Genomic DNA, 72,089 nt, shown 5'->3' with positions numbered 1-72,089 from the left:
TGAACTTGGAATCGTAGATGTCCAGAATATAATAATAGTCTACTTTGATATGTTTGGCGCGTTCATGATACATAGGATTGGCCTCAATCTGAATAGCACTAGTGTTATCAGCATGAAAAGACGTAGGCTGTGATGGAGAGATACCAAGTTCTACAAGAAAACCACGCAACCACACATTCTCAGAACATGCAACGAACATAGCTCGGTATTCAACCTCAGTGGAGGACTTAGAAACAAAGTCCTGTTTCTTACATTTCAAAGAAATGAAAGCATCACCAAAAAAATACACCACCTATTAGTAGATTGACGAGAATCAGGACAACCAGCCTAGTCAACATCACTATAAGCTGTGAGTTCAAGAGATTACCACCGAGGGAAGAAGAGACCACGATGAGGAGTTTCAAGGATGGCTACCAAATGAAGATGATGAGGGGCGCCCATAAACTAGCTTACAATATGAACTGCAAAGGAAATATCCAGATGTGTGATAGTGAGATAGATGAGACTACTTACCAACTTCTGATAAAGAGTAGGATCTGGAAGAATATCCCCTTCGTCTTTTCGATATTTAACATTAAGTTCCAATGGGATATCAACTAAGGAGACTTCAGATAGATCAGCCAACCCAATCAAGTCTTGAATATACTTATGTTGATTCAAGAAGATACCATGTGGTGTAGTATGCATCTCTAAGCCAAGAAAATAAGTCAGTTGACCATGATCTTCACCTCTAAGCCAAGAAAATAATTCAGTTGACCAAGATCTTTCATATGAAAAATCGAATGAAGATGTTGCTGAAATTTCTGAAAAAGACTGAGATCTGATCCAAAGATAATAATATCAGTCACATACATCAACAAAAAAATAATGCCAGCAGTACTCTCGTGAAAAAATAGAGATGCGTCATACTGAATCTGAGTAAAGGAGAAATCCAAAAGAGTGCGACGAAACTTGTCAAAACAAGCCCGAAGAGCTTGCTTAAGACCATATAAAGAGCGTTTGAGCTTACATATAGAGTCAACTAAGGAAAGAGGCATACAGATGGAAGTTTCATATGAATGTCCTTCTTGAAGTTTCCATTTAGGAATACGTTCTTCACATCCATTTGATGTAAAGACCATGATTGGAAAGAGGCAAGTGATAACAAGAGACGAACAATTATCATTTTTGCCACAGAAGCAAATGTCTCATCATAATAAATTCTATAATCCTAACGATTACCCAAAGCAACTAATCAACCCTTATACGCTCAAGAGAACCATCAGAATGAAATTTGACGGAATATTTCCATTTACTTCCAGTGGGTTTTAGAGTCTATGGACATGGCACAATATCTTATGTTTAGTTGGCATCAAGAGCCTCAAGTTCTGCTTTCATCTCCTATTGCCAACATTTATGTTCCAAAGCCTGTCTATAGAAGGAATGAATGGAAACCGAATCAAGTGTAGCAGAAATTGAACTATGGGAGGAAAAACCATACCTATTTGGTGGTCAAGAAACACGAGAAGTACGACGAAGAGGGACATGAGACGATACATCAGCAGGTACAAGATCTGGTATCAGAGGTAGAGGATCAGAGATGCTTGGAAGGACCGTCATTTGAGGAAGAGGATCTGGATTAGTGATAGTTGTAGCTTGCTTGAGAGTGTAAACAAGGCCAGGCTTGTACCAAGATGCTTTTGAAGAGAAATCAGGCAAGGCAGAGAACACAGGAGGAGAAACTATAGTCTTTGAACTGAAGAATGTTGTTTTTCAAAAATGAATAACATTACGAGAAATTCGAATTCATTGTGATGTAGGATCATAATAGAGGTACCCTTTTTGAGTCCCACCATATCCCAGAAAGGCACACTTAACAGATTAAGGGGTGAGTTGTCATTTCAAGTGATTGCAAATGAACAAAACATACACACCCAAAGGGACGAAGATGAGAATATGTGGGATAATGACCAAAGAGTTTATAAAATGGAGAAGCATTATCAAGAGTGGGAGAAGGTAATCAGTTGATAAGATGTACATTGATAGACAATGCTTCACACCAAAAATGAGAGGAACAAAAATCTCAATCGAAAAGGCTCCAACCATATCAAGAAGGTGACGGTTCTTGCGTTCTGCTACCCCATTTTGTTGAGGAGTAGAAGGGCAAGATCGCTAAGAAATAATACCACTGGTTTGTAAGAGAGACTGAAAAGCACTAGACATATATTCACCTCTCGAATCAGATCTTAAAACTTTGATAGAGGAGGAAAATTGAGTGTCAATGATAGTAAGAAAGCTTGAAAAGTAGAAAAGGCCTCGCTCTTTGGATGAAGAAAATAAATCTATGTAAATCGACTATAATCATTAATAAAAGTAACAAAGTACTTATAATTAGCATGAGATACCACAAGTGCAAAACCCCATATATCACTATGAATAATATTGAAAATATCTAAGACACGAGAACCATGAGACAGGAACGATAAAAATTTACTTTTAGCAAGTTTACATGAAGCGCAGTCAATGGAGATAACTGAAGCAACATTTTATTACCAAGCAAACCCAAGTTTAACAAATATTGTAGCACATTCGAATGGGATGTCCCAATTTTTTTATGCCAATAAAAAATATCTAAAGTTGCAAAATTACAAACAAGAGAAGTAAATGGAACAGGCTTGGTGAAATAGAAAATAGACGTCCTTCCTTAGGCCCATTCACTATCATCCTTTCAAACACCCAATTCTGTACATAACAACTAGAAGAAAAAAAAGAGACAATACAATTATTATTAACAAGTTGCTCGACAGATAAAAATTAGCTGATAAATCAAGAGAGACTAAAATATTAGACAATTCTGGAGATATATCCCCCACGACGGAGATAGGAAGGGTGTTACCATCGCCGTTTGTATATTGAAAGGTCCAGCATAAGGTCTAGGTTTACTAAGCAACAGAGGACCGTGAGTCAGATGGTTAGAGGCATTTGAGTCTAATAACAAAGAATAGTGAGTAGATGTTGGATTACCTGAGACACCCAAAGCAGAGATAACCATTTGTTGAATCATCTCAGGAGCTATGGGAGTTTGGGAAGAGTTGGGAGAGGCTGGAGCTTGAACGGGAATAGGTGGAGGAGCAGAACTAGAGGCTAAAGTGGCAGCAGCAACATAATTTACTCCAATCTTGCGTGAAGGAGGATTGGGGCACTCCTTAATAACATGCCCAGACTTGTAGTAATTGCAAACTTTCCTGGGGTACTAAAGAGCCATGTGACCAAATCCCTTACAGCTATAGCAATGCACACCAAATATATCCTGAGACTTAAATTTTTTGTGAGCCACATAAGCAATAGGAACCAAGGCTACATGATTTTGTTGTTGTTCCAAAGACTTACGAGTGATAAGACACTATTCCTTCCTCGGTAATTCACCTAAACAACCATCCAGTAATGGAATAGACTCGCGATTCATAAGGCCGAACCAGATGGAATCAGATTCAATTCGCAATTTCATAAGAAATTGATCCCTCTTGGTGACATCGTGTACAGCTTGGATAGCTTCCAAATTGTTTGATGAAATTGAAGCATAGATAATATCTATGTATTCAGCCCAAAGATTAGAGAATCCTAAATAATATTCTTAAATAGAACTTGATTATTGAGAGTTTGCTAATTCAAACTCCAACTGAAGTCCCCGAGCATTATTGCTTTGAGTATAGACTTTCTTAAAGAACTCCCACATAGCACGGGCTGATGGCCTGAGATTAAGTACAATCTGCTCATTAACCGATCCAATAATCCAGGCCATAAGTCGAGAATCTTTGATTTTCCAAACAAGATATTTTTCTTTATCCTTCTCTTGATCAGGAGCCGGAAGACTTCCATCATATGTCTCCAAAGATCACATTTGTCGTCAACCAATAATTGAAAGTGAAAAGCCCATGAAGAGTAACTTTTTCAGTAAAGCAAATACAAATCGACTCATTTTTATCCGTTGACATGATGGAATCTTGTATGGTCCAACCAAATTAATCAAAATTTAACCAAGTAAATTATGTCCAATCCAAATAATTTAGCCCAACTAATAATTAATCAAAACAATAGCCCAACACTATTCAATTAATAGTAGTCCAAATCAATTGCCCAACAACACCAACAGTCCAACTACAAAACCAAGACTCACGATCCAAACCTCAATCCAGGAAAGGAGAGAAGACATCGAGTGTAACATGTGATCAAAGACTTCAATCGGAGATGCAAAAATCACGAACCCAACACCAAAAAATCCAACAACCCAGCACTAAGACGTCGAAAACCTACTGCTACCAAGAACCAATGGTCGAACCGAGAAGGAAACTATGACAAAAAAACTAGACTGCGCAATGCGAGAGGAGATAACGACCAAGATCTTGAATAGTGAGGCTGTAACTCGCTGACCGAGAACATAGGACAAGAGTTGGAGACAAAGTACGTAGGTAATTCGAAGTATCCAGATGGCGCCTGAGACACGAGCGCCGATTACTATGAACCGAAAGCCAATCACTCAAAATTGCATGCACGAGTAAGTAACTTAGGGCTTTGATACCATGACAATATTTTTCTGAATGAATTCCTTGTGCATATTCCCCTTGTTTTATAGAATGTTACAAGCTATTTAAGGAAACAAAGTATACATGGAAACTAACTATTATGTACAAGGAAGCCTAATTTGCTTCTAATAATAATACACCTTAATATATGGCTCCTTTATTCAGTCTAGAAAAAGCATTATTGTTGAAGTCGCCATTGGTTGTCATTACTAAAATATCGATTCCTTCACCAGTCTCTTTTCTTCTTTATTTTAAATCTTGTTTCTATTCTTGTGATCTTATACTTCATAATGTGCCATATTAACCTCTCCGTTTCACAACAGAGGAGAAGCACAGGATACTGCCATGTAGTGTATGCTTGGTTACACAGTTTGGTTTTTCAGTATTCTAGCTTTTGACTTTTAGGTTCTCTGAACTTCTTTCTTTCTAATGGGAGTTCATCTCTTTTGTGTTTTTAAAAGATATTTCATCTTCTAAATTTTTTCTTCTGGGTTGATTCTTGAGTGATCGCTATAAATCTAGGAAGGGTTTGGTTGTATTGTTCTTGTATGAACAATAACAATTTAATCTTGAGTGATTTCTGTTGGTGGTCTCCTGAAGTTATGCTTCGACGATTTGGCTCCGATTTATTGCATTAATATTCATCCATGGCGAAAGCTCAAAAAAGGATTAGAAGCTTGCTCTAAACCTATTGTCTTAGGGTGAAGAACTTGTGTTTTTTGTGTTATTTATTTATTTATTTTCTTTATTTTGCTTTCGTTTGTTGGTTAAAATTGCTCTAATCATTCGGACCTAATCATAACATCTGCAATTCTAATTTTGCGCCTAGTTCCATGTTATCAAATATATTTTAGATCCTATTTATTGATTTTTCTTCAATTTTAGAAAAGGAAAAAAAAAATGCTAATAGGATAAGACTATTATTCTAAGATTCAATTATCACTCCATGTTTTAATTATTAATTAAATACTCAACGTGAAGTTCACATTAAGCTTAAGAATGTATATTTGGCTTAACATATAAGTAGGTCAAATTTACTCATAATTAGTTTTGTTATCACTCCATGCTACTTATATTAAGTAAACGAAAAAGATAAATAAATAAAACCATTTAAATGGGAAGATTCAATAAGAAGTGTATCTGCGAAAATATTTCATTTTTATATTCAATTGCACTTGTGATCCTCAATATTTTCTAATTTTATCACTCATGTTTTCAACTTTTTTCATCGCATTCTTATCCTCAACTTTTGATTAATTAACATGTCTTAACTAATAACCATTTCCCTCCAAAAGTCTGTAGGTATAACGTAAAACAACTTACTAACGATATGTACAAATATGCGAATAAAATAATTTCCACTCATTTCAAAGTACACAAACACAAATATTTTGACAAAACCATCATCAAGAATGAGGTGTGTTGATTAATGTTAAAGAAAAATGCAACACCAAAAAAATGTTGAAAACTTGTAGTGCAATTAAAATTAAAATATATTGTAACAAATAAATATTATGGTGTAATTATAATTAATCGTAATTTAACAAGAAGAAATGGAGGGCAAAATCCCCCCCCCCCACCCCACCCCCCACAAAAAAAAGAAAGAAAGAAAGAAAGAAAAATGAAAAAAAAAAGTGGCCAGATTTTCATGTTTCCCAAAAAGTCAAAGTAGCTATGGCTTATAGGGAAAATTAGATTTGAAAGAGACTTATTTTATTTTATTTTAAATAAATTTAAATAATCATAATAATGAAGTGAAAATGATATGTAAAATGAAAAGCTTGGCGTTTAATTGTGTCAATAGTTAAATATATCGACTAGTATAATTTTATGTTAGATGTGTATATTTGAATTATATCGTTTACATTATCTGTTCTCTCAATCATGAATTGATATAATTTGAGGGGTCGCCCCTAATGCATATAATATTGACATTGTTGATTTATATTAGTAATTCAAATATGTATCATGCGAAGCTAATATTTTCTTCGTGTGTTAAGGATATTAGGATGAGCCTTTTTCTTAGTATACTGAAAAAAGAGAAGCACGAGCTCAAATAAAATTTGTTATCTTCTTGCTGGAACTCTGTAAGGACAAAGAGATAATTCTCCCAATGATAATGGATTCTTCATTGACTTTCAATTTAAAATTTTTGTTATTATTACTATCGGTAGTACGGAACTAAGGGTCTGTTAAATTTAAACGAATTCCATGAAAAATGTCACGTCGGAGGAATTTATTTTTTACCTTGACTGTTTGATACAAAAGTGGAAATTGAGTTCTAAATTTCAAAGTACAAATATTTAAAACATATTTTTGGCCAATTCCGTCGAAATCAAATTCCAATGGTTTTGATAGTCTTTTTCTTTTCCAACTAATATGGAATTTGTTTGCCTTTTTCACCTTTACAATCAAACAGAGCCTAAGATTAATCTGTAATATCATTTATTTGAACAAATTTCTTTCTTTTTCCCTACTGACAAAATTTGATACCCCAAATTTGCCATCTCCACTTTACATTTTTGATACCTGGATAATATCACTTCTTAAAAGGAAGATGATGATACCTGATATGTTGTTGTGTTAAAAAATATTCATCGTCTTCAAATTTGTAAAGAAAAGTAATGTGCCAAAGTGATACTGTGTACTTAAAAAAATAAATGATGCAGAGTGCCTAAGTGATATAAGTTCGCATCAACAGATTTTCTATACGTAATTAACAGACAAATATTGTTTAATATAAAACTTTGCTAATCCCAATAATATAAAGACTGGTTGAGTTATAGCTAATTGCCTTGCATATTTTTCCAATTGAGACCATTCAAGAATTAGTACCTCTACCCGACTAGGATCAATCAGCATATTTCTAAACGAACAAGCTAACACAGCTAATTATTAAGTTGCTTCTTCTAGCATACTTCCAATTGTCCTAGGTTGAGTATCCTTCTTTCCCGTGGCCACTCGATCCCGATCTTCGCAACTCGACCACAGTCTTGTGAGCTCAACACCCAAGTTTTATTCAGTTACTCATTCCAGAAAGTGAAGTATATTGAAGGATAAATTCGAAATTACAAATGCAACATGAATTTATATAAACATTTTCAACCTGCACACAACTTTAATATCAAGTGTTTAACACAATCTCTTACACACCAAAAGGTAACACCAGCGTCCTTAAAAAGTCACAAGGAAATATCATGATAGTCATTCCAAACATTAACATCGAGACAGATTTAAATAAACATGTTTGATTCAACGTCTTTTCTTATATTATGCAACAGATATGGATACAACTATGCTGCAGATGGCCATTTGCTCTTGATACTTGCTATCATTTACAATCTGCACGGTGAAAAAATGAAATATCAAGAGCTTTACAAGAAAATATTAATTTTGACAACAGAAACTGTTAAGTTCAATCAAGATTTGATCAAGCAAAAGTGTTGAAGTTCCAAAACTCCCAGCAAGTGGTTATTTCTACTGGAGAGGTGTAAATTGTATAAGGTGAACTAGAGACTTGCATGAAACTCGATGATACTTAGATCAGAAGCACAATCTGACAGTTTATATTGAAGTCGAGTTTTTCTAATATATACCTAACATAATTACGCAACAAAAAAAAAAAAAAATCATAAGACTAGTCACAGAGGTGGACTGAACTCACCAGTAACAGCTTCATATCCTCTAAGATTTAAACAGCATATATTCGTATCACTTGATTGATATTGGCACGGCATACAGGGCAACCCCACTTCTTGGCCTTGATTTCATTCAAGCAAGACATGCATCCAGCCATGTGACCACACGGGATACAAGCTCCCTCAACTGGAGCATCCAGGCATATTGTACAAGACGAAGTAGCATTATCTACTATCTTCTCATCAAGTCCGGCAGGCAAGGCATCTACAGCAGCTGAAGACAAATCAACAGGGCTCGAGTCAATTGATGGATAGTGAATCGGGCCATCGTCAATAACTGCATCTGCAACAGGTGGAGCTGATGGGATGGAGACAGGTGTCGGGTTTTCAAGAGTTGTTCGGACAACAGATGGAATGCTACTCTGTGTCTGGATATGCTGAACTTGGCTGCCTGGACCGTCTTCCAGAAGGGTTCCATCACTTCCCTTGTGGGTGGTAGATGCCCCCCAAATGTAACTATTCCTGGGACTCGAGCTCTCTGTGGAGTTGCCTGAACTCGTGGATGAAATTGAATGAGAATCAATATTTGGTGGTCTTTCATGTGCAGCAGCCTGACGGGAGGCATTGATTGCAATAGATACTTCTTCATCTTCGGAAGTTGGTGGAGCGGTTGCTTGAACAGCAGGAACTTGGGTATTGAAAGGAAAGGTTGGATGTGGCACCTGAATTTTTAAAATTTTAAGCTCTAATTACTAGAAAGCATTGTTAGGCATTATCAATTCCCCTTTCTATTCCCCCCCACCCAAAACTCTAACCAACACATCTATCTCTACCATAAAAAAGAAAAAAAAAAGGAAAAAACGATGGCAGGTACATGCACATAATGCAATTTCAAAATTAGTATCTTGCAGCTTTTCTAAAGTAGTGATAATCTTGCCGATTGAATGATTTGACACAAAAAAATATGGGAAAAGTAAAATTTTTCACGATGCCAATAAGATATTTTCATGGTGTTTAACTCAGGCAGTCTGCATTATAAAAATGGATGTATGCCTTTCAATTCTTGAAGCACTAGTTGTGAAAGTAAAATTAGCAGAGAAACTGTATTCTACCTGAGGAATTCCTTTGCATGCATTGCAGAACCGCTGCAATTGCTGTTTGTCACTCTCAGGTGCTAGTTTAATTCGTGCCTCTGTAAATGAAGAAAACAAAAGGATTAACTCGTGTTGTGCAGTTAAATGATGGAGGGAACATCACCATTTCTCCTCTCATCAATCATAGAAGTAAATATCGGGAATAATATTCTGAAGTAGTACGGTTATAGATCAAGAGCATTTTGGCTTAAGTTTTTAAATATGTTTACTTATTTAAGTTTAAAAAAATAAAAAAATAAAAAAGTTTGATTTAAAATAAATTTATTATTAATGAAAATTAAAAATAAGTTACTGATTTCAAAAGCAAAATAAAAGTTAATTATCCGAACACGTATGTTAATAAGTTAATTTTACAAATTTTTAAGCTTAGGCAACAATGCTCTAAAATGTATTTCAGAAAACAATTTCATCATTAGATCAAAAAATAGTTGCACAATTTGAATCAGTTTAAACCATTCCTGTATCAGATCCCAGGGTACATCACTTGAGGCTTAAAGCTTCATATGCCTAGAGTTGAAATAAAGAATATCTTCACACGCTACACTGAACAGTTTAAATCTACCTCTAATGGTTAAATTTATCTAGTGACATTACGTCTGTGACAACATTTAGAAAAAATTTCTCTTGCTCTCCAAGTCCATGGGCATCTTCGAAACCCCACCCCCACCACCGGGTTTTTCATTTTTCCCACAAGGAGAAACACTGTGTACGAAGAAACTTTAAGGCCATGTTTGCCTCCCATTCGTTCAAAGCTCTTTTTTTTTAATATACTCATTTTCAACCACACATTCACACAATAAAATATTTTATACGTAAACCCAAAACCATTCCCCACTTTTTAACCACACATTCTCCAAAAACTCACTATTCATAAAAAAAAATTTAAAAAAAAATTGGCCACCGAACAGGGGCTAAGATTCATTTATCCATACCTAACTATCAAAGGTAGCAATTCAATGAAAATAAAAAAGAAGCACTGTTGAAGTTTAACATCTTATGTTCCCCTAAACTCGTTCTTCTTTCATTTAGCTAGTTCAAAATTAAATATACTTACTCCTTGCCTGTTGGGAGGACTTAATACCTCGCCTTCGCCTCCAGCGTCTCGGGACTATGCATAAAGATAAACTTGATCACCCAGAAAATGGTATATTAAGAAACAAAAGTTATGAAGAGAAATTACTGCTTGCAATAGCAGTCACGACTGCTGTTGGATCAGGCAGATTGAAGTTTGGTTCCTCTAGATTAGCTTTCCATAGTGGAATAATTAATCGTGGTTGCGCATCCTGATTGTACAACACAGTACAAGTTTAACAAGCGGAACACATGAGCTTGATAGATGTGAATTCAAAGCAAATGAAGGCACAATATGTTCCTGTGTAAACATACAGCAATAAAGCCGACATTTCTCCCTCCCTCCCTCCCTCCCTCCTCTCTACGAGTATGTGTGTGTGTGCCCATATGTGCATGTGGTAAAGAGAGAGATGGGGGAAATTGCTTAGTACTACTGGACAAATTGAACACAGGTAGAATAAAGAAATATCAAACTTATGTACAGATAATTGAAAGAGAAATGCCAAATAACACCATGGTGGAACTGTAAGGAGACTAAATCCACAAGTAGTGTGATCAAAAAGCTTGAATAATAGTTACAAAATTGACAGAGATGCCAAGCAAAAATAATTTCATTTGAGCTTTAAATGAAGAAAGATACCTGTGCACTGGCATATAGAGCAAGCTCCAACTTAAAGGGCTTTCTAAGATTTCGAGAACCACAAGGTACAACCACCACCCAACTGCACAAATATTAACAAGAGCTTCTTGTAAACATTGATAGTAAAATAATCTTTAAAACAGTCACTTATACAAAATGATTAAAGAAGATAATAGAAGCAACTCAAGAAACAAGTTACAACACTATGAAGGAGTACCATGAATGTGTATCAATTGTAAATATAATACCCACACTTTTCTTGAAAGCAGTTGAGGTGCAAGAAGTTCAAGAAAGCCAGGCCCATAAAGCTCTCTCAACCAACCAGAGAATAAGCACACGTGCCCCTAATAAGCATAATAGGAAAATGTCACTCCTTGGCTCCTTGCATGATCACCATGTAAAACATTTAAACAAATCAGAACTGATGTGCTAAACTAATGGTAAGAAGAGAAAAAATACCTCTATAGTGCGAACAATGTTGCTGTAGCCTTTGCCTCTAGCAATATCAAGTGGAGTTTGGCAATCATCATTCATAACTAATGCATTTGCTGAAATTTGAACCAGAATTTGACATATATAGACAGTAAACACAAAATACTATTTGCCACTGAAACATCATGACCTAAATTATGGAGAATACAATAGTAGACAGAAACTGTATACACACCACCATGTGAAAGAAGCAACTTTACAGTCTGGTCAAGACCTCTTTTTGCAGCATGATGCAAAGGAGTCCCTGCCTGGCGACCTTCAAAAAAGGGGGGAAAATGAACAGCTTATAAAGCAGGTTATATCAGAAATGAAGAACATTTAGGCTTTAGCAATCATTGATTGGAAAATGCTTAGGCTGAAATTAGATTTAATGACGCAAAGGATACCCTGGATCATAGAACTAAAATGAAATAGACAATCAACCAACATTTATCGAATTTGAAAGAGTTAGTTCGATCCTCGAAAAACGAGTTAGCCGATGCTTATTCCCCAGATACCGTCATTGCTTCTTCTCCGGGAAAAGAAGTTCCGAAAAATACTCATTTTTTTTACAATGGGTTCTATATTTCGTATATATATAATAAGTTTTTTACTTTTCTTATTATTATATGTTAAATTTGTATCCATTTTTCATGATATTATGCATGGATGAGGTATATCATGGCGAATTCTTCAGAAAAAATTGTGTCTTCCACAATGGAATCTGATAAGTGAGAGTCAATCTTCTTAGTCTTTATTGGCTCCAAGCTCTTTATTTTTTTCTTGATTCATATCGTACAATGAAGTACCACATGGGTGGATATCTATATGAATCCAAATCTGCCGTAACTCTTTGACAACATGAAAAAACATCAAAGAGGCAGTAATAAGCTATGATGCTCAGACTTGGGTACATATCTAAGTGTTAGATTTTTTATTTTCTAAAATATAGAATATGTGGTCATGGCTAAAAGGAGTCCAAATTTCGGACAAGTGTACGAGGGTATGTCTTTCAAACATTAATTTTTTTTTTTTTTTAACTAACACGATGTTATTTTAAATAGATCAAAATCAATTATTCACAAAAAAGGAAATGAATATTGAATAAGGGGTTAAGATAAATAAAATAGAATTTTGGAGTTTAGTTTTCAATTATGAAAAATTCATTACTAAATATTATATAAAATAGAAATTTGAATTTAGTGGAACACTAAGTAGCACTTTTCATATTATACAAACCCTAAACCATCGATACAAAGAGGGAAAGAAAGAAGAAAAAGGAAAGAAAAAAGAAGGAAGAAAAAGAAGGGAAAACCTAGTGCCGCCGCCGTCCTCCACCTGCTTGACGGCGACAACAAGTTTACTTCTAGAAGAATGGGAAAGAAGAAAATGGAAAGAAAAGAAAGAAGGAAGAAAAAGAAAGAAGCAATAACAATGAAATATCTAGTTGAAACTTGGAGGATCCGAAACATATCACATGCTCATATCCATGTCATGTTGACACAGGTACTTTGTCCATTTCTTAGAGTCCGAGAATTAGAGATAATAAGTCATATAGAATCAATTGATTCATGGAAAACTCAAATCCCTGATGATGTATTTTATAACAATTTTTCGGCTAATACAAGGATTAAATGATATAGTTCATTTGTTGGCATGAGATGGATGAAAAATTTGATGTAACTTAAGATTTGAATCTTTATTCTTTTCATCTCATTGCGAATATCAAAATCAAAAAAATCGAGATTAGTTTTCGTATTGTTTTATTTTTTCATTTCAGTTTTAGTTTTCCCTTCTAAATTTCAATATTTTGGGTGATCACGAGCCTTTACAACTTAAGCCCTCGTTTGGTAAAGATTTGATAGATATCCAATCAGATTGCAGCTTAGTCATCAAATATTCTAGAGTGTTCCATGGTTTGTTGGCTAAAGGGTAAAAGAGTAATAGAATGCTAGTAGATTGTCTATAAATATAATAAAGGGGAGCTGGGATTTTCATTCGTGTAGTAAGGTGTTGAGAAAATAGTAGAGAGATCAGGCCTCTCAAATAGCTTTAGGTTCGTTATCATTTCTGTTCATTCAGTATTCCAACAAACAATTTACAATTAATCATCCATTGAGTACAATTGAGAGTCACAATCCAACAATCTATCCAGCTAATTTCTGTTACATAATCTGAGGCCTAACTCTGTTACTGTACAGCTGATTTGCAGAATTTCAGGAGCTCCAATAGTTGAGCGGCAACAACTGGGTTCTATCAATTTGGTAGAGCAATTACGTAGGAATATAGTATTCAGTGATCGGGCTTCATAAGCAACATCTGCTACAAAGCAGGAGTTCATAGAAGCAACTACAACAACTAAGACGTTAGCCACGGTGGTCAACAAAAATCACTAGCAGTAAGGTTCAATTTTGAAATCAGCATAGCATCAACCTCCCAGCATCACAATCGCAGCAATCGTAGGGATTTACATCAATTTGATTCAAACTAGCACAACATCAATCAGTTCCAGAGAAACACAGTACGAAATGGCATTTACTGATCAGGTAGGGTTTTTCGAAGCGAGAATCGAAATACAATTGGAGATTTAGGATGGGCTAGCTGCAATCAAAATCCGAATTTAAGAGAGATGTCAATGTTGATTAAGAAGCTCAAAATAATGATGAAAAAATTGGACGGGCATAGATGGGAGGAAAAGAAGAAAGGGGCAGAAGAAGCTTCGGCCAAAATCACCATCACCTCTAAAACTCCACCTAAATCCGAGAAAATCAAAGCTGATCGGAATAACAGTAGTCATCGACGGCTGTCAAAAAATCTGGTCACCCCTTTATAGTCGTCACCAGAGGAGTTTCAACGAAGCAATGTGGATAATGAATTGAAACCTATATTAGGGGATAATGACGGAGAGGAAATTTCACCATGTACCACATTTTAAAATTAATTTCAAACTTTACTTTTCATATTTTTTTTCCCTAAAATTACTGTAATATATGCAGTAATATAAAAAACCTAAAAATTGACTCTCCTAAATTAATCAATAATCATGCAACAATCACACCATCAAAATGCCCCTATTACTTAATTCAAACCATCCCAAATCCACGTACTTAATTCCCCATTTAACTATTCTCAGTTATCATTATTACAGAGATATGCAAAATTTCCAATCCAATTTTCTTATTCGTTAAAGAATCTTCAAACCTGAAGCCTATTTGGATTTTCTTTGTTAGCTTTTGGCTTTGGAAATGCATTCTTCCAGAGGAAGAAGAAGATAGCGTGAAATTTTCTTCAAAAGATAAGATTCCTTCCTCTTATTCAGGTATTTAACACCTCTTCTCCTCTTTTTTCTATAAAATTACTTTAACTTGTTTCAACCAGACCCAGTATTCATTTCTGTACTGTGTTTGTTAGCAAATAAGATTTATAAGTGTGTGTTTACATGTATACAAACATGCACCTAAATAAGAGTATCTGGTATATTTTTCGGTTCCTTTGCTGTCATGAGAAATCCGAACCCAAGAAGAGCTTTTGGTTCATTTCTAGTTGAGTAGCGGGTGTTTATAGTGTTGTTTATTTACTTTCCTTTTGGTTTTATAGTTATTATTGATTTGGAAGTCTTTTATCATTTTCTTTTATCGCCCAGAATGGCAACTCTTGAAGAACTTGTTGCTGCAGTCTACCGGTGAGGTGGTTAAAGAGCCGGATGCCACGGGCTTTTTGGGTTTGGAACTGGAAGAAAATGGGGTTGAGGGTTCTGAGTTTAATAAAGCTGACGGGATTAATGATCACCCCAAACAGATGATCTCCCAACACCGGGCTTTTTGGGTTTGGAACTGGAAGAAAATGGGGTTGAGGGTTCTGAGTTTAATAAAGCTGACGGGATTAATGATCACCCCAAACAGATGATCTCCCAACACCGGTGTGCATGTGAAGAAGAAGACCCAAGTTAACAACACTGATAAAAGGCAAATCGACAATGTTGCGGGTAACTCGTGTGCTAATTAATCTACATGTTATGGTATCGAAGCAGGGATATCTGTCATGTTGATATGTTACTGGATCTATTTTTTTGTTTGTGCAATACTCTGTCATTTACAAAGCCCAATAATTTCTGACTTCATTGTATTGATTGCTTAGAGAATTTGATTTTCCCAAACGTGTGTTGCCATGGAGTGCACCAAGTTTTTGTTAATTCGCGTATTATTCAGGAAATTTTTGGATAGAGAAACTCATTGTTTTTGTTGTATTTCACAGTGTTCTAACCTAACAAAATATGAATGTTGTTTATGCCAAATGAGCATGTTCATTGTCTTTCACTTTATGTCTTCCAATTTGAAACATTTCATTAACTAATCACTTACACAATACACAAATACTAAATCTCAGAGGTGGTTATATGTAACTGAATGAATCTAATCCAAAATCAACACTTCAACTAATACCTCAAACATACTCATGTGTATTACGTTTCATTTTTTAATCAAACAAAAATGATGAAAGCAAATCGATTAATGTAATCCAGAAATCTCAATGCCCCATCGATTAATGTAACTAAGAAATCTCGATGCCACTTTTTATTCAAGCTTAAGAAAATTCATAATTTTACATCATATTCCAATATGCATCTGAAATTGTTCTAATTAGTTGTCAATGTGGGATTGAAAATTAAATGGCAAGTAAGAAGTGGCTCCATTATTCTTCTGAACCCCCTTTCCACTTTTTAATATTATTCATGGCTTGAGGTTACCTGCATGTTCTCCTATTGTGTCTTGTACTTCCGCACCTTTCACATCTCGTTGTTTGAAGAATCTCAATCCGTGGCTTTCTACTCGTCTTCTTCGGCCTTCCTAGAAGTCTCTTTGATCTAGGTGGTAAATTATTGGTAATGTTGTAGCTGGGGATTCATATCATCATATACGTAAACAATTAACTAGCTTCCATTTGAGGACAAACTGTCAAATTTGCATTTATTTTGTGGTGAAGTAGAATTTTTCATTTTTTTCCTATTAAAGTAGTAAATTCTGAATTTCAATATATATGTAAGTTAATTATGATTTTTTCCCCATCACGAGGTCAAGTATTCTTGTAATTGTCTTGGTTTCTTGGTTCAAAAATTTATTGGATCGATCTTACAAATCCGGGTTTTGGTTTTATAAATTTTGTAATCAAAAGGTTAGCATATCCTTGTGATTGTGTAGGTTGTTTGATTTAACGACAGAAGGCTACGGCCTCAATATTTGGGCCTCATTATGAATTTGGCCCAAAGTGTGGAAGATATAAAAGAAGTCACGGATCAAGCCCAAGAAAATTACATTTCAGACAGGACTCAAACTTCGGAGTTCTTTATGTGGGCCCAATTGGCTAGGGAATTTGAAGGGATAACATTATAATGGTAGGTGGACAACTGGCTACACAAGCTAATAGCTCAAAGTCTCAAACAAGCTTAGTCTAAAAATGATTCAACTATATGAAATTCTCAATTTTGAAGTTCAATCACGCTTCCAACCTCGAGGACAAGATGGATTTCAAGGTGACTGGAAATGATCGGTATATAATCAGATTGTAGCCAAGTCATCCAACTATTCTAGAGTGTTACATAGTTAGTTAGCTAAAGGGTAAAAAGGTAATATAAAGCTAAAAAGGGGAGTTGGGATTTTCATTCATGTAATGAGGTATTGAGAAAACAGTGGAGAGATTAGCCTGAGATTTGTTATCATTTCTGTTAATTCAGTATTCCAATAAACAATTTACAATTCATAGTTACAATCCAACAATCTATCCAGCTAATACTTGTTACACAATCTGCGGCCTAACTCTGGTACTCTACAGCTGATTTGCAGAATTTTAGTAGGACTTCCAACAGTTGAGCAGCAACAATTGGGGTTCTATCAAGATTAAAATCACGATTTTTAGTAGATTTTGATAAAAGTTGATGAAATGTGTAGTTGAAAAGTTATGATAATATGTAATTAAAATTAATTGTAGACTTTGACTAAGATTAAAATCTAGATTTTAATTCCTATCAAATAGGTGCTAAATGTTGTCGCCATTCATTTCCATTTAGGATCTAAATATACCTCTGTCCCTTTTTACATATATTATTAATATTATTACCATACCTAGGATCAATTTACACCCCACCTCAGCAACTAAATTTCATAACAATTTCTACAATTACATGGTAATAAGAACAAATAAATTTTATCATAAGATCTTCTATTTAAATTTTCTCTCCACTTCCTTCCCCTTCTATTCTCACTTCATCTAAATTAATAAAGAATGACTCAATTTGAGTTGAACTGGAAATTATGAAACATAAAGTATCAAAAATCAGAAAGCAACACAATTGTGTACCTGGACGGTAAGCATTGACATTGGCACCCAGTTCAATCAAAGTTTCCGCAACATTGTGAAGCGTTGGATTCATGCAAGCGACCATAAGTGGAGTCTTTCCTTCACTATCAATCCACTGCCACCACAACCACCATTTTAGCACATAAACCACAGACCCGGTGAATAAAACTATATTATGCAGGCAGCTATAAATTATACTGAATAACTGAAACTACTCTGTACAGTAACTCTGGTACCTAACCCGTGATATTACCACTTACATCGAATTGCACAAGTACTCTCTCATACCCAATTCTTCTCTTATAATACTGTTGCCCGTGTTTTGCTCAACCAAATAATTGAATCAAAGCCAGAAAATTAAAAACTCTTATACCAAGGAAATGAACTGGGCTTCGATTAAAAATGAATTTTTTTTTTTTACAATTGAAACCGAAATAACAAGATGATTAACAATTATAACTTAATAAATGCCAAGGAAATGAACTGGGCTTCGATTGAAAATGAAAAATTTTTACAATTGAAATCGAAATAACAAGATAATTAACAATTATAACTTTAACGTCCATGCACCCACCCCTCCCACACATTTATTAGAATTTTAGGGCAAGATTTTTGAAGGTCTACCTCAAGCCCAGCTCCTTCACTTCGAAGCGATTTAATGCCATCAACGTTTCCATAATTCACTTGCTGATACAACAATTCGTCTTTCGATTGCTGCTGTCCCATTCTTCAAGAAAAAATATTTTCTTAAAAGGACAAATGCAAAAAGAGATCCCAAAATTTAACGAGAAACCCAAAATGAATTTATTAAGGAAAAATTAAAAATTCAATGTAAAAATAAAAGGGAATTGAACGAGTGATCTGTAGAACAGTATTTCGACTTTTCTACGTAGTAGAAACCGTGTGGCTTAAAATACTAAAACAAGGAAATTTGAGATGTTGCTTATTAAAGACCGAAAAATTGGGTCAACTACTCATCTAAATCTTCTGGAATTTCATTTCTTGGATAGTTGGATTATTGAAAAAAGGATGTTTTACCATAAATGAAAGGGACGCGGAGTTGTCATTGTAATTTGGGAATCGGCGAAAATGTCCCAAACCTTTGCTCAAATTGATTTTTGGTCCAAACTTTTCGAATACGGTGAAATGATTTCAAACATTTTCATTTTGGGTACAAATACCCTTTTGAATGGAGTTCATTTAGAAGGACAATCAGTTTTGTACGAGCAATGCAACTGCTCTTATTTTATTTTTATGTTAATGGACAATTTCATCGAACAACTTTCTCCAGAAACACAAAATTATATTTAAAAAATTAATTATATTCAAATTTTGCTACCGCAATTCACTAGTTAGTCACCATCATGTCCACCACTATTATCACCAATTGACTGGTCGAATCTTCCATTGGAGCTACTAAAAAACTTATGTTGTAAACCTTTGTACCTAAGTTGATTACCTTCAATTTTGAGCCATCTTCTCAAGCATTGCACCATTACTTCTTCTCACTATTCCTGAAGCCTCCCAAGTCGTCTCTACATTTTCCCATCCTAACCACCACACGCTACTACCCATAGCACAACACACCATTGCCTTCACTTTCAAAACTATATAAATACAAATGAGAAGATAAAAAGCAAAGTCTAGTGAGAGGCCCCAGCATTTTTATTTCACATATGTGAAATTGAACACCTTTCTCATTCCCTCCCTCAAAGAAAAAACGAGTTAAAATATTCACTAATCACCGAACTTATATCTCCGTCACCTTTTGCCTATTGAACTTTAAAATGCTTCCAAGTGATCACTAAAATTTAACACGCCGTCCTCCATCACTCACTCATTATGTTTCATAAGTCATAGACTTTAAAATACTTTTGATTAGTCACTCAACTTTAACATGTTACACTCCCTTACTTACACACCATGTTTCATTAGTAACTAAACTTATACCTTTATCACGCTTTACACACAAAACTTTAAATATTTTTGAGTGGTCATTGAACTTCATAACATTTTTGAATAATGTTGATTTTCTATGAGATTCAATCTAGACCAAAAAATCAAATAGTTAAATAAGACTCAACCTAAGGCAAGAGCATTAATATTGGTCAAAATGATATAATTTCTTTAGTCGTCAAAAGCTATGTTAAAGAGAATAAAAGAATGCTAACTTCAAACTAACATAAATCTTAATTTAGATTTTAATATTTTTTACATCGAGAAAATAAAATAGAGAAATTATTCTTTATTTCAATTGAGATTGTAGACCCATATAAAGAAAATAAAAAATTATATCTCAAACAAGCAGTGAAATTTGCAATTTAGAGCCAATATTATTAATAACAAATATAATTTTTAGAGTTGTCACAAGATAATTCAAGAAAAAGGAATGGCCTGTCTTCATATATTGTATTTTATACTTAAAATTTTCAATTTTTGAACAATTGGATTTAGTAAGTAAAATTCAGCGACCATTTAAAAATATATTAAAGTTCAATAAGTAAAGTGTGATCATGGTATAAGTTCAATGACTAATGAAACATTTTTATCTTTCTTTTATTTTTATTTTTTTACTTTTCGAGTAGAGAAATACATTTAAAAAAATTGCCCCTTGAAATAACAAAAATAAATAAATACGACAATTTCATTGCAAACACAAAACTAACGTTATTTTGGGATTGATTCCATCGAAAGGGACCATTTGCACTAAAAATAAAAAGATTATGGACCATTTGGACTACATTAAAAAGTTTGAACAAAAAACACAATGTGGTGGTAAAGAATTGGGATCATTTGTGCCAATTTCCCTTGTAGTTTTCCTTGCCTTAACATTTTTCAACAATTTCATCAGCACAGATAGATTAAACAATTTTAGCTTGCAAGTAGTATTTAATTATATATACAACCATTTCCATTCTCCTTCGTGCCTACGAAATAGTACGTAGAACTTTGTCAATTGATTTGAACGGTTTGAATAGAGATTACATGGAGTAGAATTCATCTAAATTAACAAAATTTGTTTATATTTAGATAAAGAAAGATGGTGGATTTTATCTATACTTCTCCTTTCCCTAGTAAAATTTTATAAAAGGAATTTTAAAGAAAGAAAATGAAAAAGAAGTGTAATACCTTCTTTCCTCTAATGCATCTCATCCATGATGATGATTTTTGTTAAAAATATTTTATTTTCATACTTTGAAATGATTAAAAATAAATAAAAAATTCGTCCTTTTTATTTATTTATTATCTAAAATATGATGGGGAAAATAAGTTATACGCTATTTCAACGGAATTTTTGGACATAAACTATTATCAAATATAAAAATATGTTAACTAATGTAAATAGTATAAGAATGTCATGAAAAATCGTTTAGAACATTAATATGATAATGAGTAAAGATTGAGAACTTTAAATGTAATTGAAATGTTGTACAAAAAATAAAAAGAGTAATCACAAAATTTATTTACTACACAACATTATAATTACATCACAATTAAAATATATTTTTAATAAATACACCAAAATAAAATTAGAGTGACAATCCAATAGAATCTTAAAATCCACACTGTTTGTTCTACCCTCCAAGCTTCCTCAATAACGATTTGATATCTTTCGCATTCCTAAGAATTTCTTTCCGCAATTATTCTTGCTTCTCAATTACATCCTTTTTTAGTCTCTCGAAATAGTCCATCCATTTTTGCTTCCTCTTGTGCCACATTTGAATATCCTCATTTTCAAACGAGTAGCTGGAAAAGTACGAGTTTGAGGAGGATTTGTAGTGTGGATTGTTGGTGGCTGCAAAGATGGAATGCAAATGAAAAATTTGTTGGAGTATTGGTATCTTATGGGATAGTGCTTACAGTGTAAGAAAATTAAATGTGTACCTCGAACCATATTATCCAAGATTAATTGAGAATATGTAGTGGAAATTAAGTGTGACACTACCAACAAGCCTTCTAGCCAATATCAGCCTTATATCCCCTTTATTTGATGGAAATAAATACATGGTACTTTTAATTTGAGACAAAATGTACAAGTTTGACTAGAGACCTTTTAGTGCATATATATAAGAAACAAACCAATCCATCCATTATAGAAGTGGATGCTTCCTATAATAAATTCCCTTCATTAAATTGGAAACTATTATAACATTTATTAAACCTCACCATTTAACAACTTATCTTAGCAATTTAATATGTGACCCTATCTTTGCATTTAATATGTGACCATAAAACGGTTACAATGTCCCACTTGGTCACATATTAAGCAATAACTTTAAGGTGAGTACTTTATGGCTATTTACTGAAACTATCAATAATCTACTCAAATAGAAATATCCAAAACTTGAATCATGGCAGTACTATTTTAATAATCAGACATTTCCTTCCATATATTACAAGTACGATTACTTTTAAAAGAGTACCTACAGAGCCAAAAGTCTGATTTTGACTATGATTGAGCCCTGCGGAAGGAAGATCTCCGTTCATTTCATTCATTTAGTGCTTGCGATGAGGCGCAACCCGTAACAAACAAATCTGCTATCGTATGGTCTGTCTTGATATGCTCAATTTTCACTTCATTTTTCTTTATATGATGTCTAACAATCAAATATTTTACGTTGATATGTTTGCTTCGGTTTCCAATTTTGTTATTTCTTGAAAAGAAAATTACAGCTGAATTATCATAATAAATCTTCAAAAGCTTCTTTATAGTATAAATAATTATTAAGCCGTTGACAAAAATTTCCCAACCATAATGCCAGTGTTGTAGCCTCGTAACAACTAATGAATTATGCCTCCATGGTAGACAATACACTTATAGCCTGCTTACTATTTCTCCAAGATATAGCTCAACTAGCTAGAAGAAAAATGTATCATGAAGTAGAAACACATCCAGCAAAATTTGAATCCGTATATCCAACAACTTCAAGAATGTTTGAATATTTGTATGTGAATATGGAGTTTTTGATTCCTAGAAGGTATGTCATCACTTTCTTAGCAGCTCTCCAATGTTCTACACCTAGATTACTTTGATATTTGCTAGGTACACCAACTGTAAATGCAATGTCAAGTCTAGTGCAGGCTTATGCATGCATCAAGCTTCCAACATTGAAAGTATAGTGTATAGAGCCATGTGTTCTCTTTTTAATACATTTAATGGACATCATTTCTGACTGAATTTATCACCTTTGGGTGCTACACTTGATGCCCAATCTTTCATCGTAAATCTTTCCAAAACCTTCTAAACGTAGTGTTGACCTACTGCTGACTTCTCATTTTGATTATAACAAGCAAATTAGGTTTAACAATTATATTTGAGTAATTATAGAAGTTATGACTAACGTGGACAAAATGATGCTTTTGGAGCTTTCACAAATTGAACAAAGTAGAAGTCGAGCTACACATCAAGACAACGAACACTTCATTAAGTCAAACAAAGATGAGACCAGGAGAAATTAGACTTAGATACCTTGATCTCATATGTTAAGGTAAAACACTTTAGTATTTGATAATTACGTCATATGAAGCTCAAGAAAAGTTTTTTCGTACAACAAACACGATTTTTGCATAAATAATTTTTCTTAAGGGATGAACCTATTATACACTTTAAGAAATGTCAAAAAGTTTGAAAAATATGTTAGAAACATCCTTCATGAGAGTACATTTATTTTTAAAAAAATAATAAAAGAAGGAAAATTTCTAACTACCAGACACAAATTGGACTAGAGTACGCATCCAGTAGCTCTAACGGAGTCTGGTAATCGTAGCAGACATCCGATATGGCAAGTTTGTCCAACGGTCAAGAAATTGAACATTCTGACTACTAAACCAAAAATAGTTATTTGACCGTCCGGTAAGCTAGCGAACGTCAGGTAGTCTCGTCCGATAAGACATAACTTTTGACGATTTTACTGCTATAAATACCAAATCATTTTGCATTCATAGACAGACCTTTGTGAGCATTAAAGATGGATATTATTGATCTTAACTACTTAATCATTTTCTATATCTATCTTTTCAATTCATTTTCATTTACTTTAGTTATACATTTAATTATTCTGGTATAGCATAGAATTCTAATATTTTATTACGTTTATAGATTCGAGTCCTTGCAGTATTGCAACCAACAGAAGAAGAATTGCAGACATTGTGGTACACAACTCTACCGTTACCATTAGATAATAAACACACTATATTAGATAGCCTTGTCACTGGAGAACTTGACAGCATTGTACCACAAATTCCACATAGCAACGTGTGTAGCAAACAATTAATGCTGATGATGCTGGTACTTCCAGAACATACACTTCAGTTGGAGTGGAGCCTAGTTATACTTCTGTTGACTGTAACTATGTAACAAATGAACAGATGGAAGAGATGTTCAGTGCACATAAGCAGTATGTATTTGGTCTGTACGATAACTTGAAGGCACATATGGTTGAAGAATCAAGAAAACAATAGGCTGAATATCTTAAAAACTAGAAGCAAATGTTTGAAGAATAGCAAAAATGGTACAAACATCAATATCAAGAGCTGTACTTTGCCTACCAATCTAGTATGCAATCTACATCATTACTCAACCTTTCTACCAGGATTTTTTTGGAACAAACATGGTTGATCAATTAAGAACACAAGAAACTAATTATCAAGAAATTCTTGATAATCAGAAAGAATTTTTTTAGCAACAACAAAAATGGCAGGAAAATCACTATCAGGGAATGCAATCTCATATGGAATCTTGTGTGGACAACAATTTAACTTCGATGAGTTCCTACATTGATGAACAGAGTTACAACATGTTGAATAGAATGAGTGATATTGAAGCTATTGTTGGTTGTTTATAGGAAGATACTCCTAGGTTTAGCAATAAAATTCATGGCAAAAAAGCAAGACCTGAACAAACTCAACCTGAAATGTCCACAAAAAAGAAGTATAATAGGAAGATAAAATCTTCATGTTTTCCTCTGGAGGACTATTCTATGGAGAGGTACTCAACAGTTCGTGATTGGATGGCACTGAATAAATCAGGGTAAAAAACCTAATTCTAACTTACTAGTTACATTGTATTTATTTAACACTATTCTAAACTATGATGTACAATACATATTGAGATCTTGGAGGCAATATGTATAGAAGAGACACGCTACAAAATATAATGGATGAAGACAAAGACATTAGCCCTGGGGTTATTGAAACTCATAAATCATAATTAATTTCAATCTACATTTGACATATCTAATTTATATCTATTTATTTTATTAGACTATAGAGATGGAGTTAAAGTTGTTAAGGCAATTCATTAAAGAAGGATGTACTCTACTCTTTAAAGAATATGCAATTTTTTGGACTTCAATTATGAAATTGAATGCGGGGCCAAATGATGTGGCAAATAAGTTTAAAAGAAGGAAGTTATAGTGTACATGATCATCAGATGGATTTCACCGTGTTAGCAAAATGCATAAGTAGCAATTTGCTAGAGGGTAGTCGTCCATGGGCATGCAATTATTTATTAATTTTGATGTGATCCAAGATGCGGGATTCATGAAGGCAAGTCCGAATCAAGACCCCTGATTATCGAAGAAGGCTCGATGACGCGATCGATAGCAAAACGAGTTAAAGAGGCGATGGGGATGCTCGTCAAAGCCATTATTGATGACACCATATTCGGGACGCAAAATGGAGCAAGTTTCATGTTGGGATTGAAGGGTGAAGAGCTTTGGATCAACGTGATAAAGGTGAACGATATGGACAATATGGAAAACGAGTAGTGTGGATTAAAATTGGCATAACTTTTAGATCGGGTGTCGAATTTTCGTCCATGAGTACAATTCGAAATTGTCACAAAATTTCACACAAGGAGGAGGAGGTTTTGAAAAAATAACTATGCAACCACAAAGCTTAAAGGCCATGTGACCGCATAGGTTGTTATCGAAACAAAACTGAGGCTGACTATTTGTTCTATGCGATTGCAATGATTTATACTATGCGGTCGCATAATACAAATTTCTGGACGCATTTTTAATTTTTGATAACTTATCTGGTTTCCATAAAACTTGATTCTACTTATTATTTTTCGGTATTTGAAGCATAATTTCCATCCAAGATAATATTTTTAGGGTTGGTATAAATACTTTCTCATATTGATTGTAAGAACAACTTTTGTCATTATTGAGAATTAATTTGAGAGGCAATTCTTTCTTTCCAATCTTTGTTCTTCTTAGAACAATTTTCAAACTTATCAAGGTGCTTCCTTGTGACGTTCAAAATCTGGGTGTGAGTCTTTGGTTGCGTGATCTTGTCCTTCATATTACTGTTATTGTGGGGTGGCTTGGTTCGTCATCTTGGGATTCAAATCCATAAATCGGGGTTAATTCTTGGCTTTCCTGGGGTTCAACAATCTTTTGTGGGTTCGTTAGTGATCATGCTAATCGGGTTCGCATCAGTTGGTATCAGAGCACATGCTTCAAATTAATCGAGATTATATCTTTTATTATCTTTGAGTTTTTAAATCTTGTTCTTTCTATTTTTTGCATTATTCTTTTGTGTCCTATGTTATTGAGTCTCTAATTTCTTATCCTTGTTTCATGTCTTGTTATTGTTGCTATTTGATTCCTAGATCCAAAAGTCAATCGTTAATTCGTCAAGACTTGCTTATTTTGCTAGTAGTTAGTTAATCTTCTTGCACAAAAAAAAATAAAAAATAAAAAGAGGGGAAACAAAAGAGAAATTCAAAAAAAAATAAAAATTGTTGAGCTTTAATTGTTTAATTTAGTACTAGCATGTTTATAATTTTCTTTGAGCCATATTTGTGTCGATCCATAAATTTCATTCATCAATTCGTGAATCTTGTTAGCTTTCCATTCAAAATTTCATTTTCACTGTGTCAAATTCCTGTTATTATCATAACTCTTGAACGCATCCGGTTTAGAATCTACAAGGTTAAATCCTGTTGAGTTCACTTTGTTCTTTGAGACACTTGGATAAAAGCATTGAGTGGTAAAAGGCAGAGAGGTGAGATCGATAGAGGGTAAAAGCCTTATCATGTGATTTCGAGTGAAATATTAGTGAGGCAGGAAAAAAAATAAATAAATAATAAACTAAAAAAAATTCAGATTTAGGACGTCTAATAGAGAAGGTTCCAATTCCAGCCGTAACGGCAATCACATTAATGCACAGGATGATATGATGAGGCGATTTGAGAGGTTTTTTTTTTTTTTTTTTTTTTTTTTTTACAGATATAAGGGATATGTTAAATAAGCTTGATACATCAGTTACAAATCTTAGTGGGGGCAATGGGCTGAAGTACCTTACGTTAGGAGACCGAGTAGACGGAAGCATAAGGTGGAAAGGCGAGAGGCATATGATCATGATAGTGAATTGGATGAGGATGAATACAATGAAGTTGAAATGGGAAGTATGAGAAATAGAGGTGATAGGCTTGAACGACGGTGTAGAAATAATCCTGGTGATGCAGTAGATGGCAATTTAGGTAATATAAAAATAACGATTCCACAATTTAGGGGTAGAAGTGATCCCGAGGCATATTTGGAATGGGAGAAAAAGGTGGAGTTAATTTTTGATTGCCATAACTATTCGGAGGATAAGAAGGTAAAAATTGCGGTGTTAGAATTCATTGATTACGCTATCACTTGGTGGGATCAAGTGGTTATTTCACAGCATCGGAATCGGGAGAGGCGTATCAATACTTGGGACGAATTGAAGGCTGTAATGAGGAAACGGTTTGTGCCTGGTCATTATTATAGGGAGCTCTATCAAAAATTGCAAAGTTTGTATTAGGGGTCGAAGAGCGTAGAAGATTATCATAAGGAGATGGAGATCTTGATGATTAGGGTAAATGTGGAGGAAGATCGAGAGGCTACCATGGCTAGGTTCTTGAATGGGTTGAATAAGGAGATTGCTAATGCGGTGGAGTTGCAACATTATGTAGAGTTAGAAGATATGTTGCATGTAGCCATGAAAGTGGAAAAACAGTTGAAGAGAAAGGGGATGATGAGGCAGCCGGTGAATACTTCATCTTTAACTCAAATTGGAAGTCGAAATGGGATAACAATAGAGGAGATGGGGCAAGTCTTAAGAGTAGGATTGAATTACCAAAGGGAATGGGAGAGAGTGCTAGCAAAACCATACCCAAGATGGATTCACAACAATCAAGGAACTGAGATATTAAGTGTTTTAAGTGCTTGGGGTTAGGACTCATCGCTTCTTAGTATTCGAACAAAAGAGCGATGTTGTTGAGGGATAATGGAGAGGTGGTAAGCAAGAGTGAAAGTGAATATGATGACATGCCGGAGTGAGAGGAAATTAATAATGGGGAGAAAGTGGAATATGCTGTAGGAGAATTGTTGGTCACGAGACGAGCCCTTAACGCTCAAATTAAGGCGAATGACTTGGAGCAACAGTGGGAGAATATATTCCACACTCGATGTCATGTTAATGATAAGGTGTGTAAGTAAAAACCCAAATTTTCATAGTTAAAATTCAAATGTTGAATTGTCAAAGTCAAAGTCAATTAAGGACAAAAATGAAATTAAATATATTTTTGGAAGTTTAGGACTTAAATGGTATAATCTATTAAAAAAGAGAGACTTCCTTTGCAATTTTGAACAAGTGGGCCTTTATATTTAGCCTTTGACCAATTTTTCTCCAAAAAACAAACAATCATACACATGCACTAAAAAAAAAGCAAGAAGCAAAAAGGCCGAGAAAGAAGAAAGAAAAAAGAAAAGAAGAAGAAAAGAAAGGAAAGGAAGAAGTTGATGTTTGCAAGTTTGGGTTCTTCATTTCTTCAATTTATGCTTCTTTTAAAGAGGTATGTTAATTAAGCCCTTGTTTGGTACCCATTTTTCTTAAAATACATTTTTTTCTCTCTTATTTTCAACAATACACTCTTCAATAAAATAATATTACACGCAAAACTAAAACTTTTCCTTATTTTTTAACCACACATTATTCAACAATGACGATTACAAAATGCATTTTTACTATGAAAATGAGAAACAAACATGCTCTAAATTTCTAGGGTTTATGAACAATTCATTTATATTCGAAGTTTAGCAAGAATTAGAGATTATTAATATGTATTTGAAGTATTAAACAAGAGTAGATCAAGGAAATGTATTAAGGAAGATTGATGTTGTAGAAAGTGAAATTTTGAAAATGGGTTTATGAAGTGGATACCTATTCTTTGTTTTTCTTGTGATTATATGGTGTAAACCAATTAATTTAAGGACATGAGGTTTGATTTCTCCATTTTGAACAATTGTAAGCTATTTTTGAGCAATTTTAATACACAGGTGCTGATTTTGTAATTTTGCTCAGAAAAGTGCCATTTCTGTCAACCATTTTGGTGATAATTTTTAGTGTACAGAAACTAGTTTTACAGCTCCATATTCTGGAATTTTAGTGTTGTTTCTGTCGAACCTTTGATTTTCACACTTTAAAGGCCTGAATGAAGTTATATGACAGGTATTGAAGTTTATGTAGTAGACTAAATATGTATAGGGGTTGTATAAGGTATTGACTTTAAGCAAGTGCAAGTGATTTAATGGATTTGATAATGAATGGTGATTAGTTGATAAATCATTACAGAGAAGAAAAGTTGGAGAATTGGAGACGTAAGAGTATATATAGAAATTGAGAAGTTAAGAGTTGAATTTGTATTAATTTAATTGTCATATATTAATTTGAGGAATTATACCGTTGTTTCAGGTAGGGACGTTAAAGCTTGGAAAGCCTCGTCAATTAAATCAAGTTTTCATACATAGTTTTGTGAGTGGATAACTTATTTTTCCAAAAAGAAGATTTTCTTTTTGTTTTATAGAAGCATATTAATTATGTGAAATGTCTTACATTCGAGAAATTAGTAAATGAGCATGATTATTTTGAAATTACTAGAAAACAACTGATGTAATTATCTTACTCTAGTGCACTAAGGGGCTACGAATGTATACTAGAGTCATGTATTTTACTCCTATACACTGAGGGGCTACAGTCATGTATAAGGATGATTATGTTGTTTCCATCTTGTACATTGAGGGGCTACGGTCGTGTACTAGATTTGTATATTTAACTCTTATACACTGAGGGACTACAGCCGTGTGTAAGGGTAGCTCTTATCCACTAAGGGGCTACGACCGTGGGTAAAGATATCTATTATACACTGAGGGACTACAGCCGTGTATAAGCAGTAATGCAAGTAAATATCGAATTGTCAGTATTTTATTTTGAATAGTTTGGATTTTGAGGCACTGTTGTACTTGTTTTATATTAAATGTATTGATTTGAGGAAACTGATTATGGATCAGGTGGTTTCAGTCCAAATTTTAGAAGAGATTATCAAAATTCTTTAAAATTTCCTTACAGTTAGACAAGTCAAGGTTGCCTTAGTGGTGGGTTCGACACTTAGCTGATATCTACCATTGACGCACGACACGTGTCGGATCCATTAAGGTGATTCGGGACAGGTCGTGTCAATTGGTATCAAAGCATGGTTCAATGATTGTTAAGCTCAATTAATTCATGGATTTGTTTTTCTGAATAGCATGTCAATGAGATTTTTAGTTGTGTGGCATGGTAGTAGAACTCAGAGGCTCCATTGTGGTATTTGAAACTCACATTATACCTGATAATAAAGATATGACAGCTAAGAAACTAGATGTATCTTTATTGATTTGAGCATAATAAGTATGAGGATGTGATTGTGAACTATCCGATAGTAAGGAGAGATGTTATGTTAGTGCGATGCTATATTTTCTATAATATATTAATCACTATGCTATATATTCGACAGGCAGTCAAGCAAGAAGTAGACCTTTTCTTAGCAATGGAATACACAACCACATAAGTTAGTTTTATTGGATTATGAGTTTCTTTCTATAACTATCAGAAAGAATGTCTTATAGATGCCATGGATGATAAGTATTAATGTTGATTTATGTACAATTGGTGACATTACAAGGTCAAATCATGATTGCTTTGTAAATGTAAATGATTGAGGTACTATGAGAATTATTATGGAAAATTGTGATCATATTTAGTGTATGAAGGAAGATGCATATATTAGAAAATCAAGATGTGGAGATATGGTAAAGAATCCCGTTTATAAAAAAATAAAATAAAAAAATGAAGAAAGTAAGGTAAAGTAAAGATAAAACACGAGATTTTAAGGTCAAATGATGGAGGACTAACATAGCTTGTAGACCCAGGAAAGATGATTGGAATTTATGTTATTATATGTGTATTTAAATGGTGACATGAATAAGAAATAACATAAAGTTGAAAAGCATGAGAAAATTGGCATGATTGAATGTTGAGATTATACAGTATCATGATATCCAATGTAACAAGGTTTTATGATTCCATAGGGCATTGTGAATAGTAGTGCATGAAATTTATAATTAGTGGTACGTCAAATAATTTTGAAATGATATATTTAGATTGCAAAGTGAAATACTCTTTCCATGACCATAATTGGGATTATTGTGTTAGATTAAAATCGATTGAGACATGTTAAACAGTAATTATAAGCTGAGTTCTGTGAGTTTTGTGTTGCTATTGGACTACTATCTTTGCAATGGTGATTTTGGATTCCATGAATTGAGAAATTCATTCTCATCGAAGTAATATGATAAGGCAGTCATGGATGACAGGTTACCTTGTTGTTGAGACTAGGATTAAGGAATGTTTATTTTAGATATGAAGGTAACTTCGCTAAGGTTATTTTAGCATCAAAATTTTTATAGATATTTGAAGAACAATAAGGATTTGGATTCACATCACGTTATCGAGATCATGGCGTTCTATTGTGGAGAATAAATTTGGTGGTCGAGATGATATTTATTAAAAAGGAAAAACAAAATCTTGGTATTATATTCTATTTCCTTATTTGAGCAAGGAAAGAGATAGAATAAGAAACTAAGAGGCTATTAAATTCAAGTTTCTTACACTGTTTTTTAACATTCGCAATTAGGTTATGTGACGAAGAAGTATTAAGGAAAAAATATATATAAGATTGCATATGAGGGTAGAAAGAAAGAACTGAAATTCAAGTGAGAAATTGGAACAATTAAAGACGGGTTTGACGTGTATAAGTATAGTGACTGGAATGTTTAAATATACGAAATAATGGTAAGAGACGTGCATGTGAGAGTATGTGACATCAGTGAACCAGTGAAAATTAAAGGGAACAAAAAGGATTGATGAGTTTGGGATTTAGTTAAAGAAAAATATAACCAATGGATTATGTGTTTCCTTATATGTAGTGGGTATATTGAAGGTAATTAAAAATAAGAGTACCATAGATATTACAGTGTGCATTAAGGAGTGAATTCAGTAAGTAGATTGGCAATAAGATGGGTTATATAAAGTGGACAAAGCAAGAAGAAAAAAGAAATCAATTTATTGAATGAAATGGAAAATTGGCGAGATGGATTAGAACCAATAAGGACTATGATTGCTAAATTGTCTATTAACATGGAAAGATAAATGAATTATATATGCTGACTTTGTGACATAGAATTAAAGGAAAAGAATACCATACTGAACTATTTCAATTGTTGTTGAGTATCCAGGATTTTAGAAAATCTTGAACAAATAAATTTTTGCAGATATTATCAGTTAAGAATGGAAGTAGTTACCCTATAATATTTTTCATTTGATGTTCTAAGTATTTAGAGTAGAGACGAAATGGTATTTGAATCATTGAGGATAAATCGACAAAAGTTACGGAAATATTATTTTTAAATAATATAGTCAGTTTATGAGATATATTAATAAACTTTCTATGGATAAGATAGTGATTTATATGGTGGAGTTTGAGTATTTATCTTTGGCTAATATAGGGAGTTTTAGATCCAAATTACATTATGTGGCTTTTTAGAATGTCATACACTATAAAGACAGGTTCAGAAGTTAGGCTATCATCTATGGTTTGTTAATTAAAGGAGACTTGGAGAATTATCTCTTTTTCATGGAATTGACCTATAAGAACTAGACACAATTGACGATGATTGATGTTATATATGATATTGGAATACCTTAAAGACATATTTATTGTGATGAAAATTGGCAATGGAAATATTTGCTCTTGTATTTAAGCTGATGAAGGTTTGATTTATGATAATGAGTTATGTTAGAGTTTAGATAGTTGTTCAGTCTTAATTTGTAACCATTATTGTAGAAAAATGATTTGATTAAAGAATAGTTCAAATCATGATATAAGATGAAATTTTGGAGAATATGAAAACTAGTATCTTGAACTTCAAATTGGGAAATAACTACATTTTTCCGAGCTATGGTAAAATGAAAAGTTGAGAACATCTTATATTGGTCTCTGACATGTTATTTAAACTTGGGTCCAATTGTTCAAGGATGGTGTTTATAATAGGTTTATTTGGTATTTAAAAATGTATTGTCTATTTCTACGACTAGTAAGTGGATGTCAAATTTACCTTATGTTTTAAGATTATTAGTGAAGTTAGAGAGAACTTAATTTAGAAAAAGCCAAATAAGATGCAAGATCTGAAAGAATGAAACTATGTTTAATTAAAGGTTGCTGGAGAAATCATTCAATAAAAGATGCATTATGGCATGTGAAGATCAATATTGTGCTCTATATTTTTATATGTTTCAATCTTAGCTAATTGAATTTCGAGGACGTATGTTTTAAGATTATTAGTGAAGTTAGAGAGAACTTAATTTAGAAAAAGCCAAATAAGATGCAAGATCTGAAAGAATGAAACTATGTTTAATTAAAGGTTGCTGGAGAAATCATTCAATAAAAGATGCATTATGGCATGTGAAGATCAATATTGTGCTCTATATTTTTATATGTTTCAATCTTAGCTAATTGAATTTCGAGGACGAGATAGTGAGCTTATATGGTACTTCATTATCTATGGTGTCCGATAGAGATCCTCGCTTTACATTTAAATTTTGACCTAGTTTACAGTAAGCCATGAGTACTAAACCATTTTTCAATATAGCTTTTCATCCTCAGACATATGGCCAGCCAGAGAGGACCACATAAATTCTTGAGGATATGTTAAGGACGTGTGTTTTAGAGTTCTAAGGTAGTTGGAATACTCATTTGTCGTTGATTGAGTTGCTTACAATAGCAATTACCATTCTAGTATGGAAATGTCTTCTTTTGAGACTTTATAGGGTAGGAAGTATAGAATGCCAGTTTGCTAGGATGAGGCTGGTAAGAGAAAGTTAGTTAGCCTCGAATGATTCAAATGACTTTAGAAAATGTGAAATTGATCAGAGAAAAGTTGAAAGCAACGCAAGATAGATAGAAAAGTTATGTAGATAGATGCGGGAAAGATCTTGAATTCGCAGTAAGAAATAGTTTTTCTAAAATTATCGCCCTGGAAAGAGGTTTTGAGATTTGGCAAACAAGTAAAGTTGAGTCTGCGATACATTGGGTCATATGAGATTATTAGATGGATTGGTCCAGTTGTGAATCGATTAGATTTGCCACATGAATTATTCAAGATCCATGATGTTTTTCGTGTTTCCATACTTCGTAAGTACATTGCAGATCCTTCTCATGTTCTAGAATCTCAACTAGTTCAGTTGAAAGAGAATTTGACGTATATAGTAGAGCCAATGAGAATTCTAGACAGAAAGATGCAAATTTAGCGAAACAAGACAATTACATTTATAAAGGTACTCGAGAAAGTCATATGGTAGAAGATGTTACATGGGAGAATGAGGATCAAATGCGTGCTCAATATCTCCATTTATTCATTGCCTAGTTAGTTACTAGTTGAATTTTGAGGACGAAATTTTAAATTTCTAGGGTTTATGAACAATTCATTTATATTCGAAGTTTAGCAAGAATTAGAGATTATTAATATGTATTTGAAGTATTAAACAAGAGTAGATCAAGGAAATGTATTAAGGAAGATTGATGTTGTAGAAAGTGAAATTTTGAAAATGGGTTTATGAAGTGGATACCTATTCTTTGTTTTTCTTGTGATTATATGGTGTAAACCAATTAATTTAAGGACATGAGGTTTGATTTCTCCATTTTGAACAATTGTAAGCTATTTTTGAGCAATTTTAATACACAGGTGCTGATTTTGTAATTTTGCTCAGAAAAGTGCCATTTCTGTCAACCGTTTTGGTGATAATTTTTAGTGTACAGAAACTAGTTTTACAGCTCCATATTCTGGAATTTTAGTGTTGTTTCTGTCGAACCTTTGATTTTCACACTTTAAAGGCCTGAATGAAGTTATATGACAAGTATTGAAGCTTATGTAGTAGACTAAATTATGTATAGGGGCTGTATAAGGTATTGATTTTAAGCAAGTGCAAGTGATTTAATGGATTTGATAATGAATGGTGATTAGTTGATAAATCATTATAGAGAATAAAAGTTGGAGAATGGGAGACGTAAGAGTATATATAGAAACTGAGAAGTTAAGAGTTGAATTTGTATTAATTTAATTGTCATATATTAGTTTGAGGAATTATACCGTTGTTTCAGGTAGGGACGTTAAAGTTTGGAAAGGCTCGTCAATTAAATCAAGTTTTCATACATAGTTTTGTGAGTGGAGAACCTATTTTTCCAAAAAGAAGATTTTCTTTTTGTTTTATAGAAGCATATTAATTATGTGAAATGTCTTACATTCGAGAAATTAGTAAATGAGCATGATTATTTTGAAATTACTAGAAAACAACTGATGTAATTATCTTACTCTAGTGCACTAAGGGGCTACGATCGTGTACAAGAGTCATGTATTTTACTCCGATACACTGAGGGGCTACAGCCGTGTATAAGGGTGATTATGTTGTTTCCATCTTGTACACTGAGGGGCTACGGTCGTGTACTAGAGTTGTATATTTAACTCTTATACTTTGAGGGACTACAGTCGTGTGTAAGGGTAACTCTTATCCACTGAGGGGCTACGGCCATGGGTAAAGGTATCTATTATACACTGAAAGGCTACAGTCGTGTATAAGGATGATTATGTTGTTTCCATCTTGTACACTGAGGGGCTACGGTCGTGTACTAGAGTCGTATATTTAACTCCTATACACTGAGGGACTACAGTCGTGTGTAAGGGTAACTCTTATCCACTGAGGGGCTACGATCGTGGGTAAAGGTATCTATTATACACTGAGGGGCTACAGTCGTGTATAAGGATGATTATGTTGTTTCCATCTTGTACATTGAGGAGCTACGGTCGTGTACAGATTATTGATCAAACGGTTTATGTGCATATGATTTATAGCTTTCAGTTCATTAGTAGATCTTTACATGGGATATATTTTGATGTGAATTTTAAGTATATAGTGGATTATTAGCCTGCAGCTTACATTTCTCCATTTACAGTTCAGTTTATGGATTTCAGATTATAGAATTCAGTTTATTCAGTTTTAAGAATAAAACTTTCAGCTTATAATATTGAGAACAACAATATACCATAGATTTTCATGAATATCAGATTCTTTATATTCATTATACTTTGCAGTTACTTGTCTATAATTAAGGACAAAGAATTGTATGATGCAATCATGCTTGGTTTAAAAGTGTTGCTAGATTTAAGCATTTCTCAAATATTTAATAGAGTTAGAATTTTCAGGAAATATGCATAAATGGAAAAGTATACTTATTTTCAATCTATCCACTCACTGAGTTACAAGCTTATATTTTGTTACCCTTTTTCCTTATCAGATGGCAGCTGAGTTGAGCAGTATTGGAGCATGTCGATCCACTGAATTGAGCCACACATCATTACTTGTATGGTCTATTTTATCAGATTAGGTAGTACCTGTTTCTTAGGTGACATGTAGTTTATGTTAGAAAAAGTTGTCATGAGATCACTATATGGTATATTTAGTACATTTGAGGATTGTTGGTAGTAAAGCAAGTAAATATCGAATTGTCAGTATTTTATTTTGAATAGTTTGGATTTTGAGGCACTGTTGTACTTGTTTTATATTATATGTATTGATTTGAGGAAACTGATTATGGATCAGGTGATTTTAGTCCAGATTTTAGAAGAGACTCTGTCAAAATTCTTTAAAATTTCCTCACAGTCAGACAAGTCGAAGTTGCTTTGGTGGTAGAGTGGGCACTTAGCTGATTCATCTACCATCAGCGCACGACATGTGTTGGATCCATTAAGGTGATTCAGACTGGTCGTGTCAGTGCAGTTTGATCATCGATGGTGGGAGTTGTATAAATGTGGCTAGCACAACTTTGGTGGAGAAATTGGGATTAACTCTATTAAAACACCCTAGACCTTATAGGCTTCAATGGTTGAATGATTGTGGAGAAATCATGGTAAATAGGAGGGTTTTGATAAATTTCTCAATTGGGAGTTATCGTGATGAAGTGGCATGTGATGTGGTACCTATGCATGCGGGACATCTGTTGTTGGGGCGACCATGGTAATACGACATAAAGGTTGTTCACAAGGGGTACAAGAATCGATGTAGCTTTGTTAAGGATGGGAGGTCCATTACCCTTGTACCATTAACATCGGCACAAGTGTATGAAGACCAAATTAAATTGAAAAATGAAGAAGAAGGAGAGCAAGAGAGCTAGAAAAAGAGAGAGAAAACAATGAAACAATGAGTAAGAGAGAAAATAGTGAGGGGATGTGTTGAGAGAAAAAGAGAATGGAGCCCCAAGAGCGAAAAGAAAAAAGAGTCTTCTGAGAGGAAAGAAAAGTCAAGAGCGAATTTCATGCAAAAGAGAATGAGCTTAGGAGAGCGACAGTCGAGAGGAGGAAAATGATTTTGTTGGTCTACAAAGAGTCACTCCTCAGTTTTAAGGACTCTAACCCATCCCTTCCCAATTCGGCTAAGTCTTTATTGCAGAGGTTCGAGGATATATTTCCCGAGGACGTTCTTAGTGGGTTACCACCCGTTCGAGGAATTAAGCACCAGATCGACTTCATAGCTGGAGTTGTCATTCTAAACCAACCAGCTTATTGGATCAATCCTAAGGAGACAAAAGAGCTTCAGAGGTAAGTTGAGGAATTGATGAGCAAGGGTTATGTCAGGGAGAGCATGAGTCCTTCTGCCATACCAATTCTGTTAGTGCCCAAGAAAGATGGAACATGGATGATGTGCGTGGATTGCAGGGCCATCAATAACATAACGGTAAAGTATCATCACCCTATCTCTAGATCAGATGATATGCTTGATGAATTATATGGTGCATGCATATTTAGTAAAATTGATCTTAAGAGTGGTTACCACCAAATTCGAATGACGGAAGGTGATGAGTGAAAAACTGCATTTAAGACTAAATACGGATTGTATGAGTGGTTTGTAATGCCATTTGGACTCACCAATGCACTGAACATTTTCATGCTAATTTTAAGAAATGTACATTTTGCATGGAAAAAGTTGTCTTTCTAGGATTTATGGTTAGTACCAATGGAGTAGACGTTGATGAGAAAAATACTAAAGCTATTAAGGAGTGGCCTACACCTAAGAGTATAACCGAAGTAAGGAGTTTTCATGGGTTGGCTAGTTTCTATAGGCGATTTGTGAAAGATTTTATCACGATCACCATACCACTCATTGAAGTAGTAAAGAAGAGCATGGGTTTTCATTGGGGGTAGTGAGCAAGAGCAGGCATTTAATACAATTAAAGATCAATTATGTAAAGCACCTGTTTTAGCGTTACCTAATTTTGACAAAATGTTCAAGATTGAGTGTGATACCTCATGAATAGGGATTGGAGCAGTATTGATGCTGGATAGGAGGCCGATAGCTTATTTCAGTGAAAAGCTAAGTGGAGCTGCTCTTAACTACCCTACGTATAACAAAGAATTGTACTCGATTGTTCGAGCTTTAGAGACTTGGCAACATTACTTGTGGCCTAAGGAGTTTGTAATACACATTGATCATGAGTCTCTCAAGCATTTGCGGGGTCAAGAAAAACTGAACAAGAGGCATACAGGATGGATGGAATTTATAGAAACATTTTCCTACGTCATTCGCTATAAGCAAGATAAAGATAATGTAGATGCAGACGCTTTGTCTCGTAGGTATGTGTTACTAGCTTTTCTTAGTTCTAAATTACTTAGTTTTGAGCACATTAAAGGTATGTATGTAAATGACTTAGATTTTTCTAATGTGTATAAATCATGTGATAAGAGGGCTATAGACAAGTTCTTTAGGCATCAGGGGTACTTGTTTGGTGAAAATAAATTGTGTGTTCCTAAGTGTTCGATGCGAGAATTGCTATTAAGGGAGGCACATAGCAGTGGATTGATTGGACACTTTGGGGTTAAGAAAATTTTAGAAATGTTAGGAGAGCACTTTTATTGGACTAAGATGAGAAGTGACGTTGAACGGATATGTAGCCAATGCATAACTTGTAAGGAGGCTAAATCTAAGGTTTTACCTCAAGGGTTGTACACATCGTTGCCTACTCCTAGTGAACCTTGAGTTGATATTTCAATAGATTTTGTTTTAAGTTTACCTAGGACTAAGAAAGGACGGAATTCTATTTTTGTAGTGGTAAATAGGTTTAGTAAGATGGCACATTTCATATCGTGTCATCAAAACTGATGATGCCATTCACATAGTAGATTTGTTCTTTAAAGAGATAGTGCATTTGCATGGGGTCCCTAGGAGTATCATGTCAAACAGGTATGTAAAATTTTTGAGTCATTTTTGGCAAGTATTATGGGGTAAGTTAGGCATGAAATTTGTTATTTTCCTCAACATGTCACCCACAAACCAATGGACAAACTGAGGTGGTCAATAGGACCATGACTCAATTATTATGCAGTGTGATAAATAAAAACTTGAAGAGTTGGAAGAAGTGTCTACCTTTTGTTGAATTTACATATAATAGAGCTGTGCACTCTACTACTTCGTTTTCACCTTTTCAAATCGTTTATGGGTTTAACCAACTAACTCCCTTAGATTTGTTACCTTTACCTATGAATGAATGAGGCAGGTTGGATGGTAACAGAAAAGTTGAGTTGGTAAAGTCACTCCATGATAAGGTCAAGACACAAATCGAAGAAAGGAGTAAGCTTATTACGTCAAAGGAGAATAAAAGAAGAAAGTGCGTGACATTTGAACCAGGTGATTGGATCTAGGCACATTTTAGAAAGGAGCATTTTCCAGAACAGAGAAAGTCTAAATTGCAGCCACGGGGAGATGGTCCATTTCAAGTCACTAAAAAGATCAACGATAACGCATACAAAGTGGATCTTCTAGGTGAATATAATGTTTCAGCTACATTTAAAGTGTCTGATTTCTCTCTTTTTTATGTAGGTGCAGATTTGAGGATGAATCATTTTAAAGAGAGAGAGAGGGATGATGTGATCCAAGATGCAGGAGTCACGAAGGCAAGTCCGAATCAAAACCCGTTGATTATCGAAGAAGGCCCGATGACGCAATCGAGAGTGAAATGAGTTAAAGAGGCGATGAGGATGCTCGTCAAAGCCACTCTTGATGACACCCTGTTCGGAATGCAAAATGGAGCAAGTTTCATGTTGGGTCGAAGGCCCAAGAGCTTTGGATCAACGTGATAAAGATGGATGATATGGACGATATGGAAAATGAGCAGTGCAGATTAAAATGGGCATAACTTTTAGCTCGGGTGTCGAATTTTCACCCATGAGTACTATTCGGAATCGTCACGAACTTTCACACAAAAGGGAAGAGGTTTTCAAAAAATAACTATGTGACCGCATAGTGTAACAGCCATGCAACCGCATAGGCTGTTACCAAAACAAAATTGAGGTTGACTATTTGTTCTATGCGACTGCATTGATTTATACTATGTGACCACATAGTAAAAATTTCAGGATGCATTGTCAATTTTTGTTAACTTATCTAGTTTCTATAAAATTTGATTCTAATTATTATTTTTCGGCATTTGAAGCATAATTTCATTCCAAGATAATATTTTTAGGGTTGGTATAATATTTTCTTATATTGATTGTAAGAACAACTTTTGACATTATTGAGAATTAATTTGAGAGGGAATTCTTTCTTTCCAATCTTTATTCTTCTTAGAACAATTTTCGAACTTATCAAGGTGCTTTCTTGTGGCGTTCAAAATTTGGGTGTGAGTCTTTGGTTGTGTGATCAAGAGGTCCTTCATATTACTATTATTGTGGGGTTGCTTGGTTCGTCATCTTGGGATTCAAATCCATAAACCGGGGTTAATTCTTGGCTTTCCTAGGGTTCAACAATCTTTTGTGGGTTCGTTAGTGATCGTGCTAACTGGGTTCACATCAAATTCCATGTTCAGATCCCAACGATTATAATTGTTATATTTTTGTTGTTGATTCCATGGGTGGAAATTTCAGATATATGATTTTAGTCATGAAGTCCACACTCCAGGAGAAATCAGGAGACAAGTAGATCCAGTATTTGAAATACTTCAAATATTATTGACAAATTTGGCATTTTGTTCTAGCAGACCTGATTTAAGAAAGCACAGAAACAAGCGGCTGAAATTGGAGATTATACCTTAGTTGCCTTGCGCAAATAATGGATAAGTATTTAAAGCCTTTAAACTGTTTATTATTTACTACTATATTAAATTTTTCTTTTAATTTTGATTTATATATTCATCATTAATTTAGTCTAACGAAAAAAATTTGTACGTCGGCCAAATTGTAGACTTCTTGTCCTCAAATACATAGAACGCTTTATTCTAAAATATCCATTAGAAATAGTTGATTTGGAGAGGATGGGCATATACAGAAGGAAGAGTGTAGTTGACCTCTGTTACAATGAATATTTTTTACATCCCCGTACATCCTGATTGTAATTTTGATGTAAAGGATAATTTAAATACACACGCTCAATGTTGAGAAGATTGCTATGTAATAAGTTAGTTTTTAATCAAATTGAAATTATTTTTTCTTCTTCTTTTTTTATTCATACATATATTGGTATAATATAAAAAGAAAGAGTAATTATATGGTGAGGAACAAAAAAAGAAGAAGTAGAATGCTCTTTGATTAGTATTTTGTAGGTATAGACATATATTTCGACAATTAGTTCTCATTAAACTCTTATTTTTGTTGCTAGAAAGATTGGAAATTCTAGATTCTTGCCTTTGGAATTTGAGATTAATGCTGTTTTGAATAAAGTAAATAAAAGACAGAAAATAGAAGTGCTTTTATTAGTGTTGTTGACATTTGTGAAATTACCTATTTTGCTATCCAACCATACAAAAGACAAAGCAAATAACTAAAGCATAAATGATGTAAGTATTAGCCTACATACATCATTTGCCAATAGCAATGTGCTTGGCACTTTCCAATTAAAATTACACTAACGAACAAATCTGAACTGCTATTTTCATCACACGAAACTTTCGAATTTGAACCTTCATCCGAAGTTTTGAAAACGACTCTCTTTGATGGAGGTGACAAATTCTCTTCAGAGTCTAGAGAATGTGTGTTGATACTTTTCCCACGTGTTGTACCTATACCTTTAACATCAACATTTGCTTGGCTTTTTTCGCCTGGACTTATCTAGTCTAAATCTGTCACTGAGATGATGTCAAATCTATAGCTTAATGAATTAGGCTCAGTTTGGAATGCTGTCAGGTAGAATGCTCATTGAGTATTCTGCATTTTTTTAGACACTTTCAAAGTATGTTAGTGAATCTTGTATGTTAATGATGTGTTAAATTAATATTGCTTGAGCAACATGTCTTAGAGCGGCAAAATGTTGACGTTAAATTAAAATTCTTACAGAATTGGTTTGCTCCATCAAAGAATGTGCACTTGTAAATAACAGTTTGTCGGTTGCTTCACCAATTGCACTTGCACTAAGTGAGCTTGTGACATCTGACAGTTGTACATATTCTCGAGCCCTAAAATGTATTTGGTACACACTAAACAAATGATCAAGACAATTAAAGAAGATATGTATATCCATATAATAATGTAAAATATACCGAGAAATAGCTTTTGAGTTTGGATTCCTGCAAAAAATAAGAGATAAGTTTATCCAAAATCAGCATTTGATCGTCTATAACAGTTATTGCAAGCCATGTACCAAGATTTGTTATCAATTTTGTCTGTAATTGCTATGCCATTTACCCAATAGAACTTCCGCTATGTCAAAAACAAAAACAGAGGAGAAATAAGGAATGTGTATGTGCAATATTTTATATGTATATAAAACTTGCCAATAAATAACATTACTGCTAAAAGGTGTCCCTGAAGATTCTGAATAGGAGTGAATTTACTTCGCATAGGTGGAAAAAGATTTGTAGGGCTTCTTTCCATGTATGGTTTCTTCAATACCAAATAATCTATTTTGATTAAATTTTCTTTGACCCTTAGTAAATAATGTAGTAAATAAGGTTAAATAAGCTCAAGATATTTAGAACAAAATTAGTAATATGCGGATGGATAGAGATGCAGAGAGAGATGAGAGAACGGGAAAAAAGAATAATAAAATAAAATTAATTTATTCTACCTACCATTCTATCATTTTTTTTACTTCGATGAAAGGTGTATTTATGAACAACGTGTTACGAACTTTTGTAGATAATTTCAAACTTATATATATGTGCAAAGTATCACATATATGTTGTATGTGATGTGATGTAATGTAAAACATACTAGCAACTAAATATATACCAAAGAAAAACATAACTCTGAGATGTGTTGCAAAGATGGCTGGTTTTTTCTCAATATTCTCCCCTATCAACAAAGGAATCCCAATGTGTAACCATCATTATTTTGATCATATCAATTGAAGCCGCAAGTATATCTGAAAATATAAATTTTAAAATGACTCTCTGCTTACTTTTTTAAATATAACTAATAAGAATGTAAAATATGATATTTTCCCTTTTAATTGTCGCATTCATATGATTATTTAACGTCAAAATGCACTCATTACCCTTATGTTTTGATCTAGATCGCAATTTGATGGAAAATGTTGAAATTTGGAAGAAATGAGAAAAGGGGCAAAGTGAAAGAAAGTGAAAGTTCAGGGACCAAGTTGCAAATAGTCCATAGATGAGACGGGTGATGGAATGATGATTAAAGAATGCTAAGGGTCAATTGGGTGCAATTAGAAGTTAAAGGAAGTGAAATATGATCATAGCATCTTCCAAATCAATTCTCAATCGAAAAAGTTACGCACCAGTTTCAAGCCTAATATTGAGACCCCTTTTTGACATGTAAGATGATCGAATTGGAAGATTATTTTTGAAGAAAAGTTGTAGTCCTTCATGTTAACTTTCCAAAAAAACTTGTATCACCTCAATCAAACATCGAAAGAGAAAGTTATGGTCAAAATATTAGAAGCTATCCGACGGAGAAAATGGTAACAACCATGCGGTCACATAGCTGCCTTCCGAGAACTTTTGGGGCCATTTTGGTTGAACTATGTGGTCCCATTGCTTATAACCATGTGGCCGCAAGGGTGTTTTTCAAGGACGAAATCCCAAATTCCTATTTTGACACGGACACCTATGAAAACTTGTTTGGCACACGTTTTTAAGCCCTAATCTCGACCCAGAACACCATTCTTCATCTCCTATCAATTTCTCTCGAGTTTGGCTTAAAAAATCCATGGAAAATTAAATTAATTGGAGAAGCCACAAAAGAACTCCGTTAGATTTGGTTTCTTCAACGTTCTTTCTTGAATGTAATTTGTTTTTTGATTGTTAAAAATTCTAGAATTAGATTTCTTATACTTGTTGGGCATCTTTGAGATTGGGTTAATTCATATTAGATTTTCATGAATTCAATCAAGTTTTTTTCATCGAATGATCGAAGTATTTATTGATTTTCAATTTCAAACCACTTGTTGGTGTGATTTTTTACTATCATATGCTTGAGGTATATAATTGATTTTGGATCTAATTTCAATAAACAATTGTGGAATTATGTTGTGTGAGAAATCTAGATTTGGAACTCTTAAGGAAATAAAGAAGGGTTTGAATGTGTAAATCTTCCAATTAAAGTGTTAGGATAAAAAAAAAACTTTTAATTGAGTATCTTCATGCAAAATTGACGTCGATTTATCCAATCTAATCGAGGAAATTTTGACGTTTCACATATTGATTTAAATTTCCTTAACTGATATATTGTTATTTGAATTCTATTTCAATTGACACGTTACATTTACATAAAATCACAACAAAACCCTAGCTTTTGATTCATTGGATTATTTTCCATGTCCCTGTGGATACGACACCCCAAAGCTATACTACAACTACCGCATTATTCTTTAGGCGTAATCAAATTTTGGCGTCGTTGCCAGAGAGACGATTCAAATACTTGAAGGATTGTCGAGCAAAGGGGTGACTTCGTTTCTTTTTTACATTCTTTTAGTTAGTTTAGTTTATTTTCTTAATTATTTTGTTATTTCTCATTTAGTTTCATTTTTTTTGTGTTTTATGAACAGGCTTTGAGACAAGCGAGGGTGATTTATTGCGAGGCCTCAACCAGTGTTTGAATCACTTTCTAACCCTCTTTTTGATATTGCATCCGTTGGCACGAATATCACACTACACAACATAATGTCTGATAGTGAGCATGGCGATGCGTCCTATAGGACTTTGTGATGTGATCCAGGAGCCGCAAGCAACCAAATCAAATCCAACGTCAAGCCCAAGGAAAGATCAGTTGAAAGTCGAAGGTGGACCTATGACACGAGCGAGGAGAAAGCGAGTGAAAGAGGCGATGTGATTACTCGTTAAGACAACCGTCGATGAAATCATGTTCGGGACTCAAAATGGGACAAGTTTCGTGTTCAGGTCGAAGGTCGAAATCAATTGGATCAACACGATACAAGTAGCCAAAGATGGTGTTGGAGAGAAGAACCATGCGACCGATGGTTAAAACCGTCCTGCGATCGTACGGAGTGAGGTAGGGAATTATTCGGGATTTTTGAATGTTCCATGCGGCTACATGATTTTACACTATGCGACCGCATGGTTAAAATTTGACGCGTTTTTTTATTTTTTCGCGAATTTCCTATTTTTGATAGAATTTGATACTCAGTAGATTTCTTACCATATTTGAAATATTAGGCACGTTTTTACCTAATTTTTTAGACCTAGTATAAATACTATTTTATTTTCAATTGTAAGAACCTTTTGAAATTATTCGTAATTTGAGAGGCTATATTGCTTTCAACTCTTATTCTACAATTGAACAATTCAAGAACTTATCAAGATTTAATCTTGTGACGTTCAAATCAACCGGGTGAGATTCCGTATTTTTGTATAATCAAGAGGTCTGCACATTGTCGGCGATTCGGGTTGCTTAGTTCCAAATCTATTGAATTTAATCCAAAACCTTGCTTTGGCTTTCTTGGGAAGATTTCAATCTTGTTCATGGGTTTCGTAGCGTTTGCCTACGCGGGTTCACATCACCTTGCATGATTACGTTCACCCACACGCACATCTATAACGTCATGCATCATGTTTCCATTTAACATGCCACGCCTGGACCTAAAATAGGGAATGATTCAACTTCTTCCCAATTTTCATGGTCTAGAAAGTGAAAATCCATACGTGCATATTAGGGAGTTTGAGAAGGCGGTAGCAACCTTCCACAGTCAACATGGTTCATTGGATGCAGTCAGTCAGGCTAAAGATTTTCCCATTTTCACTCAAAGAACGAGTAAAAAGCAGGTTGTATTCACTGCGATCACATTCGATTGGGACTACGGCTGAAATGATCCAAGCATTCTTTGGCAAATACTTTCCCCATCATAAAACAACTACTTAAAAAAAACAAATTTCTTCTTTTGTCCAAAAGGACAATGAAGCTTTATATCAAGCATGGGAAAGATACAAAGAATTGCAAACCCTTGACCCCTACCATGGTTATGAAAGTTGGCATGTTGTGAGTTACTTTTATGATGGATTATTACCTAAGGAGCCCCAATTTATGGAAATGATGTGTAATGGTGAATTTCTACAAAAAGATCCAGGTGAGGCTATAGTGTACTTTAATGACTTAGCCGAGAAAGCCCATACCTAGACTGGACCTTGTGCCACTGAGAGTACTAATAGGTCACGACCTACCGGAAACACCACTAGCACAGGCATTTATCATCTTAGGGAGGAGGATGACCTTAGAGCCAAGGTAGATGCCCTCACTAAATTACTCAAAATCTTACGTGCTAGGGACTCAAAGCCTACACAGAATGCATCCCATATTGAATCTTTAGGACCGTGTTTTGTTTGTGGTGGAACTGATCATCTAGCTCAAGAGTGTGTTACCTACGCTGAGATGAGGGAAATTTATGAGGAACACTGTAATGCTTTAGGCACATACCAAAAGCTTTATTCTCCTTTTTCTGGAACATACAATCCAGGGTGGCAGAATCACCCAAATCTCAGCTGAAAATCTGAAGGCCAGCCTAATAAAGCTCACACTGTACCTCCATATCAATCCATGTCATCTAGAAACTCTATAGAAGACACTCTACATGCATTTATAGAGGCACATAGTAAGACTAACCAAAAGTTTGAGACTATGATCACCCAAATTGTTCAAGAAAACAAGAAAATAAAATCATGTCCAAACTAACTAATGCCTTAGCTGTAGGAGAGCGTGGAAAATTCTCAGCACAAGCTCAACCAAACCTTAGGGGGCAACACATGGCACAAATTTTAGGATCAGGAGAGACCAACTTGAAGAAAGTGAATGCCATAACCACTAGATCTGAAAAAGTCATAGAACCAACCCCCAAATCTAGGGAAAGTGAGAAGGATCCCAGTAGCATGGAAAAGAGCATCCCTAGTGAGGAGGTCGTGAAAAATCCGTCTAGAGTGCCCTTTCCTCAAACCTTCAAGTCGACCTCGAAATCTTCTAGTCAACATAGTGAAATCCTAAAGTATCTCAAGCAAGTGAAAGTCAATCTACCTCTCTTGCATGTGATTTCCCAGGTCCCCACATATGCTAAAGTTCTTAAGTACTTGTATACTGTAAAACGGAAGCACTATGTCAAGAAAACCACCTTCTTGACTAAACATGTGAGTGCCGTAAGTAAACAAAAAGTCCTGCCAAAGTATAAGGACCCTGCTTGTCCAACTGTTTCTTGTATCATAGGGAACCATGAGATTTCACAAGCTCTCTTTGACTTAGGGGCTAGTGTCAACATCATGCCTTATGCTATATACTCGACGTTAGGTCTAGGTAAGATCAAACCTACTACAGTGGTCCTACAATTGGCTTATCGGTCCACTATTAGACTTAGGGAAGTAGTTGAGGATGTGCTAGTATAGATTGACAAATTTTGTTATCCTGTGTATTTTTTTTGGTTTTAGATGTGATAATAGATGTGAATGTTAACTTTAAGATTCCATTATTCTTGGTAGACCCTTTCTCACTATAGCTAACGCTCTTATCAATTGTAGGAATGATTTGATGGGAAAATGACCTTAGACGTCAACATCTTTCACATCATGAAACAGAGGAAGATGATGCGTGTCATCAAACATACATGATTGATGCACTCGTTAAGGAGGAAGCACATGCGCTTATTGACCCCGACCCTTTAAATTCTTTCTTTTTAAATTATGAAATTCTCACAAGGTATGATAATGGAGAATATGTTGATATTTATGTTACTTTTAATGATTTTCAGGATTATGGGACAACACCGATGACTACTTCTAATGAGTTTGGTGTAATGCGTAGAAGGTTGACAACGCCCTGGCTAGATGTAGGCTGAAGAAGGCAATATTAGGTCAAGCCAACGATAATAAACAAAGGTGCTGCTTGTGAGGCAACCCAAGGGGAGTTCGTTCCTTTCTCTCTCTCTTTTTTTTTTTTTTTTTTCAATTATGCATTCTCTCTAGGTTTAGTCCATGCATTATTCATTGCATTCCTTTTATTTTCATTTTCTGCATCACCCTTTCCATTGAAAACATTCAGACTTCTTATGTTTTGATCTAGGTTACAATTTGATGGAAAATGTTGAAATTTAGAAGAAATGAGTAAAAATGGGCAAAGTGGAAGAAAGTAAAAGTTCAGGGATCAAGTTATAGATAATCCATAGATGAGACAGGCGATGGAATGATGATTCAAGAATGCTAAGGGTCAATTAGGTGCTATTAGAAGTCAAAGGAAGTGAAATATGATTATAACATCTTCACAAATCAATTCCCAATCGAAAAAGTTACACATCTGTTTTCAGCTTTATATTGGGACCCCTTTCTAACATGAAAGATGATCGAATTAGAAGATTATTTCTGAAAAAAAGTTGTATCCAATGCAACTTGAATCACCTTAATCAGACATCAGAAAAGAAAGTTATGATAAAAATACTAGAAATTGTCCGACGGAGAAAAGGGTAACAACCATGCGGTCGTATGGCTGCCTTTCGAGAACTTTTGGGGCCATTTTGATTGAACTATGTGGTCACATGGCTTATAACCATGCGGCCGCATGGGTATTTTTCGAGGGCGAAATCCCAGATTCGTATTTTGACGCTGACACTTATGGAAACTTGTTTGGCACACATTTTTAAGCCCTAATCTTGACCTAGAACGCCATTCTTCATCTCTTATCAATTTTCTCTCAAGTTTGGATCAAGAAATACATGGAAAACTAAATTAATTGGTGAAGCCACGAAGGAGCTTGATTATATTTGGTTTTTTCAACGTTCTTTCTTGCATGTAATTTGTTTTTTTGTTGTTAAAAATTTTGGAATTAGATTTCTTATATTTGTTGGGCATGTTTGAGATTGGATTAATTCATATTAGATTTTCATGAATTCAATCAATTTTTTTTCATCGGATGATCGAAGTATTTATTGATTTTCAATTTCAAACCATTTGTTGGTGTGATCTTTTACTATCATATGCTTGGGGTATATGATCGATTTTGGATCTAATTTCAATAAACAATTGTGGAATTACGTTGTGTGAGAAATCTAGATTTGGAACTTTTAAGGAATTAAATAAGAGTTTGAATGTAAATCTTCCAATTAAAGTGTTAGGATAAAAAAAATTGTTAATTGAGTATTTTCATGCAAAATTGACATTGATTTATCAAATCTAATCGAGGAAATTCCAACGCTTCACTGCTTCACACATTGATTTAAATTTTCTTAACTAATATATTGTTATTTGAATTCTATTTCAGTTGACACATTACATTTACATAAAATCACAACAAAACCCTAGCTTTTGATTCATTGGATTATTTTTCATCTTATTGTGGATACGACACTCCAAAACTATATTACAACTACCGCATTATTATTTGGGCGTAATCAATAACCATTAAGTAATTCAATTATAACTATTAAATAATTCAATAATTTTTACTTATATCAACATCTGTATCCATTTACTGTTCAGCTTCATGAAAACTGTCAACTGATATGTTGAAAAAACAAATTCTAGATTATCTTCATTTAATTCAAAAAGACGAATTTCTCCGAATATAGTCCAGTGATGAGTTCCTATCGAATATTTGTAGTTTCTCAAATGGTTCTTCAGATATGCTTTTGAAATGGCATATGTTTTTTCCAAAACAAGTTGATCCTCAAAAGCATTGATAGTGGAATCATATAAGCTAGGTTGGATAGTATTTCCCTAAAATGAAAAATGAGGAGGAATTTCTTATTGTTATTAGTTATCTAATTATATATGCAATGAGAAGTTTTAATATTTTTGAATAGTTTTGAAGTTTTAACTCATTTTCTAGTTATCCATTTTTTAGAGTTTGTATTTAGAAGCCAACTTTTGCTAAGAAAAACTGTGCAAAAATAAGGCTAAACTAAGAAAACATGACCAACAAGAAGAAAAGTTACCAGAGTATCCATTAGATGTTGGTACCTTCTATTGCCTTGCTTAGAAGGTTTTTTGGTGATTGTTTTTCTATTACAATGACCTTAGCTTTCCACTTCNAATATGATTATAACATCTTCACAAATCAATTCCCAATCGAAAAAGTTACACATCTGTTTTCAGCTTTATATTGGGACCCCTTTTTAACATGAAAGATGATCGAATTAGAAGATTATTTCTGAAAAAAAGTTGTATCCAATGCAACTTGAATCACCTTAATTAGACATTAGAAAAGAAAGTTATGATCAAAATACTAGAAATTGTCCGACGGAGAAAAGGGTAACAACCATGCGGTCGCATGGCTGCCTTTCGAGAACTTTTGGGGCCATTTTGATTGAACTATGTGGTCACATGGCTTATAACCATGCGGCCGCATGGGTATTTTTCGAGGGCGAAATCCCAGATTCGTATTTTGACGCTGACACTTATGGAAACTTGTTTGGCACACATTTTTAAGCCCTAATCTTGACCTAGAACGCCATTCTTCATCTCCTATCAATTTTCTCTCAAGTTTGGATCAAGAAATACATGGAAAACTAAATTAATTGGTGAAGCCACGAAGGAGCTTGATTAGATTTGGTTTTTTCAACGTTCTTTCTTGCATGTAATTTGTTTTTTTGTTGTTAAAAATTTTGGAATTAGATTTCTTATATTTGTTGGTCATGTTTGAGATTGGATTAATTCATATTAGATTTTCATGAATTCAATCAAGTTTTTTTCATCGAATGATCGAAGTATTTATTGATTTTCAATTTCAAACCATTTGTTGGTGTGATCTTTTACTATCATATGCTTGGGGTATATGATCGATTTTGGATCTAATTTCAATAAACAATTGTGGAATTACGTTGTGTGAGAAATCTAGATTTGGAACTTTTAAGGAATTAAATAAGAGTTTGAATGTAAATCTTCCAATTAAAGTGTTAGGATAAAAAAAATTGTTAATTGAGTATTTTCATGCAAAATTGACATTGATTTATCAAATCTAATCGAGGAAATTCCAACGCTTCACTGCTTCACACATTGATTTAAATTTTCTTAACTAATATATTGTTATTTGAATTCTATTTCAGTTGACACATTACATTTACATAAAATCACAACAAAACCCTAGCTTTTGATTCATTGGATTATTTTTCATCTCATTGTGGATACGACACTCCAAAACTATATTACAACTACCGCATTTTTATTTGGGCGTAATCAATAACCATTAAGTAATTCAATTATAACTATTAAATAATTCAATAATTTTTACTTATATCAACATCTGTATCCATTTACTGTTCCGCTTCATGAAAACTGTCAACTGATATGTTGAAAAAACAAATTCTAGATTATCTTCATTTAATTCAAAAAGACGAATTTCTCCGAATATAGTCCAGTGATGAGTTCCTATCGAATATTTGTAGTTTCTCAAATGGTTCTTCAGATATGCTTTTGAAATGGCATATGTTTTTTCCAAAACAAGTTGATCCTCAAAAGCATTGATAGTGGAATCATATAAGCTAGGTTGGATAGTATTTCCCTAAAATGAAAAATGAGGAGGAATTTCTTATTGTTATTAGTTATCTGATTATATATTCAATGAGAAGTTTTAATATTTTTGAATAGTTTTGAAGTTTTAACTCATTTTCTAGTTATCCATTTTTTAGAGTTTGTATTTAGAAGCCAACTTTTGCTAAGAAAAACTGTGCAAAAATAAGGCTAAACTAAGAAAACATAGCCAACAAGAAGAAAAGTTACCAGAGTATCCATCAGATGTTGGTACCTTCTATTGCCTTGCTTAGAAGGTTTTTTGGTGATTGTTTTTCTATTACAATGACCTTAGCTTTCCACTTCTCGTTGTTTGAGACAATTTCTCATATTAGTTTGTATTCTTCTTCCATTCTAAAATAATATGTCAAGTGCAGTTGGAGTAGAATATATATATATATATATATATATATATATATAAAGAAGAAGAAGATAAATTTGATGAAGCATGGCCAAGTAAATCAGTTGATTGATTAACTTGAAATTTATTAGTATATATATAAGTACATTCTACAGTGATGTATGTGAATGGATTAGTCTAATATGTGAAATGTACAAGCATATAAGTACATTCTAGAGTAATGTATGAGAATGGATATATAGATATAATTTGTCAAAGCTTCCAAAAAAAAAAAAGATAAATTCGGTGAAGTATGGCCAAGTAAATCAGTTGATTGATCAACTTGAAATTTATCAATATATAAGTACATTCTAGAGTAATGTATGAGAATGGATATATAGATATAATTTGTCAAAGTTTCAAAAAAAAAAAAAAAAAAGAAAGAAAGAAGAAAGAAGAAGATAAATTCGGTGAAGTATGGCCAAGTAAATCAGTTGATTGATCAACTTGAAATTTATCAGTATATAAGTACATTCTAGAGTAATGTATGGAAATGGATTAGTTTAGTAAAATGTGCAAGTATATAAGTACATTTTAGAGTAATGTATGAGAACGAATTAGTTTGATACGGTGAAATGTGTAAGCAATAATTGGTATGGCAAGCAATAGTACAAGAAAGATGTGGTAGATGGATACATTCTACAAAGAATAAAAAGAATATATATATATATATATACCAGATTGGATTAATAGTATGGTAGGTATGGTGAAGGCTATAATAAAAATTTAGAGGTATAGCAAGCAACTCATTCTTACTGATATAGTAAACAATTAATAATTAATAATTTAGTAAATAATAATTTAAATCGAAAAAAGGAAAAAAAAAAAACAAAGCAAATGCTTCGCATAGTGCGGAGCATTCCAGTTAGCGCTCCGCACTGTGCGGAGCATTTGCTAATTTTTTTTTTTTGCCTTTTTTCTATTTAAATTATTATTTACTATATTATTAATTATTAATTGTTTACTGTGTCAGTAAACAATTGCTTGCTTACTATTTATTAATTGTTTTAGATTATTAATTCTTACTTGCTTGTCATACCTCTGATTTTTTTGTTGTTACAAAAGTAAAGGCATTGCATTCAAATCAATTGATAACAATCTTTAGTGATGTAATCAGCATTTTTTGTCTTTTGTCTTGTTATATTAGATGTAATGTAACACCTATGGAATCACTCATTATAATAGTTATGCAGTCAAAAACTTGCTTACATAAAATTATGCTTCTACTTCTTCTTAATCTCATTCTTTTAATTTATTTATCGTTTGTTCCCATAGTTATTATTTTATTTTATTTCAATCCACAATTTAGCACTTCACATTAGCTTTAATAATAAAATTTATTTCTAACCAAATCTAGCAGAGCCTTCCTTAAAAATAATTCTTATCTTATTAAATGAAAACTATTTCCCATTTTTGGGAAGAGTGATATCTGCATAGTTTGTCTGTAATATTTTATCTATTTCTGCAATATGAATATTTTGTCTAGTTCTACCCTATTTCTATCTGTGAACCTTTTGTCAGATCCTCTCAAAAAAGGAAAAGTACTTTTGTTTAGTTTAAATAACTTCTCATACCATTTCTTCTCACCTAACAAATTTAAATATCTTTACCTACCAGCTGCACCAGTACTTTGCTAAAAAAAATTAGGTTTTATCTACTATTTCTTTCTTGACTCTTATACTAATTTTTTCAAAATAAATTTGTAGTTTTAAATAACACATAATTTTCAATCTTTAATTGTATTAAAAATCATACATAGATGCATGATATGGTGTATATAATTCTTTCTAAATTTAGTGCAGTGTATCAACACAAAAATTGATGTGCCACATAACTTCTTCAAAATTATCAATATTTCACTAAATCATAACATCTGTCTGGTAATTTATATAATAATATCTTCCTTCACACTTGTATAAATATTTTATTTACCACTTATATTTTTTTTCATATATGTAGATGCTTCTTATATCTTTTGTCAATTGCTAGAGACATGAATTAGGTGATACAGTACGATTAACTTCATATAATGGTATAATTGTCCCAATAAAGTTAGACAGAACAGATGGAGAAATATATTTGGCTAATGGATGGGAGCAATTTTTCGACTATTATAACTTATAGGATCGTTATGTTGTAGTATTTGAATATAATGAAAATTCCACATTCAATATGAGGATATTTGATCATTCTAGATCAGAGGTTACATATGGCTCCGATTTTGAAGAAGACGAGGACGCTTTACATATGGATAATCCTGCATTCGAAGTAACATTGAAACTCAATCACAACCATCGAGAAATTGTTTCTACAATTCAAAAATACTACAATGTTTCTAACTAAAATATAACATTCATTTGTTGTATATATCAATACATAAATAGTTACACCAATACATATATATACATAGTTATACTGATACGTTGTATGTTCTATAGATTCACCTTGAAAAATATACTTTGAAGTAGAATGAACCTGTGTCGTATTAATATCACTTACCATAGAAATATATTTATGGAATGACAAAATGATTAAGTCAAGTTGAAATTCATATAGAAGTGGTTCCTAGAAATGGTTTCCTCCATCTCTAAACTTCTAAATAACAGTTGCTTTACCAATTGTATTCACATTAACTATGTGACATCTGACAGCTACACAGCCTAATATGAATAACAAATGATGAAAACATGAGAAAAAAGTAAGAGAATTAGAAAAGTTATGTGACTAATACTTGTATTCAAGAAAAAAACATAAAGCATGACTGCTAAATAATATATTTTTGGAAGGCCTAACTTTGGAACTCCTTTTGCAAAGATACCATTGTGCAAAATCAATATTCCATCATGACAATCACAAGTTATATGTCACTATTTGTTATTAATTTTGTGTGTGTCCGTTATTTAACCAATATAATCAACAAACAATTATAACAAACAATTAAGAATATACCATAGAATTGAATTTTAATTGTGGAATCTGCCTGAAGATTTTGATCACCTGAATATTCTAGTTCGTTATTTACTATGAACTAAATTCAAGATTTCATAATAGACAATATTTTTGGTACAACAAGTATGTGTTCCTTTTTGACTAAAGGTTTGATCAGAACTTTTATGTTTTCTTTTGTTCTAGCTCGGGACAAGGCAACATACAATTGACCATTGGAAAATACAGGTTCTGAAAGATATAAACCAACAAAATCTAAAGTTTGACCTTGAACTTTGTTAATGATCATTGCAAAACATAGACGGAAAATGGTACAGATTGTTTATCGCCTTCAAGAAAAATGAATGGAATTCTAGGTAAAAAATACTTGCTTTCCACAATATTCTCCTATCCCAATTTCAGCCAGGATAACATTCTGCTTAAAGCCACGACAAATAAGTCTAGTCCCATTGCATAAACCTTCTATATGATTAATATTTTTAAGCAACATAACTGGACACTTTTTTTTTTTCAATATGAGTTCATATGGAGGTATACCGTTTGGAGCTAGACTATTCAAAAAATCTTCATCAAAAAATCTTTTAATTTTATCAATCACTTCATCAAAACTAAAATATATAACTCTCCCCTGAAATTTCTTTAAGCAACATATTGTTTTTTAAATCTATATACATTTTTTGGGGTTAAAATAACTCAATTCATCATAATATATAGGTTGTCTCCATATGCCTGGAAATTCAAAAACACAATGTCAATTAATTCCTTCAGTGATTTAAATTCATCTTCAAAATTGATGGTAATATCTTCAGGAAGCAAAATCATTTGGAATAAATGTATTCTCTCAATTCTATTCCCAATGTTCAGCAAATATTCACAAAATGAAGGATCTAATTTAGCTCTCATATTTTCAACTAATGCTAGCTGTATAAAAGAATGCCATAAATGCGAAAAAAAACTAAACTTGCTTTCATTATATCGTCTTTTGTTCCTTTCTGTACTGCTGGTAAAACTTGATGGATATCTACTCCACACACAATTACTTTTCCACCAAATGGTAACTGACATTCAGTAATGTCTCTTGACATTTTATCTAAAGCCTTAAAAGCATATTTATGAATCATTGGTGTTTCATCCTAGATTATTAGCCTAGCCAATGCTAAAAGTTTACCAAGCGCAAATTGTTTACTCATCGAACAACGCATATAAGAACTTACTTGAAGCGGAATTTTGAATCTTGAATGTCTTGTTCTACCAACCGATAATAAAGATGCAGCTACACCTGATGATGTCGTTGCTAGTGCGATAAGATTTCGTGATCGTACACCAAAAAGTAATGCATTGTACAAATATGCTTTCCCAGTATCTCCTAGGCCATCGATAAAAAACATTCCATTCTTATCATTTAAAACACAATCCAAAATAATATCATAGGTATTTTGTTGCTCTTTATTTAAACTCTTAGTATAATCTATGTCTGACTGAAAATTAATATTGGTTGTTTCGTTGGCAATCATGGTTTCAAAGATATCATCATCATTCACAGTTAAATCAAAATCTACTAAGCAAAAATCAATTATATTCTTATCAAAAACTTCTAAAAAAGAATTTATACAGTGTAAAGCTTTCATCTCAGCACTTTGTTGTGTGAGATCTTTATGTAAATAATCTTATATCATAAAACCCTTAAACTTGTCCCATAAATTCCTTGGATTTGTAGGACAACATAAACTCAACACATTGGCAAAAAGTCACCACATTGATATGGGCATTTGGTAAGCAACTGCATCCGATAAACACATCTTAGAATAGCTATTTCCACTAAGAAGACCGTGTGAAAGTACTGCTTCACAATAAGTAGATAAAACAACACCATTGACTATTTTTAAATTTTCAAAAGATTTTGGCCCTCTAATATGATTTAGTAAAGCTCTCAAAAAATACCTCTCACCCTCACATGGATTAGCACTGACTATTCTATCAATAACATCCTTATTTTTTCTAAGACTCCAAAATTGCATGGATGCGTCCCATACGAAATAGGTTGAAAATTCTTTATATAGTAGAGTTTTTGCCTTTTCATTTGAAATATTCATTCTAAAGAATTCTGCTAACATTGTTCGGTGAGCAAAGTCTTTATTTATAAATTTTGATAAATCATCTGTCTCATTGTATGTAACCCCGTTTGAGCATCTTTAGTATGTAACTGTAAAGAAATTACTATAGGAGATATATCGAATAAATCAAAACAAAATATCCTCCATATAGCTTCAGGTGGAGATATCCATCTAGCTGTTTGGTAGTTTGAAATCTCATTAGCAAACTGTTCATTTGTTTATTTATTTAAATTAAAATGAATGTGATCATGTCCCTTATATACATACTGGTATAGATATTTAATAGCCTTAATAGAAGAACATATCTCTACATTAATGTGATAGTCATATTTAGCTAAAATGTAAGGATTATATGGTACAACCCGTCTGTTATCCAACATACAACCTCTTACTTTAACACTTACACCATCATTGCGACGCTTGTAAAGTGGGTAGGATTCATTACCCAACAAAACATTTTCAACGTAATCTCTCGGATAATTATTTTTACATACAAAATTCTTTTTCATACGAACATTTTTATGATTCAAATTCCCACAAAGACCATGCATCATATGTTTTACAACAATACATGCAAGTAAGGGTTTTTTTTGTCAAGTATTTCAGATGAGACAATTTTGCTGACTTGTACAAAGTTCCGGATCTTAGAATTTTGTTTAAATATTAAGAGAAAATAAGTGTGAGGTAATCCTCTTTTTCTGGAATTCAATTACATAAACATATGCAGAAATAGGACCCAACAACTTTCTCTTAACCAAATCTGTCTTCAGTTCCTCAAACTTGGCACGAAATATTCATACTAACAAATTTGGCCTATTCTGTATTTTGTCACTGTGTTGCAATTCACATTTTATTTCAGGCCAATTTGGATTACATGTCATTGTCAAAAATACATCAGGTTTATTATATCTTTGAACTAAATACATTGCATCCATATATCTTTTAGTCATGTTTCTAGGACCCCCAACACAACCAAAAAGCAACACTAATGATCTACCAATTTTATAATCTCTATTCTCACCATTTTGTACACCATCTACAATTTCGTGATATAGTTCAGCTCTTATAACCTTTTAGTTACTACGAAAGTAGTCTAATCTTGCTGTTTCAATTTTAACATACATCACAACATGTTGTTGTAAAAGTTTGCGAGCATGTAAAAGACCACAATTACAATTGTTTACACACTTGATTTGAAGCTTGTAACAATAATATTCCTAGCATGATACAGTTATTCATTTTTTCCTTGCCTTCAAAATTGCAAGAAAGAAAAGCATATATCAACAAACACTTCATTCACTAAATGCAATCAATAAGATAAATGAATTAGTTAAAAAAAAATAGAAATTACTATAATTGATAAAGTTTACCATAGTCTTCTACTTCCAACACTTGATCCGCAGAATGGACATGAATACCTTCATTCCATCTAGGTTCTCCATACAGGAAAAGTAGTGGATATTGGAGAGGATCATAACAATCATAATAGTATTGAATTTTATATGTAGTACCTGAATGTCCATAAATTAATAAATCCCAACCTCTAGTATTTGCGAATGGGTCATCATCAACCCAAACTACAGCCACTTGTTTTGATGTTGGCAAGTTATATACTCTTTGATCAAGACCACGATTAGACCTCAGTGAAATACGACATGATTTTAAATCACTAATTTCACTTAATGATCGGAAAAACTTTGAATAGGGATTTTTGTTTAGAAAGTCTATCAACTTTCTTAAAGTGAACACACAAAACTTGTCCGAAATATTGAGTCTATTACAAATTTCATTTTCAATATCATAAAATTATAACTGTAAATACGTTGGATTCTCATTCTTTGGTACAATTGAGTTTATGAAATGGTATACCTGTCCTTGAACTCTGAAAGTATATATACCTTTCTTATTTTTACACAATTCTTTATCATACTTGTCACCAAACGAAGCAAATGCAAAATGCTTGTTGTAACTACGAACAACTTTTTTTTAAAAGGTACAGTCTCTTCAGATGTAAAAGTAAATAAATCATACATTTCAGGAGGCATATCATTTAACTGTAATTTGACTTTTCCATCCAACAACAAAAATATTTGCTTTCTTTGTAGAATTTTGTTGTACCACAATGACCACAAATTTTAGAAGATGGCAAAACATAAGGTTGATGAGGAATACTTCCTTTACTAATTTGTTCTATAAATTCAACATTAACATGAACATCCTCTTATTCAAAATGCTGATTAGCATCACCTATAAAAGAAAGAAAGAAAAAGCAATTTGAAAAAAGGAAATTATAAGGAAAAAAGCATTTTATATAAATAGATTAAACACAATTGCATATAAAAAAGGACCAAATTTAGTTTATTACAAACACTCTCAAACAACTGCTAAAAAAAATCTCTCCGAACTATGCCTCTCCACACTTCGCATAGAACGGAGAGATAGCACCATCTCTCTGCTGGTGTCATCTCTTTGGACTGTTCGGAGAATTTATTTATTTATTTTTTTTTTCTTTTAACGATTACAAAATCTTAACTATAAAATATTATTTACTGAAAGTGAAATCAAAAGCTAAAACAAATACCAGTACAAAAAACATATAGCATTGGAAAGTAATGATAAATATAAACAAACTGAAGGTCAGCAGTAGTTCATGCATAAGATTAATCTTAACTATAGCATATTGTTTACCAGAAGTGAGATGAAAAACTAAAATAAATACAAGCACAAAAAAAAAAAAATATAGCATTGGAAAGTACTGCTAATTATAAACCTCTCAAACTAAAGGTCCTTAAATGTCGATCAGAATGAAGTGCAGGATGATGTTGCACTTCATGCATCAGATTTTTAGTTGAGGATTATCTATACACGTCACCTTCTCTTTCTTTCACAAGCTTGCCTATTCTTAAACCAATCGCGACCATTTTTTCAGAAATAATATGATTATGTGGCAATAAGGTGGACACTATATGTACAATTTCTGCATTTTTTGGACTTTTATTTCCTCCATCAAATATGCACCGAAGAAAATCAACCTCTGTAGATGTAGGTACCCAACGTTGTCTTCCCATAACCGTTTTGGTCAACAATAAGGAAAAAAGCAAAAAAATAAAAATAAATAAAAATGAAACAAGCCACACTCGTTGGAAAGCTCGAAGATGAAGTTTGACAGTAGTATAAAAGAGATCAGGAATGTGGGTCGAAGAAAAATAGATGATTAGCCGAAATTCCATAGAAGAAAATCCTAAATGTCATAGCACTAAAACGAAAATAAAATGGAAATGAAGATATCAACCAATTTTGTAGCTGAAAATAAGGAAAATAAGGAGTATGGTTGTCAGCATGGTCGCAAGTATGGACAAACCAAAGCAGAAAAAAAGCATGAAAAGTGAAATGTGATTACTTTACTGTTCCCTTTACAGTGGCATCCCATTCCCCTTTTTAATAGAAGTTAGAAATATTACAATATAGATACCTTTAGTGCTATAAATGAAACAATAAATTTCTTACATAATAAAATTCCAAATACTTAAGATCGATCCTGCATTGATAACTATCACATTCATTAAATATTTATATGCAGCAATTTAAGAATATTTATTTCTAATTCGAATAACGAAGCATAGATGATGGCTCTGATACCACGTGTAAGAAAATTAAATGCATACCTCAAAATTAAATGCATACCTCCAATCATGTTATTCAAAATTGAGAATAGTGGAAATTAAGTATAACACTACCAAAAAGCCTTCTAGCCAATAACCACTTCATATCCCCTTTATTTGACGAAAATAAATACATAGGGCTTTTAGCCCCTCTTTGATTTCCACTTTTCAAGAATGCATTTTTTCCAAAATTTATTTTCAATCACGCATTCTTGTATAAAATAATTATACACGTATTTCAAAAACTTTTCCTTACTTTTTAACTACACATTCTCCAAAAAGTCATTATTTCATAACGTATTTTATCCCAAAAATGGGATTCAAATAGGGGCTTAATTTGAAACATAAATGCTGCAAGATATTTTGTATAGGTTTGGCTAAGGACCCTTTGGCATGTTATATAGGAAACAATCCAATCCATCCATTCATCCATCATAGACGTGGATGCTTCCTACAATAACTTCCTTTCATTAAATGGGAAGCTATTATAACATTTATTAAACCTCATCATTTAACAATTTAATATGTGACCCTATCTTAGCCATTTAATATGTGACCATAAAATGGTTACATAAAGGGCTAATATTGGCTGCAATTGGTGGAATTGTATTATCAAGTGGCGGTGGCAGGGCAGCAACTTGAGGTGGATGAGTTAATTGCAGTGAAGGATTATGCTACGTTGAGTTTAAAACCTCAAAAGAAACTAATTTTATTTATTAATAGAAAAACTGTTGTACAACTTTGAAAATAACTTTACTGCACTAACACTCGATTTTTGCTCCTACTAAGCTCACATTTGGCGGTGGCAAGAAGGCGGCAAGTTTCTGGGGGAGTTCGACGGTGGAATATATAAAATTTTGAAATTCGTTTCCTCTGGCTTCTTCTTGACTGGGTTGGCTGCACAAGAGAAAAATCTAGAATATATATTTAAGTCAAGTAGGTGGTATCTTCATATTTGAAAGCTAGTAATTGATCAAGAAATTTGTAAGTTTTGCTGTCTGATTTCGAGGGAAATAAAGAAAAAATTAGGTTTATGATTGTGATGGAACAATAAGATTTATTAATAAATAATTAAATATGTTAAAACTCAATTTGTGTAATTTTACTTAAAACTATTTAAGTAAATAAAAAATACTTAAAATTGTGGTGTAGCTATCAAAATTCACTGTGAAAATATAATTAGGGTGGTTACCCACAATTTTTATTTGTTACACAACATTTTAATTGCAGTTAAACTCATTAATCTTTGCTCATTGTAATAATTATTATTCATTTTTTCATTGAAATTATGTTCAACCTTCGATTAATTAGCAGGTCTCATCCTTAATAATGATTTATATTAAAATATTTATTTTCATGTTTCGAAATGAGGAAAGAACATTTTTTTCGAACTTTTTATATAATTCTTTTAAAAATATGATGGAAAATAAGCTGTTTTACGCCATTTCAATGATTTTTTGGATATAAAACTACTATCAAATACAAAACGTGTTCACTAATGAAAAGTTTAATGATTAGAATGATATGAAAAATCGCTAGGGACATAAGTGAAATAATGAGAAAGATTATTAACATTAAATGCAATTAAAATGTAGTGTGAAAACTAAAAGTTGTGGTGTAAATATAAGAGTAATGCTATTTGCAATGGCTAACTGCGGCAGTCACCCTACGTGGCGACCTATGTGTCATTACTCTTTAATTACATGGATTAAAAATCTGAAAAAAAAAATATAGGTTTGCTTACTTTTCATCCTCCATTCCTGTATTTCTTTCTTCCCAAAAACCTCTCAACCTACGTCTTTCCAAATTCCCTGTCCCAAATCGGTGGATTCTTCCCCAATCGGCCAAAAATCAACCACCACATTGCTATTCATAGAATATTGGCCGTCGATGTGTCTCGATGGTTGGCCGCCCGTGTTCGAATCAACAAGATACTGGTGTTAGATATCTGTTGCTCTGAAAATGTAAAATTATATATGTGATTCTTTATTTTGTGAAGTTATTTACAACAAAAAAGTGATTAAAAATTTTGATTTAATAAGCAAAAAATGGATACCGAATCTAAAAACTAGAGATTGACCGTCATTTTTTCCCCTCAAATTTGCCTTCTTAATTCCCGTCACTTGTGGGATTTGTATATTATTTTAATTGTAAAAAAATTTGATGATATGATGTGAAAGGCCCAGACCAACAATATTAGTTGCAAGATACAATCAATCAACAATACAATAGGAAACAAAACATGCAGAAATTAAAGATTGAACACATCAGATTTTTCGGCCGAAACCCCAGAAGTTCAGTGACCCTTTTAACATCTAATCCTCTGTTAAGCATCCATTCAAGAATGGATATAGTTTGGTTGCACTAAATAGCCTTTGGCAATGAAGGTTGTAAATATTCAGCCAATACAAGAATACATAGAAAGAGATTTATCTCTTCACAAGAAAACGACAGATCTACCCGAAATCACACAGGAATCAATAGATCACCTTCACGAACTCAAAATATAAGAACCCTCTCGTTCTTACAGATTTTTACTCAAGAAAAACACCAATATTCTAAGGCTAAAACTTCTAACCATCACTTTCAAATGATATGTTCAATTGTAATGGCAAAAATCAGAAACAAAACGGAACTCTCTCAAACCCTCTTAAATTGAAAAGCCAAAAAAATTGAAAAGTCTTCAGCTAAACGAACTGTCCTAGCTTTATTTATATCATCAAGGACCAAAGCCTTCATCCACTGGTAAGAAATGAGCCAAGTGTCATCATCTAGTAAGAGTTTCCATTTTATAAAGGCGTGTTTCCACAAAACGTGATTTTAATTGAAAATTATAGAAGCATAAAGTACAGGGTTCGAGTCTCAACAATCTCCAGCATGCTACCATAGTTTTCAGGCCATAGTGCAGCCAGGTGCATATATCATTCTTTCATTTCATACGTTCCAAGTATCTGTAATGCATTTACAAAGTATCAATAGATAATATCTTCAAACAGTTCTTAAATTTGTTCAAATGTATTATCTTAGTTTCCATATCAGAAGGGTTGTATTGGGTAGCTATTTTGCCAATTTTCAAAATCCCTTTTGAAATTTATCTCTTATGAAGTGATACTTAACGTCTATATGTTTAGATTTATCATGAAACATAGGATTTTTACTCAAGTGTATGACACTTTGGTTATCAGAATACAAGGTTGCATTTTCATCAACAAAATCGAGTTCCTTTAACTTAACCAAATGTCCTCTTTAAAAACATCAGAAGCAACAATGTATTCTACTTTAGTTGAGGACAGGGCCACAATCTTTTGTAATTGGGATTTGCAACTAATTATAGTATCACATAATCTGAACAAATATGATGAAGTTGATTTCCTATTATCCCTATTTCCAATAAAGTTAGAATCAGTAAACCCCTTTAAAGTTACCCCTTTTTTGTTCATTTTAAACATAAAACCCAAATTTGAAGTACTCTTCAAATATCTTAGCAACCATTTTAAAGCATTCCAATGTTCTTCTCTCGAATTACTCATAAACCTACTAAGTATGCTAATACTAAAAGCAAGATCAGGTCTAGTACACACAATTAAGTTCATAACAAATCCAATTACATTAGCATAAGGAACTTTTGACATTTTATCAAATTCTTTATCAGCTTTGGGACGGAACTTATATGTCAGCTTAAAATGATTAGCAAGAGGCAAAGTTATAGGTTTAGAATCAAGATGTTAATTTTTTTTTCAAGATCTTAACCACGGTCATGTTGGTTTAAAAATAACATGTCTTTCTTTATATTTCTGTAAATCTGCATACCAAGAATCTTTTTAGCACCACCAAGGTCTTTCATATCAAACTCAAATTTAAGTTGTTGTTTGATATATTCAATTTCAGATTTATCACAACTTGCAAGAAACATATCATCCATATAAAAAGCCAAGTTTCGAATCAAATATTTTGTACCACTGTCTAGGAGCATGTTTTAAACCATATAGTGATTTCTTTAAAAGACAAACAATATTTTTAGGATTTCTTTTTATAAATCCAACAGGCTATTTCATATAATTTTTTTCTTCTAAATCTCCATAAAAAAAGGTAGTTTTGACATCTAACTAGTCAAATTTCCAACCAAGTTGAGCACCTAAAGCAAGTATACATCTAATGGTGGTATATTTAACAACAGGAGAAAAAATTTCAGTACAGTCTACACCTTCTTTTGTGTAAAACCTTCGACTACTAATCTAGTCTTATATCTTACATTTTTATTTCTTCCTTCCCCCTTTTTTTTATTTTATATATCCATTTACAATCAATCGATTTCTGACCCTTAAGCTTTTCAACTAATTTCCAAGTATCATTTTTAATATTTGAATGACTGGATTGTTTTCAGCTTCACTTAAACTGTCATCTTCAGCAGTAATAGTTTTAGTTATAATAGGCGCAAGTGTTGCTTTCTTAGCATGAAGAGACTCTACCTTAATTTGATTATCTTTACTAGTTAAATTATTTTGTTTTCTCTCTAAACAAGGCATAAAAGATTCATTAAAGACAACATCCCTTCCAACAATTACCTTATACCCTCTTTTACCTTTAACCCACAATCTGTACCTTTTAACATTTTCAACATAACCCAAGAAAACACATTTTTTTTAATCGAGGTTCTAATTTCCCAACATTTGATGAGCATATGAGCACATCCAAAAGTTTTAGGTGAGAATAATCAACATGATTTTTAGTCCAAACAGATTTAAGGAGTTCAAAGTTAAGGGCACCTGGTGAGGGTTCTATTAACAAGATATGTAGCAGTTTTTATGGCTTCACCCTAAAATAATTTTGGTAAACCAGAACTCAAAAGCATGCATCTTACCTTTTTTAACAAAGTTCTATTCATTCTCTTAGCTTTGTCATTTTGTTGAGGGGTATAAGTGATTGTCCTATGTCTTAGTATGTCATGCTCTTTACGAAATTATTGAATTCATAATTGTAGAACTCCAAACCATTATCAGTTCTCAAAATCTTAATTTTATGATCAGTTTGGTTTTCAATTTGTGTTTTCTAATCTTTGAAAACAGAAAAGTCTCATCTTTAGATTTTAATAAGAAAACCCAATTTTTTCTTGAAAAATTATCAATGATCAAAAGATAATATTTGAAACCAAATAGAGTAAACATAGATGCAAGACCCACAAATAAGCATGCAAGTACTCAAGTATTTGTTTGGATTTATAAATTCCAAGTAAGAAATGAAGCTTAACTTGTTTACCTATTACACATTGTTCACAGTGATCAATATCACCAGATTTTGATTACCAAAAACTCATTTATTTTATAAAGCTTTTAAAATTTTCTTGCCAATGTGGCAAAGTATTTCATGCCATGGTTCTGCAAAAGAAAAATTCTCAGTCAAAGTAGCAACAGTTAAGACAAGTAAGGATTTTACTTTAAGAAAATAGAGGTCATGTCTCTTATGGGTACTAATGATTAACTCATTGCCCCTAAGAATTTCAATATGTCTTTAACCCAATCTTATATCAAACTTCATATCATCTAACATACCTAGAGACACCATATTCCTCTCTAATTCCGAAATATACCTAGTTCCCTTTAAAAATAGAACCTTGCCATTTTCAAGCAACAATTTAATAGTTCTTATTCCACTTACTTTACAGGTCATATTATTAACCATTATAACTTGCCCACTCAATTTCAAGAAAACAATTCTTATTAGGGCACATGTAGAAAGAATGGTCTGAATCAAGGATCTATTTATCATTTAGCTTCTTTTTAACATTAACAAGGACTAATCCATCTTCATTCTTATCTTTATTGTTGTGTACTAGGGCAGCATTCCCATCATTACGTTTCTTTTCTCTTGACTCATTTTTTGTTTTGTAGCAATCTTTAATGAAATGGCCCTGTTTCCCACAATAAAACATTTATTACCTTTAGCCTTATTTTTAGATTTACCCTTATCACCCCATATATGTTTATTCTTATTTGAAGTTTTAGAGCGATAGTTGGGATTACTAAACCCTTTCCTCTTACCAGTAAAGTGTCTCCATTGTGATTCCCCTTAGTTTTTGATTTGATCTCTAGAGCTTTGTTTCTTAGGGTATTTATAATTATGTCTGTAGTAAGTTCTGCCCTACCATATTCCAAAGCAATCTTGATGTCTCTATATTTATCACTAATGGAGTTTAACAGGACCACAACCAACTGATCTTGTGAAAATTTTTCATCACGGTTGGCCAGATCTTGGGTCAACTTAGTAAATTTGATCAGGTTGTCATCCAAATCAATTGAGGGTTCCATTTTAAAATAAAAGAGTTGTTTTAGCAAATAACACTTGTTAGACATTGTCTTAGTCGCATTTTTTTTTTTCAATTTTGATCTAGAATTCAGAAGCTGTTTTAGTTTTACCAATGGTTCTTATCATATTTTTAGATAAATACAGAAAGATAGTACTCCAAGCCACCTCTTTAAGTTCAATTTTCCTAGCAAGATTCATATCTTGAGGCTAACTATCATCTAAAGCCCTAACGCATCTCATTTGCATTAGGATAGCTTTCATCTTTTGACTCTACATGTTAAACTCAATTTTACTGTCAAATTTAGCAGTAGCCATTTTATTATGCCACACACGATGCACAAATAAGAGTCAAGATAAACACAGTACGAAAAGCAGAAAGTCACACAACAGTGCCAATCATGTTTCACAGTAGTCCTTAAGTGACAAAGATTTATGCAAGTTTTAATCACAAGAAGAATTTGCAGATCAAGTCAAATGAAGAACACAATGACAAATATCAAATATACTATGTTTCAGAGACTTCTCCTTCAAAATTCTCCAAATACACACATGTACTGAATTTATCTCAAATTCCCAAGGCCTCATAGAAGCCTTTGGACAAAGATTAGTCTCCAAGGAGTTTAGGTGCATGGAAAATCAAGGAACCATAAATTTAGAAAAGTAAAGCTTGCAAAATTAAAAAAATCTCACCCTGCGAGTGTTATAAACACAAAGGTCTTTCGATACTGTTCAATAGCAGCTCCAAAAATTCAGATCTACAGCAGATCGATACCTTCCTTCAAAGATCCAGGTATCTTACCCACAGTTCAAAGCTCTGATAACCTTGAAAGGCCCAGACCCACGATATTAGTTGTAAGATACAGCCAATCAACAACACACCAAAAAATAAAACTTGTAGAAATTAAAGATTGAACACAGCAGAATTTTCGGCTGAAGCCCCAGAGGTTCAGTGACCCTTTTAACACCTAATCCCTTGTTGAGAATCCATTGAAGAATGGATATAGCTTGGTAGCACTAAACCGCCTTAAACTGGGAACAATATTTACAAATGTTCAGCACAAGAATACACAAAAAGAGACTTATCTCTTTACAAGAAAATAAAAGATCTGCCTCGTATCACCCAAGAATCAAGAGATCACCTACATGAATTCAGAATATAAGAAACCTATCATTCTTACATATTATTACTCGAAAAACACCAGTATTCTAAGGCTAAAACATCTAACCATCACTTTCGAATGAGATGTTCAACTCTAATGGTAAAAATCAGAAACCCTAGCCATATGGAGAAAAATGAACTCTCTCAAATTGAAAAGCCAAAAAAATGAAAAGTCTTCAGCTAAACAAACTGTCCCAACATTATTTATATCACCAAAGACCAAACCATTCATCCAACGATAAGTAATGAGCTAAGTGTCATTATCCAGTAAGAGCTGCCAATTTATAAAGGCGTGTTTCCACAAAACTCGATTTTAACTGAAGATTATGGAAGCATAAAGAATAGGGTTTGAGTCTCAACCTGATGTGTGAAAAAAATGCATTTCGTCATTGAATCGAATTTTTATTTAGCCTTCTTTTTATTGCATCAACGACGAAGATTAAAGTATCATGTCCATTCCACATCGCTCCAAATTTATACATGTACATGTAAATTGTAGCAGTTTTAACTATATAATTTTAAAATGTATTTTTCATTCTAGTATTTTCATAGATTTAAAACTGATCAAGATGCTTATTGACAAAGAAAATCGGTCGGATATGAGTGATGAAGAATATGTGGATGAACAAGAGGTAAATAAGAGCTTGATCTATAAAGAGATTGTGAAAGCTCCTGAAGTTGGAAAGTATTTTGATTCATCCGACCAACTTTTTGAGTGCTACAAAGAATACAAAAAACAAGAAGTATTTGGAATTATAAGACAATCATTACGATCACAAGGGAATTTAAAATTTATTTGCATCTCATGTTCTCAAGCGAGAAATTTGAGGTCTCAAAAACAAATTTGCCTCAATCCTAATCCATTGACAAAAAGCGGGTGTAAAGCTGAAATCAATGCTTCTGTAAGTATTTACATCTTAACTTTTTCATATCAATGATGCGACAAGATTTGATCAATGTGTACCTTACTTTCAATACTTACCACCTTACGATTTGAGGCCTCTTATTTTATCTAATTCCTTAGTGAACGCCCAAGATAAATAAAAGATCCTTCTATAATATCATTTGATTATTTTACATGTGTTAATTTATTTTTTTTAACATCAGGTCATGTCGTACATTATAATGAATATATTAAGCAGGATGATGGCACTGAAATGTAATTTGAATAAGGTAATGATAATTTCCAATTCAATTATTATATATGCCTTACATCAAAATACTAATGTATTAAATCTTCTTGAAAACAGGAATTTATGCTGGCTGCATTTAGATGGTGTTTCAGAATTTAATAGAAGATTCCACGACCATTTAAGAATGTTGGCTTGTTCTGCACTAATGGCCTTTTCTATGTTTACTGATTTACTGAGCGACTTTATACATCCATTTGATTCATTGGATTTTTCATTTGGTTGCAATGTTCTAACATTGATGTTTAATGGCAGTTATCCTATTGTGATTTTGTTTATTTCATTTGTCGTAAATACTCAACTAGGTTGGATAAACAATCAGGCATTTTCATTTTATCACAGTAGATACACATCAGATGTACTGAAAATGATTATCGAAACCTCTTAATTCATTACAGATTTTCAAACACACTTCCAATATAAGCAGAAGTCGAATGTAGGTGCATTCGTTTTCAAGTTGTGTTTTCATTTCGATTATCACTTATCACTAATGAACTCCATCAGAAAACTACTCACAAATATTACAAATCTACTAAGCTAGTCAAATTAAAGAGAAGGTACAAACTCCCTATCAGAGGAGAGAAAAATGAATGACTCAAAGATTCAATGGTACAGCTCTATTGGCCCTACATCCTTTACCAGGGATCTCCCAACAAATCTGCTCCAGAAGATGCTAACTTTCATTATAAAATACAGTAGAATCAATCCAGCAAAAGCATTAACTGAACAATTGTATTGATATAGTCTGCCAAGTATATTTTAAAAGATAGAGACTCAATTTCACTACAGTTCATGTACTAGTGCTACTATCTCATCTTCAATTTCAAGATAGGCTTCATATAAAATTCAAATGATACCAAATGTCATGAAAGAAATGTAATATAGGTGCCATCCGTTCAAGAGCTGAAAATATGATAAAACAAACCAATTTTTGCTTTGCTAAAACAGTTACAGTACATAGATTTCAATATGTTTTACAATCCCAATATCAATAAAAAAAAGTACTAAACTCCTAGATGAACATTAAATCTAAAGACTGTGATATTCTGGAACATTTTGAAATTGACATATCTTCCACTGTATTGGAGGGTAAATAGATGGAAGACGACTTCGAGCTGTTGAAAGCAAATGAATTGACAAACCATATCACTTTGCTGTTCCAGAATTATAAATCTGAACAAGATTGCCACACCGGCAGTCCAAAAAAAAGATGCCCCTTTGCAAATCTGGCACCAATCTCTTGTTGATTAGAACATGGACGGCCAACTATCGAGACACATCGACGGTCAATGCCAATATTCTGTAAATAGCAGATGCAGTGTATGATCTTTGGCCGATTGGGGAAGAATCCACCGATTTGGGAGAGCGAAACTGGAAAGATATGGGTTGAGAGGTTTTTGGGAAGAAAGGAATGCAAGAATGGAGGTTGAAAAGTGAGCAGACCTAATTTTTTTTTCAATTTTTTAAGAGGAAATTACACAAAACCATACATTAAAAATCCAACATTCTAAAGTCAGATGACAAGTTTAACAATTCAAAAATCAGAAATTTTATTTTAATCAATATTTTTATTAACCAAAATTCCAAACCCTAACACAATTAAATTGATATACCTACTCCCACCTCAACCCCCAAATCAATTAGGCCGCCTGTTCTTCCCTCACTCCCTCCCTCTCTCCCTCTCTCTCTCCCCCCCCTCTCAAGATGTCGCCGCCCGTATCCCTCTCTACAGACGGCTCACCCAGTACTAGAGTCCTCATCGACGACGACAAGGCGATTAGCACGCAGCAAGACGACGCTCCTGCTGTCGAAGCTGCGAGCAACAAGGTACGGTGCCGCCTCGACGTAGATGAAGTAGAGAGGCTCGGCGAGGCAGTGTTGCTGTGGTGGTCTGTGCCGCCTTGTTACCTAATTTAATTTTTCTATTCGATCTACTATGCGGCCTGTGGTGGTCGACGGTGCGATGGTGGTTTGTGTGTGGTTTATGGATGGTAGAGAGGCTCAGCGAGGCAATGTTGCTACAGTGGTATGCACTGCCTCGCTGCCTCATTTTATTTTTTTCAATTTGATCTACTAGTGG

At 33.2% G+C, this 72,089-nt stretch overlaps 3 protein-coding genes across 4 annotated transcripts; 1 reads left to right on the top strand and 2 right to left on the bottom strand.

Moving 5' to 3' along the window:
* Window positions 1-7,653: 7,653 nt before the first annotated feature.
* Window positions 7,654-18,884, bottom strand: LOC111371602 (putative E3 ubiquitin-protein ligase XBAT35). Of its 2 annotated transcripts, XM_022993668.1 has the most exons (11): window positions 18,515-18,884; window positions 17,891-18,005; window positions 11,733-11,813; window positions 11,525-11,613; window positions 11,318-11,409; window positions 11,066-11,147; window positions 10,535-10,637; window positions 10,409-10,462; window positions 9,313-9,392; window positions 8,227-8,922; window positions 7,654-7,904 (listed from the first exon to the last, which is right to left on the bottom strand). In XM_022993668.1, exons 1-10 carry the CDS (start codon window positions 18,614-18,616, stop codon window positions 8,254-8,256), a joined length of 1,467 nt encoding a protein of 488 aa, XP_022849436.1. In that variant the 5' UTR covers window positions 18,617-18,884; the 3' UTR covers window positions 7,654-7,904; window positions 8,227-8,253. The 2 variants fall into 2 exon arrangements, with proteins under 2 accessions (XP_022849436.1, XP_022849437.1); XM_022993669.1 differs by lacking the exon at window positions 10,409-10,462.
* A 28,530-nt stretch (window positions 18,885-47,414) lies between these two features.
* On the top strand, window positions 47,415-48,125 carry LOC111371120. Its single transcript, XM_022993029.1, has one exon. It carries the CDS (start codon window positions 47,415-47,417, stop codon window positions 48,123-48,125), a length of 711 nt encoding a protein of 236 aa, XP_022848797.1.
* Window positions 48,126-55,230: 7,105 nt separating this feature from the next.
* Window positions 55,231-57,095, bottom strand: LOC111371119. The gene is made up of 5 exons (XM_022993028.1): window positions 56,796-57,095; window positions 56,547-56,678; window positions 56,311-56,502; window positions 55,585-55,663; window positions 55,231-55,295 (listed from the first exon to the last, which is right to left on the bottom strand). The coding sequence occupies exons 1-5, from the start codon at window positions 57,093-57,095 to the stop codon at window positions 55,231-55,233; spliced, it is 768 nt and encodes a 255-aa protein (XP_022848796.1).
* Window positions 57,096-72,089: the final 14,994 nt, after the last annotated feature.

The sequence above is a fragment of the Olea europaea genome, chromosome 22 (genome assembly GCF_002742605.1).
Source record: "Olea europaea var. sylvestris chromosome 22, O_europaea_v1, whole genome shotgun sequence".
NCBI lineage: Eukaryota > Viridiplantae > Streptophyta > Magnoliopsida > Lamiales > Oleaceae > Olea > Olea europaea.
Note: the sequence above shows the minus strand (reverse complement) of the source record. Positions and strands in the feature narration are given on the sequence as shown.

Coding starts and splice junctions, on each gene's coding strand:
- LOC111371602 (XM_022993668.1), bottom strand. CDS start 18,616: ATGGGACAGCAGCAATCGAAAGACGAATTGTTGTATCAGCAAGTGAAT. Junction 11,410..11,524: donor ACATTGTTCGCACTATAGAG/GTATTTTTTCTC, acceptor TATGCTTATTAG/GGGCACGTGTGCTTATTCTC. Junction 9,393..10,408: donor GTCCTCCCAACAGGCAAGGA/GTAAGTATATTT, acceptor CTTCATTTACAG/AGGCACGAATTAAACTAGCA.
- LOC111371120 (XM_022993029.1), top strand. CDS start 47,415: ATGTCCAAACTAACTAATGCCTTAGCTGTAGGAGAGCGTGGAAAATTC.
- LOC111371119 (XM_022993028.1), bottom strand. CDS start 57,095: ATGATTGCCAACGAAACAACCAATATTAATTTTCAGTCAGACATAGAT. Junction 56,503..56,546: donor CAAAAGACGATATAATGAAA/GCAAGTTTAGTT, acceptor TCTTTTATACAG/CTAGCATTAGTTGAAAATAT. Junction 55,296..55,584: donor AATTAAAATTCAATTCTATG/GTATATTCTTAA, acceptor TATTCATATTAG/GCTGTGTAGCTGTCAGATGT.